This window comes from Schistocerca nitens, chromosome 10 (assembly GCF_023898315.1).
Source record: "Schistocerca nitens isolate TAMUIC-IGC-003100 chromosome 10, iqSchNite1.1, whole genome shotgun sequence".
In the NCBI taxonomy this organism is placed as follows: Eukaryota; Metazoa; Arthropoda; class Insecta; order Orthoptera; family Acrididae; genus Schistocerca; species Schistocerca nitens.
In genome coordinates this window covers 48,412,628-48,483,167 of record NC_064623.1, presented here as the reverse complement: position 1 = coordinate 48,483,167, position 70,540 = coordinate 48,412,628, and the positions used below count along the sequence as shown (strand labels likewise).

General features: G+C 43.7%; 1 protein-coding gene across 3 annotated transcripts; it reads right to left on the bottom strand.

Moving 5' to 3' along the window:
• Positions 1–11,286: 11,286 nt before the first annotated feature.
• Positions 11,287–39,744, bottom strand: LOC126210518 (uncharacterized). Of its 3 annotated transcripts, none has more exons than XM_049939765.1 (6): positions 39,721–39,744; positions 25,597–25,714; positions 25,240–25,420; positions 20,797–20,882; positions 19,915–20,065; positions 11,287–11,586 (listed from the first exon to the last, which is right to left on the bottom strand). In XM_049939765.1, the coding sequence occupies exons 2-6, from the start codon at positions 25,669–25,671 to the stop codon at positions 11,441–11,443; spliced, it is 639 nt and encodes a 212-aa protein (XP_049795722.1). In that variant the 5' UTR covers positions 25,672–25,714; positions 39,721–39,744; the 3' UTR covers positions 11,287–11,440. The 3 variants fall into 3 exon arrangements, with proteins under 3 accessions (XP_049795722.1, XP_049795721.1, XP_049795723.1); XM_049939764.1 differs by lacking the exon at positions 39,721–39,744 and adding an exon at positions 30,325–30,528; XM_049939766.1 differs by lacking the exon at positions 39,721–39,744 and adding an exon at positions 29,274–29,471.
• Positions 39,745–70,540: the final 30,796 nt, after the last annotated feature.

Here is a 70,540-nt window from a genome sequence, read left to right as displayed (position 1 = left end):
CCCTTTTCGATTCCTTTGGAACGCTACGCTCTTCTAGAGACCTACGGTACACCGCTGCAAGAAGGGGGGCAAGTTCCTTCGCGTACTCCGTGTAAAATAGAACTGGTATCCCATCAGGTCCAGCGGCCTTTCCTCTTTTGAGCGATTTTAATTGTTTCTCTATCCCTCTGTCGTCTATTTCGATATCTACCATTTTTTCATCTGTGCGACAATCTAGAGAAGGAACTACAGCGCAGTCTTCCTCTGTGAAACAGCTGTGGAAAAAGACATTTAGCATTTCGGCCTTTAGTCTGTCATCCTCTGTTTCAGTACCATTTTGGTCACAGAGTGTCTGGACATTTTGTTTTGATCCACCTACCACTTTGACATAACACCAGAATTTCTTAGGATTTTCTGCCAAGTCAGTACATAGAACTTTACTTTCGAATTCATTGAACGCCTCTCGCATAGCCCTCCTCACACTACATTTCGCTTCGCGTAATTTTTTGTTTGTCTGCAAGGCTTTGGCTATGTTTATGTTTGCTGTGAAGTTCCCTTTGCTTCCGCAGCAGTTTTCTAACTCGGTTGTTGTACCACGGTGGCTCTTTTCCATCTCTTACGATCTTGCTTTTCACATACTCATCTAACGCATATTGTACGATGGTTTTGAACTTTGTGCACTGATCCTCAACACTATCTGTACTTGAGACAAAACTTTTGTGTTGAGCCGTCAAGTACTCTGTAATCTGTTTTTTGTAACTTTTGCTAAACAGAAAAATCTTCCTACCTTTTTTAATATTTCTATTTACGGCTGAAATCATCCATACAGTAACCGCTTTATGATCGCTGATTCCCTGTTCTGCGTTAACTGTTGCAAATAGTTCGGGTCTGTTTGTCACCAGAAGGTGAGTCGCCACGAGTCGGTTCTCTGTTTAACTGCTCAAGGTAGTTTTCAGATAAAGCACTTAAAAAAATTTCACTGGATTCTTTGTCCCTGCCACCCGTTATGAATGTTTGAGCCTCCCAGTCTATATCCGGCAAATTAAAATCTCCACCCAGAACTATAACATGGTCGGGAAATCTACTCGAAATATTTTCCAAATTATCCTTCAGGTGCTCTGCCACAACAGCTGCTGAGCCAGGGGGCCTATAGAGACATCCAAATACCATGTCTGAGCCTGCTTTAACCGTGACCTTCACCCAAATTATTTCACATTTCGGATCTCCGTCAATTTCCTTCGATACTATTGCACTTCTTATCGCTATAAACACGCCTCCCCCTTCACTGTCCAGCCTGTCTCTGCGGTATACATTCCAATCTGAGTTTAGGATTTTATTACCGTTTACGTCTGGTTTCAGCCAACTTTCTGTCCCTAGTACTATATGGGCGTTGTGACCGTTTAATAATGAGAGCAGTTCTGGGACCTTTCTATAGACGCTCCTGCAGTTTACTATTAGCACATTAATATTGTTATTCCCTGTTGCATTTTGCCTACTCCTACCTTGCCGCGTCTCAGGAGGCGTCTTCTCGGGCCTAGGGAGGGATTTCTCTAAAAAAAAACCCATGTGCACTCCACACGTACTCCGCTACCCTTGTAGCCGCTTCCGGCGTGTAGTGCACGGCTGACCTATTCAGGGGGCCCTACATTTCTCCACCCGATAGCGGAGGTCGAGAAATTTGCACCCCAGATCTCCGCAGAATCTTCTGAGCCTCTGGTTTAAGCCTTCCATTCGGCTCCAAACCAGAGGACCGCGATCGGTTCTGGGAACGATACTACAAATAGTCAGCTCTGATTCCACCCCGCGAGCGAGGCTTTCCGCCTTCACCAATTCCGACAACCGCCTGTACGAACTGAGGATGACCTCTGAACCCAGACGGCAGGAGTCATTGGTACCGACATGAGCAACAATTTGCAGTCGGGTGCACCCAGTGCTCTCTATCGCCGCCGGTAGGGCCTCCTCCACATCTCGGATGAGACCCCCCGGCAAGCAGACAGAGTGAACACTGGCCTTCTTCCCCGACCTTTCCGCTATTTCCCTAAGGGGCTCCATCACCCGCCTAACGTTGGAGCTCCCAATAACTAATAAACCCCTCCCCCCGTGTGCCTGCTCGGACCTTGCTGAAGGAGCGGCCACATGTCCATTCACAGACAGAGCGGGCGATGCCACACGGCCAGCCTCCACATTTACCCTCCGCCTCGTGCGCCGCGAACGCCGCTGAACCCGCCACTCGCCTTGGGGAGAGGGTGGCCCAACCGCGCCCGGTACCGGCGAAGATGTCTCGACAGCAGGGACAGTGGGTGAAGCATGTAACACCTGGGGTGTACCTTGCGACGCACCAGACTCCCCACTGCCGCTACACTCCGAGGCAGCAGCCTGAAGACGGCTGACCGCGGCCATCAACACGTTCAGCTGTTAGCGAACAGTGGCCAGCTCTTCCTGCGTCCGTACACAGCAGTCACACATCCTGTCCATCCTAAGGAATCAATTTACTGAAGAGAGTTAATCAACTTTTAACTAGACTGCTTATTCACTAAAGGCGGCTGATTGTTGACTAAACTGTGGTTGCTAGCCACTTCTTGTAGAAAACAATGAAAATAGCACTACCTGTCTCTGGACTGTATTGAAAACAAACACTAGCACTACTGGCACTATGGCTGACTAAAGGGACTCTCTCTGACTGTATTCAAAACAAACACGAAATCTATGGAACACTATTAATAGCACTCGACAATTAAAGCTTCCTAAAAGCAAAAAACACACGGAAGAAGAAGTGAAAAGTAAGAAAAATACAGTTAATACTTAAATTACGGTAGCTCGCTGCACAGCAGACGTGAAGCAGACGGCGGTTAGGACGGCACTGACACAACTGTCATTGGTACACATTTAGGATATTCAACTCAGTCCATATTAACGACTATAAATCTAAAGTGACAATAAAACATCCTGTAAGAATCGTGTCAGAAACTGCAGATAGGGAATTGATTATCTGTGCAGGTCTGCAAGTACAATCTAGTCAGAGAAGGCAAACAGTTTGCAAGAACCAGATGTGTGTAATACAGTCACACGTTTAGGCACATCAGTATTCAGATACATGCATATGGGAGATACACAGTGACATACATTTAAAGGCTGAGCATTCCATATTCTTCTGAGTAGCACTTGGGAATATGGTCAGTTAACTGAGCTTTTAGTCTTCTACTGGCAGTGTATGAACGACATATATCACCGCATAAAACTTTGAATCATTTATTTCATTTCAATAACTAGTACATCATCTTTAAATCTGTCCTATCTCTTTTAAATAGCATTGCACTTTAAGAGATACTGTTCATTGTTGAAATATAATGTCAACTAATACGCAGCTGTTCAATACGTGGACTACAACTAATAAACATATTCCTTGTTTTCTGTTTCAGGTGAGTTTCAAGCTTGATTGCGTCGCAGCAAGCTTCTTACCTCGTGTTTGTTACAAACTTGTAAGTACCACTGCAAATTTTTTACTGAAGTAGGGGTTGCCAGAATCCCCATTTTGGAGGGTTTAAACCTTGTCCGTTTTGAATAACATTTCACATGATATAGTCCGTTCGTTATGCGAGAGCAGGCCGCTGTGGCCGAGCGATTCTAGGCGCTTCAGCCCGGAACCGCGCTGCTGCTACGGTCGCAGGTTCGAATCCTGCCTCGGGCATGGATGTGTGTGATGTCCTTAGGTTAGTTAGGTTTAAGTAGTTCTAAGTTCTAGGGGACTGATGATGTTAACTCCCATAGTGCTCAGAACCATCGTTATGCGAGGGTTTAAAGTAAGACGCACTCTTGTAATCTTATTTGTACTTAAAAATTCAGTTTTTAGTCCGAAGAAGAGACAAATTGCCAAATCTGAGTTCATCAGCCGTTGTATTCAGTAGCACGTCTGAAGCTGACCAAAATAAGTGGCTTTTGTTATTACTCATTCTGCAGTTCGCGAAATGTTCGTACAACTGGATTCTTCGTCAGACGGCGAAACTAGCGAAATGACAGTGCCGAGAAAGAAAAAAAAAGAAAAAAACTGAAACTGAAAGTCGAGTGTAATAATGGATGCCGTAAGGTTTCGCTCTTGGCTTAATAAAGTTAAAGGTGACTCACTGTACAGAAAGCCGCTTATGTGGGTCTCGCAGAGGATAAAGTGGCTTTAAAAATAGAAGTTAAAAAATCCAGACTTTGCCCAATTTAGGAGAGACAGGTTCGTAAAAAATCTCGACGTTTAGAGTAAATCTTTCAACATCGGTTAAAGAGTGGTTTGTGGATGTAGCAGTAACTATTACACCTGTTGCAGTTTTTGTTCTGTTCTGGCTGTAATGTATGACAGTATGCAACAGAGACTTCAGACTTCACAAACCTGTCGAAATTGGTTCGTATCTACCAGGAGTAGTACAAAATGTCTCTGCAGGAGCCGTTTTTTTACAAAATGTGCTTGGGAGACTCCTTCTTGTTAGCTACAGAAGCGTCAGTACAACCGCTGAATTGTATGCTGTTCAATAAGCTATTCTTTATATAGTCGACTTAAAAGTCAACAACGCCCTAATATGCTGCATACGGGCAGCCAAAGCCAAACTGTAAACCCCTTGGCATACGGTATAATGAGAACTCTCAGTACAGAAAAGCAGTAGCGTCAACTGATTCATCTGTAATAGATACCAGGACACGTTGGTTTTAAGGATAACGAATGTGCAGCCGGCCGCGGTGGTCTTGCGGTTCTAGGCGCTGCAGTCCGGAACCGTGGGACTGATACGGTCGCAGGTTCGACTCCTGCCTCGGGCATGGATGTGTGTGATGTCCTTAGGTTAGTTAGGTTTAAGTAGTTCTACGTTCTGGGGGACTGATGACCTAAGATGTTAAGTCCCATAGTGCTCAGAGCCATTTTTGAACGAATGTGCAGATTACTGGCGAAAATGATGCAGTATCTATTTCCACCGTCATTACGCTACCATACAGTGACTTTCATAATACACTCGCCAACCAAGTAAAACAGGGAAGGACGATGCTTTCTGTGTTTCCTACGATTTGTGCGTGTCTGTTTGTCCGTGTGTAAGCTCTCCTGACTTCAAACTACTTCTCTCTTACCTGCATGTCGTAATCTTCACTGTGCTCGATCTCGCTGCTAGGGTAGCCGGTGAATCATGCGAACGGTAGCGAGTGGCAGTTTCGTGGGTTGTTGGAGTGGGGACAGTCTGAGTGATATGATAGAGAGGACACTCTACTGATGGTGGCAGTGGTATTTTTTTGTTGTCAGACGGATTTTTTATGTTTCACGGCATTTTGTGAATTGACGGGAATATTGTTCTTCGGTGGCCGCTCCATTGTCATTAATACACTATTGGCCATTAAAATTGCTACACCAAGAAGAAATTCAGATGTTAAACGAGTATTCATTGGATAAATATATTACACTAGAACTGACATGTGATTACATTTTCACGCAATTTTGGTACATAGACCCTGAGAAATCAGTACCCAGAACAACCACCTCTGGCCGTAATAACGGCCTTGATACGCCTGGGCATTGAGTCAAACACAGCTTGGGTGGCGTGTACAGGTACAGTTGCCCATGCAGCTTCAACACGATACCACAGTTCATCAAGAGTAGTGACTGGCGTATTGTGACGAGCCAGTTGCTCGGCCACCATTGACCAGACGGTTTCAGTTGGTGAGAGATCAGAAGAATGTGCTGGCCAGGGCAGCAGTAATACATTTTCTGTATCCAGAAAGGCCCGTACAGGACCTGCAACGTGCGGTCGTCCATTATCCTGCGGAAATGTAGGGTTTCGCAGGGATCGAATGAAGGGTAGAGCCACGGGTCGTAACACATCTGAAATGTAACGTCCACTGTTCAAAATGCCGTCAATGCGAACAAGAGGTGACCGAGACTTGTAACCAATGGCACCCCATACCATCACGCCGGGTGATACGCCAGTATGGCGAAGACGAATACGCACTTACAATGTGTGTTCACCGCGATGTCGCCAAACACGGATGCGACCATCGTGATGCTGTAAACAGAACCTGGATTCATCCGAAAAAATGACGTGTTGCCATTCGTGCACCCAGGTTTGTCGTTGAGTACACCATCGCAGGCGCTCCTGTCTGTGATGCAGCGTCAAGGGTAACCGCAGCCATGGTCTCCGAGCTGATAGTCGATGCTGCTGCAAACGTCGTCGAACTGTTCGTGCATATGGTTGTTGTGTTGAGGACGTCCCCATCTTTTGACTCAGGGATCGAGACGTGGCTGCACGATCCGTTACAGTCATACGGATAAGATGCCTATCATCTCGAGTGCTAGTGATACGAGGCCGTTGGGATCCAGCACGGCGTTCCGTATTACCATTCTGAACCCTCCGATTCCATATTCTGCTAACAGCCATTGGATCTCGACCAACGCGAGCAGCAATGTCGCGATACGATAAACCGCAATCGCGATAGGCTACAATCCGACCCTATCAAAGTCGGAAACGTGATGGTACGCATTTCTCCTCCTTACACGAGGCATCACAACGACGTTTCACCAGGCAACGCCGCTCAACTGCTGTTTGTGTATGAGAAATCGGTTAGAAACTTTGCTCATGTCAGCACGTTGTAGGTGTCGCTACCGGTGCCAACCTTGTGTGAATTCTCTGAAAAGGTAATCATTTGCATATCACAGCATCTTCTTCCTGTCGGTTAAATTTCGCGTCTGTAGCACGTCATCTTCGTGGTGTAGCAATTTTGATGGTCAGTTGTGTATATCGTTTTCATGTCTACTGCATTTTTCACCTTCCTGAAATGCTACACAATTTATGATCACATCTTTTTTCTACCCTTTTTTATTTATTTACACGTGCCCAGAACATGGAATACATGTATTGTTGAATATATATATATATATATATATATATATATATATATATATATATATATATATATATACACGTGATTATATTCCACGTGGTACTCAGAATTCTGCTGTACGAATTGCCTTATCATTGACAACCAGATCATCCATCGAGGCATGTTCTGCCAGTTCCCAGCAGTTGAGTAGGTGCTGGTGATCTTGAGATTCACCACACTCACATAGACTTATCCCCATTTCTTCCACGGAGATACTCTAGTCTCAGTTAACTTTCCATGTCTCGTATGGGAGGTGATGACCAGCAGCAAGTTCTTCTGTGGGTTCATCCCAATATTCCTCTGATGATGAACTACGCTAGTGTTATATCCTACGCAATGCAGGTGGTGTCGCAATTGGTTGTATTGTCTGCAGTAATCTTTTTCTGGATTTCAGTTTGTGGCATGTTCATGTCCAAAGATGGAATTTCGTTGGTCTGTTCCTGCTTCTTTACTTTTGTTCCAGCTGCTGTTCTACTTCGGATGTCTGGAGGTGCTACACCCAAGAAGGGACAGATTTCGTTAACCGCGGTTGCCCGCAGGCAGCCTGTCACAGCACGTCCTGTTTTATTTAGGGCAATATTTACCTGTTTAGCGTGTCTCGAGTTCTGCCACGTATGTGATGCATAATCTGCAGCGGAAAAGCACAAAGAAAGGGCAGATGTGGAGAGGACATCCGGTTGTTCTCCCCAGTTGTTGCCTGTCATTTTTCGAATAATATTGTTCCTAGCATAGAGTTACATTTTTGTATCTGTGCAGCGTGCTTTGAAGGTGAGGGAGAGTCCAACTTTATGCCCAGATATTTTGGAGTACCGCGGTGTGTTAGTTGGTGACCTCTACATGTTACGCTCAGTTTCCTCCTGGCCTCCCTGTTCCGTAAGTGCAATGCACGCATTTGTGATTGTCAAGGGTTTGGCCGCAGGTAATTACTATCACAATAGTCATATAGTGGCTTAAGACCTGTAGTTAGTTTCTCTTCCACCATCTCAAAAGTTCTCTACCTCGCAGGTCACAATAGCTTAAATTTTTCCACACTATCGTTACCCTACGTATGAGTAAATAAAATAACAAAGAAATTGTGTAAAAATATAAATAATGGCAATAAATGTTTTCTCATGTACAAAGATGGATGAGTAAGGTAAACATCCAACTCATTCGCTCCATGTTCACGAAAGATTCACCAGCTGATTAACACTCAGCGAGATCACGAAAGTGTTCCAGGTAATAGAACAGCTCAGCTCCTGTTCTTCCCACACCTAAATCCGTCGGATAGCTTGGGCAGTAATCTGAGACTGTTCGCTGAAGACGCTGTTGCGTACTGACTTTGGCAAAGTTTTTATTTCGTCCGATGCGTAGTAGTTTCGTAAAAATATGAATGAATGTAAGTTAATGCAGATGAGTATGAGAAACATTCGTGGTATAAACATGGGTGAACATAAGTTAATGCATATGAATAGGAGAACCATTCTTGTAATGTAGAATACAGTGTTAGTGGCTTGCTGACACAGTCACGTCAATTAAATATCTAGGCGTAACGTTGCAAAGTGGTATGAAATGTAACAAGCACGTAAGGTCCACTGCCAGGAATTCTACTTGTCGTACAATGGTAGGTTTCAGTGTGCGTATGGGGGCGGTAGAATGTCGTGTAATTGGATTCCGTTCCTCTAAGCACACTAGGAGCTTAGTAGAATCGAGATTTTGCTTCCCTAGACAACTGTTGCAGAGAGATGGTGAGTCATCTATAAATGTACTAATTTTGGAGTTGGCGTATTGTACACATTTCTTCAAGCACCTTTCAAGAGCTTCTCCATCGTCCCATCGTTGTTCAGTCGAATTGTCTGCCATAATTCAATTTCATTATGATTAATAATATATTTAATATTACTATTTTTACATCTTTTTCAAAAAGGGTCTTCATAACTGGATAAATAATTATTTCATTGATTATAGCTTCATATACAAATGTGCTGTGTGTTAAATTACTATTTTGTGCTAATCTGTTCGTGTTATAGTGATATAGTAACATTATTACATTAATTCTTTCTCTGAATCAGTTTAAAAGTTTCCACACGTCAGTATGCACAAACATTATGTATTTCAGTAGCTTAGAACTTGTGGTTGTTTTCAACATGCAGCAAGGTCAGCCTTCCTCAGAGTGTATTCTGATATATCTTGTTAATTTATGACCCTTCTCAGTTAAGAGATGCATTTCAGAGCTTGATCGGAAGCCGGAACTGAGACAGGCTCAGTAAATGTACTGCCCTGTGTCCAGCTAGTTCATATGAGCAGAGGAAAAGTAAATTAACTCAGTTCTCTAATAGTTCACTTTAAATCCTCTATTACTATGCTTTCTCAAAGCAAAATCTGTAACTCTTTTTCTTGTGAGGGCCAATGGAATGCTTGAACTACAAGAAACACTTATCAAAAAAGTTGGAGTCAAAACCAGAAAGAAGAAAAAAAATTTAACACTGGCAACACCAAACATGGGAATTTTGTTTGACTCCCTGTTCAGTTCCTTCCAGAGGAATTTTGTAATCTTTGCCAAATAGTGCTACACTTAAAATATAGACAAAAATCAGTATAAAATTTGGAACCATGTCTTGTTATGGGACTCAACGACTTCAGCAGTCAAGTTCAGCCACCACCTGATATGTGTCGTCAGAAAGTGGTGTACGCCGTAGACAGCAATTGCAGAGCAGACATACCATTGGTTAAAATTAAAAATGAATGTGTTATCTGTGGAAACGTAATAATCGTAACAGCAGCTGGAAGAGGGGAATGGACATAATCTGAGTGTCTGAAGTAACCAATGTACATCATGTAGATTTTTATACTTTTGTGAACATTTCAATGTTTGGCATGTTTTTGCTGTGTGTGTCTTATTGTATATCACAATACTGTGCCGTAATAATTAGTACGATGCCATTCATAATGGGCATTTGTTATGCATGTCTTTTATAAGGGAAAATAACAGCCTAAAGAAATGGTAATACGTAATTCATTAATTCCACTAAAAATATATTTAATCATTTATCTATACTTGTCTTTCTGGAACAAAGCACACGAAATGTAACATAAAATGTACAATAATAGGTTAAATTTTTTTCGAAAAGCAGTGAATTACTCTTTTTTAGCGCAGTGAACAACAGTCATCACATTCCATTACTTATACAACTATTATATGGAAACCATCATCTCTTTGATGTGAAATTTTTCTTTCTTGCTGTATTTACAATCACAAACATTTTTAGAACGATAATAACTCGTACAGAGTTTGGATTATGGCAAAAGTACGTGAAAGAAATCAACCTTTAGTTCTACACATACGATTGTCAAAAATAACAGTATTTTGCTAACACTTTCGCAGATTGTCATTGAAGTTTCTTTATTATTTAAGAGTATTTCTTTCTAGACAAATCTTACGATGGCTTTTATATTGTGATCTTAGAAAAGTATGTGCAGAAATTTATTAAATACCATTAGTACTGTCTATCTTTCTCTCTATCAATTGTGAAGTAGTTCCAGAAAAATGTTTCAACAATTGGCTTGAAACGGAAAATTTTGTGAAAGGGGACGAGAGTAATAAAACATATCGGCAAACTTTTTTTTCACCTGAGTCATTTGATAACGAGGCGCTATTGATTTTTAAATTCCCTCTGCATTTACAACCTAAAACAAAAACACTAGGAATTTACCGAATGAAATCGGTACTGCAGAAACATTTTTCTATGGGCTTAATAATAATTATTCTCCAATACAATGCACATCTTGTCTTAAAGGAGTTTTAGCGTCTGTAGTAAATTGAGAAAAAGCTATAAAACATCAACTCCTATTTTGCATAATAATCTGACGTAATGCATAGAAGTGGATGCCATAATAGCATAAAAAAACATTTGACAGTTGTTTAGAGGAATCTCAATCTATTTGAAACTGTATAAAGTTCAATACTTCACTTTTTATATTGAACTTCTAACATGATTGTACCTCTTAATGAGTAGATTATGACTGCATTTTGAAATCTGTTAAATAATTATATGAAATACTGAAAATCGAATTTTTGTTACCCCTGGAAGTTGTTGAGATAGGCAGCGTGTAACTGAGAAATAGCACTGTGTACACCTTTAGTCATGTAGTAATACAGGTCCCTGAGCAACCTCCCAAAGTTTGCCAGTGTAGTTTGTTGTATACAGATGCAACTGTAAACACAAAGCTCAAACATCGCCCAATATTAAAACCGCACTCATCAAATTAATATTGGTAATTCATATGTGTGATAATACAAGAGGTAAATGTGTTAAAATCCATGCATTAGGTATAAATAGGAAAAATTGTATAACCACATTATGATAGGGCATCGGCCGTGACCACCCATCACATGACTTTGATGTGGGTTGAAATATTAACATGGCAAAGGGCATGCACTGTTTATATTATCTATGGTCTAAGTTACAGTCAACACGTAACAGGTGAGAAGTGTGACTACAGCGATGACTACATTAAGCACTGAAACTTCGTAGATGTGCACACACAGAATTTTGTAGTCGCAGAACTGACTTGGTTCAACTCATTGTTCAACAGCGATGTGTTGCTGATTGAGGGTAGAGACGGAAACTTGCACCGATCTCCACCTGGCTTCACACACGCGCTGGCTGCGTTCACAGAGGGTCTGGCACAGGCTGGACACCACCAGTAGGATGTACACATTCAGCACTGAAACGAGGCAAGCGTGGGATCACATCAGCTGACACCGAACATACATAAAGGCTGTTTCAAGAAGATTTAACCACAATATATATTCTACTTCAGTGAACATCGAAACTTGCAGCAAATTTTAACGCGCAGCACTATGAGCAATCAGCCTTGTGGCTCCCTGTTGTTGTTCTTGTTGTTGTGGTCTTCAGTCCTGAGACTGGTTTGATGCAGCTCTCCATGCTACTCTATCCTGTGCAAAGTTCTTCATCTCCCAGTACCTACTGCAGCCTACATCCTTCTGAATCTGCTTAGTGTATTCATCTCTTGGTCTCCCTCTAAGATTTTTACTCTCCACGCTCCCCTCCAATACTAAATTGGTGATCCCTTGATGCCTCAGAACATGTCCTACCAACCGGTCCCTTCTTCTAGTCAAGTTGTGCCACAAGCTCCTCTTCTCCCCAATTCTATTCAATACCTCCTCATTAGTTATGTGATCTACCCATCTAATCTTCAGCATTCTTCTGTAGCACCACATTTCTAAAGCTTCTATTCTCTTCTTGTCTAAGCTATTTATCGTCCACGTTTCACTTCCATACATGGCTATACTCCATACAAATACTTGCAGAAACGACTTCCTGACATTTAAATCCATACTCGATGTTAACAATTTTTTCTTTTTCAGCAACGTTTTCCTTGCCATTGCCAGTCTACATTTTATATGTTCTCTACTTCGACCATCATCAGTTATTTTGCTCCCCAAATAGCAAAACTCCTTTACTACTTTAAGTGTCTCCTTTCCTAATCTAATTCCCTCAGCATCACCTGATTTAATTCGACTACATTTCATTATCCTCGTTTTGCTTTTATTGGTGTTTATCTTATATCCTCCTTTCAAGACACTGTCCATTCCGTTCAACTGCTCTTCCAAGTCCTTTGCTGTCTCTGACAGAATTACAATGTCATCGGCGAACCTCGAAGTTTTTATTTCTTCTCCATGGATTTTAATACCTACTCCGAACTTTTCTTTTGTTTCCTTTATTGCTTGCTTAATATACAGATTGAATAACCATCAATTCGACACTAAATTAGCTAATTAACGGTTATTTTTACACATCAAATCCTTCAAATCTGCATCCCACGCTTAACGGTACTACGGATGTCTTACCTCAAGCCATAGAATGAACAGTCTAATGAGTACAATATCCATACACTTTACTGAATTGAAGTCCCTTGCCGCGTTCTTATGTCTGTCTGTAACGGCGAATCTCAGGGACTGCTGTAGAGATTTTGATACTGTTTTCACTAACGCACTGATTCACAACGAAGGTTTGTGTATGCAGATTTGTCAGAAACAGTCTGAAAGGATTGTAAGGGTGCTGCAAGGTACGTTGTGATGAGAAATAATTGTTAAGAAAAAAATTCGGTACGTTAAAACGTTTCCGAGTTCAAATGTTCAGATGTGTGTGAAATCTTATGCGACTTAACTGCTAAGGTCATCAGTCCCTAAGCTTACACATTACTTAACCTAAATTATCCCACCAGCTTGGTAGTGAAGGATCTTGTGTGTAATATTGAAACATTATCAAATAATGCAGTTCATGAAATAAGTTCGTGGCTTGTGGAAAATAATTTGATGCTAAAGCACAGTAAGACTCAGTTTTTACAGTTTCTAACTCACAATTCAACAAGAACTGATGTTTTGATCAGACAGAATGGGCATATTATAAGCGAGACGGAACAGTTAAAGTTTCTAGGCGTTCGGATAGATAGTAATCTGTTGTGGAAAGCCCATGTTCAGGATCTTGCTCAGAAACTAAATGCTGCTTTATTTACCATTAGAACAGTATCTGAAATGAGTGACAGTTCAACACGAAAAGTAGTCTGCTTCGCATATTTTCATACGCTTATGTCATAGGGTATTATTTTTTGGGGTAATTCTTATGACTCAAAAAGGGTATTTTTGGCTCAAAAATCGGCTGTTCGAGCTATATGTGGTGTAAGTTCGAGAACCTCTTGTCGACCCCTATTCAATAGTCTGGGAATTCTGACATTGCCGTCACAGTATATATTTTCTTTAATGTCGTTTGTTGTTAGCAATATTAGCTTATTCCCAAGAGTTAGCAGTTTTCACTCAGTTAATACTAGGCAGAAACCAAATCTGCATGTGGAATGCACTTCCTAGACTCTTGTGCAGAAAGGAGTGCACTATTCTGCTGCATCCGTTTTCAATAAGCTACTACAAGAACTCAAAAATCTTAGCAGTAACCCAAACGCTTTTAAGTCTAAACTGAAGAGTTTCCTCATGGCTCACTCCTTCTATTCTGTCGAGGAGCTCCTGGAAGAGCTGAAAAATTAAACAAATTCCAGTGTTGCATTGTTGATTTTCTTTATTTAAACTTACGAATTGTCGCCTGAGTATGTTTCTTGTATTTCATTTTATTTGTTTCTACTATCGTGTTATAATGTCATGTATTGACTCGTTCCATGAGCAAGGAGAGTTCTCCTTAATTTGGTCCCACGGAACAAGAAATAAATAAATAAATAAATTCCAAGGACAAACACACACACACACACACACACACACACACACACACACACACATGCCCGAGGGGCAGCGCCTTAGACCGCTCGGCCAATCCCTCGCGGCGTTTCCGAGTTAATTAGAACGAAGTTAGCCAATCAGACCACTGCGCGAGCAAATTCAAGCGTCCCACCATATACAATTACTGACAGTTGTTCTGATAGCGCAGATGATAGTGCACGAGACTGCACAACCTTTGGGTCGGTTCGACACTTACTACTGCCCGACGTCCAGTTTTTGTATCACGCCCTTCTTCGGTTTTAGGAAACCAAACAAGAACACGTTTGCCGACACCGCCCCTGGCGGGTCGTTTGAATTTCCGCGCACAGCGGCCTAATTGAATTTGGACAGGTACCAACAGACAACTGAACACATTCCTAGAACATCTAAATTCACAACACAAAGACATACAATTCACCATGGTGCTAGGTGACAAATCCATTAACTTTTTAGACCTTAACATAGATATCACCACAAATACACATACTTTCAAAATTTACAGAAAACCCACAACAACAGACACAGTAATATCCTCATGTTTACAACACCCAATAGCACACAAACATGCAGCTTTCCATTCCATGGTACATCGCCTCACATCCATACCAATGCCAAAACATAATTTCCAAACAGAAGTAGACACATTAAATATACTGCATATAACAATCGCTATAACCCTGGATTAGTTGACAAAGAAACAAAGAAAGAAAATCTTGCCCTACATTATGCCCCCTCTACAATAACAACTACACCACAAACCAACTGGTGTACTACTCCATATCTAGGTAAGCTATCAGACAAACTAGCCAAAACACTGAAATCCCAAAACTATAAAAGTTCATTTAATGTAACAGGCACTAAAGCTAATCTCTTATTCAACAGCAAGGAAAAAACAGAGAAACTAAACTACAGTGGGGTCTACAAAATAACCTGCGCTGACTGCATTAAACTGTACATTGGTCAAACGGGCCGGCCCATATCAACAAGGCTGACTGGACATGAACGCAGCTGGAGGTTAAATAAATCAGACTTCACCTTTGCTGAACATGTGCTCAAAGGAGGACACAAATATCTAACACACACAGAAGTGCTACATATAGCCAACAAAGGCAGAAAACTCAGCTTACAAGAGGCACTTGAAATTAACAAACACGTACCCCTAAATCCCCAGCTGGTCCTAAATGACCAATTGCAACTGAGCACATCACCACTCTTAAACTTTACACAGTACAGTAGACCTGCTACTAATCACAGAGTGTCCCAATAGCAAACAAATTCACACCCCAAGATAAGGTAATATCCCTTATATGTTTACATTCCTAACTATAACTCAACTGTAAAAATGTAATATTTGGTATATATTAATGCACAATTTTCTAATAAAAAAATGTAACCCCCAAAGAAACCATCGCTGTTGTACAACCAACAATTAATGTCCAGTACAACTGTTTAGAACAAATACCAAAAAATTGTAATTTTGTTATGTGTATTCTAAACAGTTCTAATTATTGTCATACATGGTACTGACAAACCACAAAATATGATTTATATGTTAAATAAGTTTTACAGAACAAAAAGTCGAAAGACCCGTTTGACAGTTCCAAAGACAATATCACAACTAAAGATCGTATGTAAGTGCGTTGTATCTTAGTCCAAAATGCTTGGTTCGTAACAACACAAACTCCTTGTAAACAATAGCCAGTAGTTATCTGAAGATGGCCTAATAAGCCGAAGACTAGTTCATACAAATAAAAATCAGTAGAACAAATAACCGTCTAACTGTTATTCAACCCTCAATAATTGTATAGCTTCGATGCTAACTCGGAAACGGTGCAACCTATGGAAGTTTTTTTCTTAACAGTTATTCCTCACCATAACCTACCTTGCAACACCCTTAGAAGCCTGTATATATTATTATCGCTACGCTAGACAATTTCTTCAGCTGTAAAAGCCCAGGCCTACCCCTGTCAAGCCAGGACAGGTCACTGAAGTGGACTGAGAGTAAATTGAAGGAAGACGAAAGTAATCAGGAGCAGCAGATACGAAATTTGCGGCGACCTCAACATCAAATTCGGGGGCTATGAAGTAGGTGAAATTAAACAATTCTGTTGCCTTGTAAGATACATAACACGTGACGACGAAGCAGTAGGACATGAGAAGCAGACTAGGGATGGACAAGAGGAAACTTTTGCCTACAAGTTGTCCGATAATATTACACATTAGCCTTAATTTGAGGAGGAAATTCATGAGAAGGTACGTCTGGAGAACAGCACTGTACGGAAGTGAATCATGGGGAAAGGGAATCCCGGAAAAGAACAAAAAAGAATCGAAGCATTTCAGGAGTGGTGCTGTAGTAGGAAATTGAAAATTAAGTTGAATGATAAGGAGTGGGAAGGTTCTCTGCAAAATAGGTGAGGAGAGGAACATCTATGGTACTAAAAGAAGGTGTAGAGGGTAAAAACTGTAGGAGAAGACAGATATTGGAGAAGATCAATCAAATAATTGAAGATGATCGATGAAGGGGTTGATACTGGAGATAATGACGTGGTAGGCTGTATCTAAGTAGTCAGAAGACTGGTGGGAAAGAGTTGTTCTCGACGACTCGGACATAATTTTTGTTTGGTCTGATGAATGGGAGCTTGCTTCAAATGTTGATAACTATAAGTTAATGCGCTTTATTAAGAGAAATTTCTGCTCCGTTCGACTATACACTTTCTGACAAAAAGAGTGAAACACCCAGAAAAGGACAAGGAAACAGAAAGAAACTTAACGGGTTGAGAGGGTGTGTGATGTTATGTGATTACAGTACAGTCAAATTTAAGAAGAACTTGGCAGTTATACTACTCCTAATAAAAAGTGTATAGTTTTTTGTCTACTTGGGAACTAATTTTTCTTCATGCACCATATTCCAGTCACCATCGAATTGGTTATTTTGTCACTAACACTGTGCAGGCTCCAACAGATTTCACCAATGGTATTCGCCGAGAAAACCTGCATCTCTGTACTGAGAACAAATTTGGAGAACCAGTGTTAAGACGCACAAATGAACTGGCCCTTCTGCCTCTGTTGTTCATATCGCTTGTGGACAAAATAGAGGTGATTAGGCTTCGTGCAGAGGCACACAGCTAGTCATTTTTGTCTGTTTGTGTTTCTAAGTGAAACACGAAATGGAATGACTATAAATGGTACAAACTACGCTATGCCATGCACTGTACATGCGGATTATCTACGAGGCATGTTTAGAAAGTAAGTGTACTGTGATCATAACGGGCTATGTTTTTTGTTTGATGGTTGGCAACACTGAGTGGTCAAGGAGGATTCCTTGACAAGGGCAAGAATGGCAGGAAACACGGTACTACGTAAGCTGACGATGTAGTATCCAGTTGCTTGAAAGCTGTCACTAAGAAATACCAAGTGCGAGCCATATACTGTGATCTGCTTTCAACTCGTTAAAGGAATAGCACCTACCGAAATTTTTACGCGAATCAGAACAGTTTGCGGCTAGAGTGTTACGAACAGAAAGAGTATATTTAAGTGGTGCAGGGATTTTAATGGAGGCAGAACAAATTTTCATGACGATCAGAGGAGCGGTAGACCTTCCATTCTGACTGATGGGTTTCTGCAAAAAATGGAGAAAACTGTTCCTGAAGACAACCGGTTGATAGTTAATGAAATTTCTGCGACGTTTCCACCACACTCTTACACGAGACACTCAGAGAAACGCTGGGGTACCATACACTGTGCGCAAGGTTGTCCCGAAGCAGCTGATAGGGCAGTACAAGAAAAACTGGATCAGTTGCGTCCGAGAATTTCTTGAGCGACTTGAACTGGAAGGTGAAGATTTTCTGAGCTCTGTTTTGACTGGAGATTGTGACATTACAGCCTTTATCACTGCGATTTTTAACATGTAAAAGTTTTTTTTCTGTATTCGCGTCAGTATGTGCGAACTTTTAACATATACCAATGAATGTTGTAACCAGATATCTTTGCCGCGCTCCTGAAAAGCGCAGAATATCACGATAGCTATAAACTGTTATACGCTGCTATCGATCAGTAAAAAACGATGCACCTATGTTTCAAAATAACAATTGCCAATTTTTACTTCTGCAGGGAGCCGCGCCGCTCTCTAGTTGTTCTTCTGTGAATGTGTTGCGAGTCGGACGCAAAAGTATTGTGCTCCATACTGATATAATAATTTTCTTGTAAATTTAAGAGTTTAAGTGATTAAAAAATATATGTAGCCACAAACAAGTGAGAATGTGTATCATGAAAATTCGCTCCACCGCCACAATGGGTGGCCATGTTAATGTAAGTTTCCGTTTCATAACATAATACTTGAAGCCTTGAAGTTTATTTAATTTCAAGGAAAATCTCTCAACCTTATTTTCATTAATTATAATTGTGATAATCTTTCCTGTTTAAAAGATTTATGCAGCTTATGATCCAGCGTGTGTTCTGTCGGAACAGGAGGCTGTCGTGACGACATCGTTATAGTATTTATTCCAAGTTCTTTCAGCTCCGTTTATATGTTCGTACAAATCCAATTAGTTGGTCCCTTAGGTTTCTTTCATGTAAGTTCTGTCTGTTTTCTCCGCGTGATCTTCCTCCAAAAAAAAAAAAAAAAAAAACATTTCTGTTCATTTTTTAGTAATTTTCGATATCGCGAATGAGAAAAGACAGCCGCCTCCTGCTCCGAACGGAACACCACGACTTTTCTAACGTCGGAGAGTACCGCACGAATTTTCCGCTAAAAGGTAATAGAATTTCTTAAAGCTGGATCAATTACACATGTTGCTGCTGTTCTCCGACAAATCTGGTGTGATTAATAGTAATTTATTCTGTCACGACAAAAGGAACCAATTTTATTTTTACTAAAGCAACAAAGCTTTCAATTAAATTACTAAGGAAAAAAAAAATCATACCAGAAGATGAATACGAGGGTGGTTCAGTACATGGTTGAGACAAGAAGACAGTCGTCACAGTGGCGTTACACTAATTCTCCGCCTTCCAGAAAGTTCAAAATCACCATTTCGGACAAAAAAAATCGCGACCTCATTGTTTTGGGCCCGAAAAGGCGTAATTTCTGCCTCAGGGTGAGACCATCAGTGGACAATCACGTTGTAAGACCCTAAAAAAATCTCAAGAGCAGAGCAATGCTGTGGAGGGGAGTGTATTTTCTACACAACGGCCGTCCTCACAGTCTTAGCCACCAGCGCGTACTTGGACTCATGTCGTTGGGATGTTCTGGAACGACTCTCCCTATTCCCCGGACTTGGCGCCTTCAGATTATCATCTTTTCACGTCACTGAAGGCACACATGAGTGCAATTAAATTTATAGCCGAAAGAGGTTCTTACGTTTGGGAAGGACATGGTGGCAGAACTCTTTCAGGAGGGTATAAACAATGTTGTGCCATGGCACTGAGCGGGATGGCGCTTATGTGGAAACCTAGTCAACAGGTGTATCAACAATATCTCGCAATTGTTCTTCAGATACATGTTTTCTAAAAAGATAAAAAAAATCTAGTACACTTACTTTGTGAATATGCCTCATATGTAGTTGATGTACAATACCAAGTAACTGGTCACGTGTACACTACGGCTACGCCACTCCAAAAGTTCTCCCGGTAGATCCAAGTGGTCCATTTGCACTCCATGAACTTGAGTTTGTGTGTGTTCGTCCGTATTTACATCAATCTGTCACATTATTCTCGCTCTTAGTCGACACAGACCATACCACCGCACAAAAATAAATATAGGTACTTACTAAGGCAAATGTAGACTGCACCAACCACAGGATAGTGGGATATATCGACAGCGTGAAAAAAGCGCGCACATGCGATAACGCTCACAATAGTCATCGTTATGATGACTAGGCTTTGCACAACCATCCACGGTAGGAGCAGAACTGGCTTACTCTGAAATACAAAGCAAACAAAAAACATGTCTTAAGTACACTATGGGTTTAGAACTACTTAGTTAGTAGAATACTTCTAATGACTTGCATTTTAAGGGTCTGTATCAGTGTTATGTAGCACTCAGTATTAATTATCAGCAAATTAATTACAAACATTGACGCCATATGGAGGTTTAGCTAAAATCATTCTTCCCACGCACAGGTTAGCTAGGAAGAGATTGTCGTACCCTCCACCACACACCGAAGGTAGCTTGCGGAACATAAGTGTAGAATAGAAGGTCATATTAACGGCCCGAAGCCTTCCGTTCACTTAACTCGCCCCCCCCCCCCCTCCCCCCTGTATTAGGCACACTGCCAAGTAATATGGTTCTCTTCACAAGGACACAAATCCAAATTGCAGTAGTGTCATTCAATTCGCCACTGACTAATGATGCACGAAAGTCAAGTAAACTTTATTTTGGGTCCAAAAAAGGAGTGATCTTTGTGTATTCCATGGCGCCGCGAACATCACTATCGTTTGAGGTGTGCGGTAAAATAAATCTGCAATTGGTCTTTAACCATTTAGAGTCAGTTGTCCTCTCCCTCTGTTTCCGTGGGAGGCCTCATGAATTAGAACAGTTATGAAGTACCAACCCTAATTTAGTGTATCAGTAGCTCCAGATGTTGTTAACGTCCCATGCTTTGCCCAGTTTCTGCTAAAAATCACATATTTCTGGAATTCGATATATTTACCTCACTCGCTCCAAAGAAGAGAAGCGTAGCACTCACTGCCTGGGTAATGCCAAACACAAGGCATACGATAAGCTGCGTCTTCGTAACTGAAACAGTAATAGGAAAAATAATGATAAGAACTTTCAGAAGTTAGTTGTTAATCCTCGTATAAAATACACAAAGTTTCGTCTTGGTCGCCAAAATTCTTTACTGGCCAATCACCGCACGTTCTGCGCTTACAGTTAGCCCCATCATGAGATCAACATACATCCATACAAAGTACTTCATCACGTGTTACATGTAGTACCCCCATCTGCCCCATTATCAACATATATAGGGATGATAGTATCACATGCACTGTGTCATGATGATGGTTCTGAGCACGATGGGACTTAACATCTAGGTCCCCTAGAACTTAGAACTACTTAAACCTAACTAACCTAAGGACATCACACACATCCATGCCCGAGGCAGGATTCGAACCTGCGACCGTAGCGGTCGCGCGGTTCCCGACTGAAGCGCCTAGAACCGCTCGGCCACCAAGGCCGGCACTGTGTGAAGAGTCGCTTAATATCCCCATGTGTAGATCTGGTGACGGGGATAACCTAAAATGCGTAACGTATGGTGATGGATCAGCATTGAACTTTGGTGATCATAAGAAAAAGAGGCTACCATTAGTGCCATACAACGGCCTCATATGTCTTTTAAGACAATATACCCGAAAAGGGAAAAACACTAGTGGATTCACAGTTAACATTTCAGTCCTGCTATCAGCTGACCATTCCCCATGCTAACCAACAGATTCAATAAATTTGTTTACATGATAATAAACTGCTTTCTTGCACGTTTCAACGTATAATCTTATCAGTACGAATATTTAATTCATTTTCCACGATAAATCCAGAACTACGTTTCTACCATATTGCATGTAGGGCATCTACTGCATACAGTTCATATGTAATGCCTTGTAAATGTCAACACCATTTCGAATGTATAATTCAATTTCCTTTTTTGATTTTGTCATGCCTAATATGATATTCCTCTTACAGCAGATGGTCTAAATTATTGTCTCGTCCATTAATTCTATCAAAATCTTTTTGCAGAATACATTTTACAGGCCTTACAGCGCTTAAATTATTGCTGACATTCCTTGTATATGTCTATTGTAGCGAAGTTATCTCCTGAAAGCGAAATTTGAGTGGATACGTTTGTTGATTCACAAATCGATGGTTTCCAATAGATCAATCTTTTTTTTTTTTTTTTTTTTTTTTTTTTAATCGTGTCTCTTCTTTCACTTTCGAATCACTACTCACAATTAGCAGCAACGGGAATTTCCGACTTTCTTCTATGGTGCATAGTAACAACTTTCCTCAATGCTAATATTGTACAGATGCTTGGTACGTGGTACCACTTATGGATACCAACCCTCAGCCGTCGCAAAATTGGAAACGAAATTGCAAGTTTCCGTTAGACGCCGATAGTGGTCATACAGAATCTGGTGGACCCAATGGTGCGCACCCACTGAGCCACATCTGCAGTGGCTCCCTACTGCAAGCACCCCCCCAGCCTCTGCTATATAGGACAGCTGGCAGCGGCCATTTGATCCCACTTGCACTTCGATCCTTACTGCTACAACACCATAGTTTGTGCTTAGTCACAGTGAGCCTCATGCTAGCTGCTATTGTCTGAGCTAGACTCTAATTCTCACTGCATTGTTTGTAATGAGTCTTTGTTCGCTTGGAGAAATACAGGTTGAGTAACATTACACCGTACCACGGTTTCACACATACGTACTATTTTTTTTACCTCATAGTTCCCTAAGAAATAACAATTTTAATATGACAAAAAGTACACTACTGGGCATTAAAATTGCTACAACAAGAAGAAATGCAGATGATAAACGGGTATTCATTGGACAAATTTATTGTACTAGAACTGACATGTGGTTACATTTTCTCGCAATTTGGGTGCGTACATCCTGAGAAATCAGTACCCAGAACAACCACCTCTGGCCGTAATAACGGCCTTGATACGCCTGGGCTTTGAGTCAAACGGAGCTTGGATGGCATGTACAGGTACAGCTGCCAATGCAGCTTCAACACGATACCACAGGTCATCAAGAATAGTGTCTGGCATATTGTGACGAGCCAGTTGCTCGGCCACCATTGACCAGACGTTTTCAATTGGTGAGATATCTGGAGAATGTGTTGGCCACGGCAGCAGTCCAACATTTTCTGTATCCAGAAAGGTCCGTATAGGACCTGCAACATGCGGTCGTGCATTATCCTGCTGAAATGTAGGGTTTCGCAGGGATCGAATGAAGGGTAGAGTCACGGGTCCTAACACACCTGAAATGTAACGTCCACTGTTCAAAGTGCCGTCAATGGGAACAAGAGGTGATCGAGACGTGTAACTAATGGCACCCCATACCATCACGCCGGGTGATATGCTAGTATGGCGATGACGAATACACGCTTCCAATGTGCGTTCATCGAGATGTCGCCAAAGACGGATGCTACAATCACGATGCTGTAAACAGAACCTGGATTCATCGAAAAAATGACGTTTTGCCATTCGTGCACCCAGGTTCGTCGTTGAGTACACCATCGCAGGCGCTCCTGTCTGTGATGCAGCGTCAAGGGTAACCGCGGCCATGGTCTTCGAGCTGATAGTCCATGCTGCAGCAAAAGTCATCGAACTATTCGCGCAGATGGTTGTTGTCTTGCAAACGTCCCCATATGTTGACTCAGGGATCGAGACATGGCTGCACGATCCCTTACAGCCATGCGGATAAGTTGCCTGTCATCTCGACTGCTAGTGATACGAGGTCGTTGGGATCCAGCACGGCGTTCCGTATTACCCTCCTGGATCCACCGATTCCATATTCTGCTAACAGTCATTGGATCTCGACCAACGCGAGCAGCAATGTCGCGATACGATAAACCGCAATCGCGATAGGCCACAATCCCACCTTTATCAAAGTCCGAAACGTGATGGTACGCATTTCTCTTCTTTACACGAGGCATCACAACAATGTTTCACCAGGAAACGCCGGTCAACTGCTGTTTGTGTATGAGAAATCGGTTGGAAACGTTTCTCATGTCAGCACGTTGCAGGTGTCGCCACCGGCGCCAACCTTGTGTGAATGCTCTGGAAAGGTAATCATTTGCATATCACAGCATCTTCTTCCTGTCAGTTAAATTTCGCGACTGTAGCACGTCATCTTCGTGGTGTAGCAATTTTAATGGCCGGTAGTGTATTAAGATGATTTGAGTGTCTGTAGTGACAATGTAAGTAAGTAATACTGACTGTGAATTGGTAAAGTTTATACTGGTAATACTTGTACTAGTATTAGTGCTGCCATTAGTAGTGATAATAGTAATGGTAGTAATGATAACGATAATGATAGTGACATATAAAAAAATTCGTAAGTGAACAAAATAGATGTCTTCTGGTATAACGAGTTCTGTGGAAAGGGAAGTTAAGCAGATTGTACAATCTAAGAATATTGGGAAATGGGGAAGATCTGCTTCGAAAGTACGAGGGTAACAAACGAGAACGAGGACAGTGGTAATCATAATTTGTGTTCGTAAACAGGGTGAGTCAGCTGTCCCTAGCGACGTCGTTTTATGCAACCTGCTCTACGTTTGTATCTGGAATGGTATCTAGACTGGCGACAGTCATGCAATCGATATGGTTCTCTCTCAGAGGTTTGGGCGACTGATCACAAAAGGAATCATACAGCAAAAATACAACGAAGATTGGCCATGAGTTACACGTAATTTTTGGGCCAAGACACACCTTACTTCTGCCATATTTACCCTACTGCTCCAATCTTTCTTCATGCAATTAGCGTTGTAGTTACTATATGTTTTTGATGTCTCTGTAAGTTTATTCTGTTTATATTACTTAATTGTTAGAAAATGGTTCAGAAATGTTGCCTTGTAAAGTGTGTTTTACCATCAGAAACAACGTAACTAACAGGAGATATCGAAATGGGAAGTATGAAAGTAACAACTTAACAGTATATAATCCAATGAAAAGATTGATACCTGACTCGCCACGGTAATCTACTGAAGTATTCTCGTAAACAAAATTTCTACGACAGGTCTAAGATGTCTTCTTGTATGCCTACTCTACCAGTTACTCGGCGTCATTCTGGCAATGTGCTGCATATCTCCAGAGGGTTCAAATGGTTCAAATGGCTCTGAGCACTATGGGACTTAACATCTGAGGTCATCAGTCTCCTAGACTTGGAACTACTTAAACCTAACTAACCTAAGGACATCACACACATCCATGCCCGAGGCAGGATTCGAACCTGCGACCGTAGCGGCTATCTCCAGAGGGAACAGGCCAACAAAATTGTTCTGTCACGTCAGGTTGCATAAAACGAAATCGGCAGGGGCAGCTGAATCAGCCAGTGTACTGTGCGACTAGAAATGCGAATTTTGTGGCGCTCACCTTTCAACAGGCGCAGCACTTTACCCAGTTTGTTGTAGTAGCTGGAATCCTCGCCACTGAAATCCAAAACAACAACTTGAAAATTGTCATCATGTGGGAACATCCTACAGTTGTCCATGGCGTTGCTGTAGTTCTCATGCAGACATATGGCTGCCATTCCTATCTCGAACACACTGGCGACCTGCAATAAAAAAAATACAGTTATTTAATTGTTTGCAGATTATGCTTCGTGCAGTGTAATGACATTTTTTTCAGACACACATACACTGATGAACTATATTCATTTTTTTTGTTATCTTAAAACTGTTCAGACTGACATCATGCGCACACACACCCACATATAAATATATAACTTACCAGATATATGACGGCAATTATTTTGGTACCCGTCTTGAGGGAACAGCCACAGCAAGACTGTTTTAGGGCTGCCATTTCCACAAAAGTGCGTTTTTCTTTTCGTCACAAGGTAGTTGATCTGTAACAAAGTGATGGGTAGTTACACGCTGTCCACATTCCAGGAAGGACATTTCAAAAGTAATTACCGATAAAACTTACACAGGACCTTTCAGATATAACGCAATTTTTAGAAATGCAATAATTAAGTCGAAAATGCATCGAAATACAAAATTCTTATTTTATTTTCAGCTGCATACACTCTCATTTAAGTGTTGTTAAATAATATCGTTCATTTGTCCACCTCCACTGTCTCGGCAGGCAGTTACTTGGTCTATGACGTTCATGGTGAATCTTTCACAGACATCTCTGTTGGTTTCCTTGCTGGCACGTTGTATTTCTTTCTTAAGTTGTAGAAATGTAGACATTGGACTTCACATAACGCCATGAAAAGAAGTCGCATAGAATGAGGTCACAAGATTTGGGAGGCGACTTTGAGTCGTCACGAAGTGAGATCACAAAGGGAATTTTTCACGGAATAGGGTTATTGTCTCGCAGGTTGTGTGACACGTAACGCCGTCCTGCTAACCCAAATATTGGCTGCATCCACTTCACACAGAGCAGGCCAGAACTTGTTTTCTGCAAATACGATCAGTTTTTAATGCAAGGATAACGATGGCAGCTTTAACTTCCATTTGAAGCGTATTTAAAATCATTGAAACCACAACGCAATACACTACGAAAACAAGATACGTCATGTCACATCGTACACAACACAAAGCGCTCTATTATGGATTCAGATTTCTCGGGTTCGATCACCGGTCTTTATCTGTCACTTAGCACTTAATTCAACTCTGGTATTGTTTGTTAATGTGAATTATGCCGAGCTGCACCTTCGTCCCAAGTCCATATAAAACTGCAGATCCCCATATACGTGGCTGGGCAATTTAGTTCAAAGGTCTGATGAAGGTGACGGGATACCACCTTCAGTGACTACTACGGCGCTGGAGTGGTCGAAACAATCTTGAGCTTTACTTTATTTTTTAAATTCGCAGGATAGAAAAACAGTTTGACATCGTTGTACGAAGGAAGAGTTAGTACGTTTCTGTACAGCTTGTGTGAAATGACTTCCTCACATTATAACAGAAATTTATCATAGGCCGCAGGAACGACGAGGCGATCCAAGCCATTAGAAAAAAGTAATAATGAACAAAAATGAGATTAATAATAAGTACATAACGTTCAACTAACGAATCAAAAGCAGACTGCCAAAAGAACATTGCTACACACTGCGAAAAGTCCTTTTACATGTTAGAAAAAGTTCTCCCATATTACAGTTTCAAGCGTAAACAGGTAAAAAAATCGTCAGCAGTGGGGTTCGAACGCTGGACCATTGATACGAAGACCGCGCGCTCTACCAACTCACCCACGAGAGATTTATGAACCAATAACTGACAGACACGGTTTTCCTATGCTCTGCAGTTCTGGTATTACTTTTAATTACCGTTTACGCAATTTCTGCAGGACAACATACAGCACGAACTAAATCGGTGTTTTGGTTGATCCTCCATCGACATACAACGCTTGGTACCGATCTGACTGTCAGACATTTGGAGGTTTGGGTGTTCACGGATGACATGGTTCCCCTTTCCGTTCATGCGGCAGATATCTTCGATACGATGCCTCTGGAAACATCGGAACATTTTGGCAATCTTGGTTACGGACGTGCTCATTATACGACCACCAGCGATCGAATGCTCTGAGCTTCGACATAATGCACTCAAAAGTACCCAGAACACATTTCCGACCACGGCTGACACTGGCAACCTATTTGGAACGTCGCAGAGATGCCGTTCGGGGTCAGATGCAACAGGGCTACCTGCAGGACTGGCTAGCATCTGCATTTACGAGGGCAGTCCAATAAGTAATGCAACACATTTTTTTTCTCGGCCAATTTTGGTTGAAAAAACCGGAAATTTCTTATGGAATATTTTCAAACATTCCCGCTTCGTCTCGTATAGTTTCATTGACTTCCGACAGGTGGCAGCGCTGTACGGAGCTGTTAAAATGGCGTCTGTAACGGATGTGCGTTGCAAACAACGGGCAGTGATCGAGTTTCTTTTGGCGGAAAACCAGGGCATCTCAGATATTCATAGGCGCTTGCAGAATGTCTACGGTGATCTGGCAGTGGACAAAAGCACGGTGAGTCGTTGGGCAAAGCGTGTGTCATCATCGCCGCAAGGTCGAGCAAGACTGTCTGATCTCCCGCGTGCGGGCCGGCCGTGCACAGCTGTGACTCCTGCAATGGCGGAGCGTGCGAACACACTCGTTCGAGATGATCGACGGATCACCATCAAACAACTCAGTGCTCAACTTGACATCTCTGTTGGTAGTGCTGTCACAATTGTTCACCAGTTGGGATATTCAAAGGTTTGTTCCCGCTGGGTCCCTCGTTGTCTAACCGAACACCATAAAGAGCAAAGGAGAACCATCTGTGCGGAATTGCTTGCTCGTCATGTGGCTGAGGGTGACAGTTTCTTGTCAAAGATTGTTACAGGCGATGAAACATGGGTTCATCACTTCGAACCTGAAACAAAACGGCAATCAATGGACTGGCGCCACACCCACTCCCCTACCAAGAAAAAGTTTAAAGCCATACCCTCAGCCGGTAAAGTCATGGTTACAGTCTTCTGGGACGCTGAAGGGGTTATTCTGTTCGATGTCCTTCCCCATGGTCAAACGATCAACTCTGAAGTGTATTGTGCTACTCTTCAGAAATTGAAGAAACGACTTCAGCGTGTTCGTAGGCACAAAAATCAGAACGAACTTCTCCTTCTTCATGACAGCGCAAGACCTCACACAAGTTTTCGCACCCGAGAGGAGCTCACAAAACTTCAGTGGACTGTTCTTCCTCATGCACCCCACAGCCCCGATCTCGCACCGTCGGATTTCCATATGTTTGGCCCAATGAAAGACGCAATCCGTGGGACGCACTACGCGGATGATGAAGAAGTTATTCATGCAGTACGACGTTGGCTCCGACATCGATCAGTGGAATGGTACCGTGCAGGCATACAGACCCTCATTTCAAGGTGGCGTAAGGCCGTAGCATTGAATGGAGATTACGTTGAAAAATAGTGTTGTGTAGCTAAAAGATTGGGGAATAACCTGGTGTATTTCAATGCTGAATAAAACAACCCCTGTTTCAGAAAATGTGTTGCATTACTTATTGATCTGCCCTCGTATCTTGAAGGACGGACTTTTCGCAATGTTCCCATATCTTTGTCCAGCCCCTCAAGGTGCCAGACTGAGATTCATCCGAATAGTGTAGTTTTACACGAAGTATTGGTCTACAGAATACGCGTTCCATCGACAAATGTTTGCAAAGTAAGTGCGAGAGCCTCCCGCAACCGATCATCAAATTTCTGTGGCAGACGCTACAAGAGAGGCGTTGCGTAACAGGGAGACGTTTACAGATTCAGAGCGCATACTTCCTAACAAGGGAACCACCCCATCGCACCCCCCTCAGATTTAGTTAAAGTTGGCACACCGGATAGGCCTTGAAAAACTGAACACAGATCAACCGAGAAAACAGGAAGAAGTTGTGTGGAACTGTGATAAAATAAGCAAAATATACAAACTGAGTAGTCCATGTGCAAGATAGGCAACATCAAGGATAGTGTGAGCTCAGGAGCGCCGTGGTCCCGTGGTTAGCGTGAGCAGCTGCGGAACGAGAGATCCGTGGTTCAAGTCTTCCCTCGAGTGAAAAGTTTACTTTCTTTATTTTCAGAAAGTTATGATCTGTCCGTTCGTTCATTGACGTCTCTGTGCACTGTAATAAGTTTAGTGTCTGTTTTGCGACCGCACCGCAAAACCGTGCGATTACTAGAGGAAAGGACGTGCCTCTCCAACGGAAACCGATAACATTTGATCGCGAGGTCATAGGTCAACCGATTCCTCCACAGGAAAACACATCTGACATATTCTATACGACACTGGTGACGGCATGTGCGTCACATGACATGGATATGTTGTCGACCCACCTAACTTATACACTTGGCGAATGGGTAAAAAGATTCTTCTACCTTGCCCGATTTAGGTTTTCTTGTGGATGTGATAATCACTCCCAAAAAAGTGATGAAAACATAAGAGTTTGTCACATAAAACTTTTCACTCGAGGGAAGACTTGAACCAAGGACCTCTCCTTCCGCAGCTGCTCACGCTAACCACGGGACCACGGCGCTCCTGAGCTCAGATCCTGCTTTATGTTGCCTATCTTGCGCATGGACTACTCAGTTTGTATATTTTGCTTAATTTTTTCATTGTTCCACACAACTTCTTCCTGTTTTCTCGATTGATCTGTGTTCAATTTTTCAAGGCCTATCCACTGTGCCAACTTATAACTAAATCTGAGGGGGGTGCGATGGGGAGGTTCCCTTGTAAGAAGAGCCAGGCAACCTATTACTTCCTCCAACGTACGTCTCTTCCTATTCGGGCACCATGAGAAAATCGGAGAAATTAAAGCTCATACGGAGGTTTAGCGTCTGCATTTTTTCCCACTGCACCATTCCGAACGGAACAGGAAGGCGGAGAAAAATTGCTGGCACCAGAAATATCCTCGACCACACCACGAAAAGTGAAAGTGTTAGATGTAGAACTGATGAGGCTAGAGCCTCCAGAGCGAGTACTCACCAGGATGTGTAGGCAGCCTCGCCGTTCTCCAGTCAATGGCGACGCCTCTTCTGGTCGCTGGCGCACGCCGCTGCTTCGACCACGCCCAAGCTTGCTCGCGTTATCGACATTTTCTGCGCACCCTGTGACGTCACACAGTGACGTTCTGACCCATTGGCTTCTGCGCAAGATCTTCCCTCTTTCTGTTCTTATCCTCTTTTTGCCTAGTTCTCCTAGACGATTAAACATGTCTCTGGTGACGACCCATATGATTTGCGCATTGTTGCGTTTTTCATTATGACATTATCAAGGGATACCTTTCGTGACGTAACTCGACCCACCGCAATATTTTTTCTTCCTTTTTTTTTGTTTCCTCCTGCGTATTTTGTCAGATAATGGGAATGAGTTACGAATGAATACTCTACCGGGTTTTAGACACTGATCAGTGAGAACTTTATGAGCACCTGCCTGACCGCCAGTATGTCCACCTTCAGCATGGATAACATCGGTGACGCGTCGTGGCGTGGATGCAGTGAGCCCTTGATAGGCCGCTAGAGTGAGTTGGCACCGTATGTGTACATACAAGCCAAATAATCCCACTGAATTTCGGGAAGGGGAACGATGAGCTCTGACGCTACTTTCCATCCCAGATCTGTTCCATCAGGTTCAGATCTGGCGAGTTGGGGGTAGGGGAGGCAGCACATCGATTGCAACTCGCAGCTGTGTTCCTCAGACTACTGTTTCTTGGCCTTGTGACGCATTATCTTACTGGAAAATGCCACTGCCATCAGGAAACATGGTCGCAAGTAAATATGATGAATAGTGAGAGCAGGCGAGATTCCGCATAGAACTCTTGCAGAAATGAAAACAACTAAATGGGTGTGAACTACGTTACAACAAAAGAGTTCAAGAATTACAATGCCCAGGTGAGAGTTCATAAATTAGTAGGTAAAAAAAAAAAAAAAAAGACCAGTGGGGCGTCAGGGAGATTTGAACACGGATCTCTCTCCCGTGAGATCACCGAAGTTAAGCGCTGTCGGGCGTGGTCGACACTTGGATGGGTGACCATCCAGGCCGCCATGCGCTGTTGCCATTTTTCGGGGCGCATTTAGGCTCATGATGCCAACTGAGGAGCTACTCGACCGAATAGTAGCGGCTTTGGTCAAGAATACCATCATAACGTCCAAGAGACTGGTGTACTGACCCCATGCCCCTCCTATCCCCATCCTTCTCGTAGGATGACACGGCGGTTGGATGGTCCCGATGGGCCACTTGTGGCCTGTAGACGAGGAGGGTTTTTTTTTTCCCATCCGCAGTCCAACACCGTGACCACACAACCGTGGAGCCGTGGTTGTGCAAATGCGCAGAACGTTGCACATCTGGAGCTTTAACCGTTCACTGTTTCTATTTTGTTTCTTTTCTCATAGTTCACTATAGTATACAATATGTACAAGATGGAATAATAAGAGTCGACGACCAAGAACGAAGTGCTCGAATTAAATAGGATGTAAGACAGGATCTAGTATTTCACCCCTACTGTTCAGTCTGTACATCGAAGAAGCAATGATGGAAATAAAACTAATGTTCAGGAGTGCAATTTAAATCCAAGGTGAAAGGATATCAGTGACACGATTTGCTGATGACATCGCTATCCCGAGTGAAAATGAAGAAGAATTGCATAATCCGCTCAATGGAATGAACAGCCCGATGAGTACAGAGCATGAATTGAGAGTAAATCGAAGAAAAACGACAGTAATGAGAAGTAGCAGAAATGAGAACAGCGAGAAACTTAATAACAGAATTGGTGATCACGAAGTAGATGAAGTTAAGGAATCCTGCTACCTAGGCAGGAAAACAACCAATGATGGGCGGAGCAAAGACAACATGAAAAGCAGAATAGCACTGGCAGAAAAGGGGATTACTGGCCAAGAAAAGGCTACTAGTCTCAAGCATAGGTCTTAATTTCAGCAAGAAATTCCTGACAATATACGTTTGGAGCGGAGCGTTGTACGGTAGTGAAAGGTGGACTGCGGGAAAGCTGGAACAGAAGAGAATCGAAGCATTTGAGATGTGGTGGTACAGACGAAAGTTGAAAATTAGGTGCACTCATGAGGTAAGGAATCAGGAAGTTCTGCGCGGAATCGGAGAGGAAAGGAATGTGTGGAAGACAGTGTTGAGGGGAGAGGACAGGATGATAGGCAATCGGTTAAGACATCAGGGAATGACTTCTATGATACTAGAGGAAGCAGTAGAGGACATAAGCTGAAGAGGATTTGGAATACATCCAGCAAATAATTGAGTACACAGGTTGCAAGTTCTACTCTGAGATGATAAGGTTGGCACAGGACAGGAATTCTTGGCGGGCCGCAAAAAACCACTCGGAAGATTGATGACCAAGAAAAAAAAATTGAGAACGTGAGTACTTAGAGATTTTCAACAAACTTTAGACATAATTTCAAACTTTTTCTCTTCATGAAAAGAAAATATGTATCACTTACTATATTTTCGACGTTCATACGGTAAAACAGTCGCATCCAGCGTGGCTTCATGATGTTAAAATTTATTACTACTTTGCTACTAACTCTATTCACACACATTAAGCAGCCAGTATCCACATACGGTGCTGAATGTGCCCAACAAAATTATATCATTACATGACAGAGAGAGGGTGAGGAGGAGATGAATAGAGAAAGGAAAGAGGAGGAGATGTATAGGGAGATGACAGATGTTAGATGGACATAGGAAGGAAAGAGGAGACGGACAGAGAGGGGGTGAGGAGGTGATGGATAGAGAAAGAAAATGGGAAGAGATGTACAGGGAGACGGCAAATGTTAGATGGACATAAAAAGAAAAGAGGGACAGAGAGGGGGGAGGGAGGTGATGGGTATAGAAATCAAAGAAGAAATCGATAGAGGGAGGGGGTAGAGCAGATCGACAGACAGAGGAGGGAGTAACAGATGGACAGAGGCAGGGGTGGGATGATATGGACAGAGTGTGGGCGGTGGAGGAGGTTGACAGAGAAGGGGGCGAAGGAGATGGACAGAGAGGAAGAGGAGGAAGAGATGGACTACTAGAATTAAAATAAATATACACCCCAGCAACGTTGGGTACTCATCTAGTATCTGCATAAAAGCGCAACACTACATCCTACGAAGGCTCTGTGGAAATTAAGGTCCGATCGGTCGCGAAATAGAAACCACCGTGAATATCAGAAATGTTTTATTTGCAACAGGTAGCTGCACCTTCTAACAGCTTCTATATATAGTTGCCACTCTGTCTTAGACATTGGTCGTAGCGTTGTACCAACTTTCCAAGGCTCTCGTCGTGGAAGGCAGCCACCTGTGCTTTCCACCAATTCTCTACGCTGGACTGCAGCTCGTTGTCACTGTCAAAATATTGGCTTCATAGCCAGCAGTTCGTGTGAGAAGACATGAAATTCAGCGGTAGCAGTTACAGGCTGTATTGTGAGTGATCAGATACTTCCCACACTGCAGGAGCATCTTCACTGCCCTGCAGAGAGCGGGGGAGAATTGTGATGAGGCAGGAAACGCATGACAGGTATGTTATGTGGGCTGCAGAGCATCAGGCGAAATCTCTCACCGGGCCTTCTTAGATGCTGGGAGACCTTTTTCAGGCATCTTTACGTGCTCACTGGGCCCTTAGAACTGGAAAGAGCGGCACGATGCGATCGGCAGGCATACTAGAGACACTGCCCAACACATATGTGGAAAGCCTCATCAGCTTTTCACTGTCTTTGCGATTTCGCGCCCAATCGGATATTAGTTTCGGAATAGCCCTCATAATTTCAGTCTTGTTTACCATGTGACAATAGGACGCATATTCAATGAAATATGTCAAATGACTTGAAGAAGTTCAGTGTGCTTAAGTATATTTGTTCATATATCTGTACGAAGTTTTTTAGTGGATTAAGGGAGTAGGACGTCAAACGGGACGACTTGGAGCAGGAGAGGCATCGCAGGACATTTTAATTTACACTGTCTATACTTTTACAAATAAATTCATAAAACTTTGTCAGCATCACCAGGAAGGATTCAGGATTCACACCCATTGTAGTGGAAGTTCGAAAACATAACGAAATAAATTCTTTTTACGTGCGAAATTTCATCATTTTTTCACTTACTAATGGCTGCATTTGTTGCTATAGGTACACTTTTCTTCATAAATTAAAGAGATTGTTCGATAAATTTTGCACAGCATACATACCATACTTACAGGTGTATGAAACTCTAGAATTTATTTAAATTATGAAAAAACGAATGAGCTGTTATATTTTAAACTTCATGTTTAGGAAAAACACAAATTTTATAGTTTATTACCTCAATTTTTACCACAGTTTTTATAGATTTGGAAAATTCTAGAGTTTCATACACCTTTAAGTATGGTTTGTATGCTGTGCAAAATTCATCGAAGAATCTCTCTTACTTATGAAGAAAAGTGTACCTATAGCAACAAAAGCTGCCATTAGTAAGTGAAGAAAATGATGAAATTTCACATGTAAAAAAAAATACTTCGTTATGTTTTCGAACTTCCACTGCTATGAGTATGAATTCTGAATCCTTCCTGGTCATGCTGACAAAGTTTTATGAATTTATTTGTAAAATTATAGGCAGTGGAAATTGAAATGTCCTGTAGTGCCTCTCCTTCTCCAAGTCGGCCCGTTTGACGTCCTACCCCCCTTACGTTCGTCAGTGTTTGTTCAGAATTGAACTTAGAGCAATACTTCTACTTATTTCAGCACATCATACTCACACTTAATTCGGATTGGTTCTTGCAACATTGCAAGACAAAAGAATTCACGAGAGTTTTTCTTAATTTTCAATTTTTATTATTGCATACTTTAAATAAATAATGAAAATTTTGAGATAAGACATAACAACAAGATTATGCTCTTCAGTAGTTTATTATTCGTTGCGCAAATCGTTCACCGTGTGATAGATTTTGAGTAAGTTTGTCTTTATAATACGATCGCTTCCTAACTTTACCTAAGTGATATGATCGTTTTGTACTAACTTTACCTAAGTGATATGATCGTTTTGTAAGTTTGTTTACGTAATACAAACTATTTACATACGTTATCATCATAAACTTCACACGGCATGTAATATTTCGTTCGGCATCGTATTATGTTTACTGTTATTTTGTGCACTGTGTTAAACATTTCTGGTAATTTTTCATATATTAGCGTGTACAGTCTCATGTGTATACGAATAAAATTTGTGTAGCTATAAAACAAAAAAGCAATAAAAATTAAACAAAATTAAAAGAAAATAATATAATTAAAACACGAAAAATAAAATAAAGAAAATCCCCCGGGTGTGTAAGCTTGATGTGCTCAGAGGACACTAGTCCAGTATAACTGGACGCGTACAATCACACCAGGCAGGTAGCTATGGGGGTTGGGGGGGGGGGGGGGGGCAGACTCGAGCAAAGTGGTTCGAAACACGATAAAGAAACCTATACCAGATCAGCCATCTGTTGCCAAGCTATGGCGGTCTAATGTGAAATTAATTGCAGAGTAAAACTCGTACCCAGAATGAAAAATGCTCGTATCTCAGCACAAAAAAGGCGAATAAGTCCTGGGCAGAGTATAAGTGTTTCTTTTTTCCCTTACGAGTTAACCCTACTTCCCCAATTCACTGAGCTCTCTTAGCTGAAAGGTGTTTGCACACATGCATTTATGGGCTAAAGTCCATGATCCTGCGCCCAAAATCCAGAAGACTCGAGAGCCATAGTAAACAATATATAGGCCCTATCATACGGCTGAAGAACAAACATGTAATAGCTAAAAAAAATTTCTGGGGCGATGGATAAAATTTCTGGTGGTGGATACGTTCCTGGTGGGAAGCTAAAAAACTTTTTTGATTTTTGGTTGGTGGTCGTTGATTTTTCTCCACAGGGGGGCTATTTCTCCCCCAAAATCATCCCCTGTTACATGTACAGAGAGGGATGTAAGAACAAATAGACACAAATGTATGTTCTTCTGGACAGTGGGAGGCATCTACAATGCAAAGCATCGGAGAGTGGGGGTGCTTCTATAGCAGGAAGTATTCTACATCTACATTTATACTCCGCAAGCCACCAAACGGTGTGTGGCGGAGGGCACTTTACGTGCCACTGTCATTAACTCCCTTTCTTGTTCCAGTCGCGTATGGTTCGCGGGAAGAACGACTGCCGGAAAGCCTCCGTGCGCGCTCGAATCTCTCTAATTTTACATTCGTGATCTCCTCGGGAGGTATAAGTAGGGGGAAGCAATATATTCGATACCTCATCCAGAAACACACCCTCTCGAAACCTGGACAGCAAGCTACACCGCGATGCAGAGCACCTCTCTTGCAGAGTCTGCCACTTGAGTTCGCTAAACATCTCCGTAAAGCTATCACGCTTACCAAAAACCCTGTGACGAAATGCGCCGCTCTTCTTTGGATCTTCTCTACCTCCCCGACCTGGTAAGGGTCCCACACTGATGAGCAGTACTCAAGTATAGGTCGAACGAGTGTTTTGTAAGCCACCTCGTTTGTTGATGGACTACATTTTCTCCCAATGAATCTCAACCTGACACCTGCCTTACCAACAATTAATTTTATATGATCATTCCACTTCAAATCGTTCCGGACGCACACTCCCAGATATTTTACAGAAGTAACTGCTACCAGTGTTTGTTCCGCTATCATATAATCATACAATAAAGGATCCTTCTTTCTATGTATTCGCAATACATTACATTTGTCTATGTTAAGGGTCAATTGCCACTCCCTGCACCAAGTGCCTATCCGCTGCAGATCTTCCTGCATTTCGTTGCAATTTTCTAATGCTGCAACTTCTCTACATACTACAGCATCATCCACGAAAAGCCGCATGGAACTTCCGACACTATCTACTAGGTCATTTATGTATATTGTGAAAAGCAATGGTCCCACAACACTCCCCTGTGGCACGCCAGAGGTTACTTTAACGTCTGCAGACGTCTCTCCATTGAGAACGACATGCTGTGTTCTGTTTGCTAAAAACTCTAGAGACTTGCGGTACACGGCTGTTAGAAGGGGGCAAGTTCTTTCGCATACGATTATAAAATGACTTTTATCTTAGTAATATGAATATTTCCATATGTGTTTGGAGAGAGAGAGATTGATTTTTGATTGAGATTTTTGCTTTAAGTCGTAACTGGTACCTGAATTTTGGTTGCTGCCCCCTTGAATGATCAGCTTCTGCACCAGTTGGTGACGTACTGCAATTTGGAGGAAGTTATTGTTCTTTAAGGTTTAAAATACGACTCTGTTAGTTACTTGGCCGTATTGCGGATAGCTTTGAGCCTAAGTTTTCGTAGCTTTTCATACCTAAGGGACCACTGTTGTAAGTAAATAAGATCAAACAGCAATCTGCTTTTCGTGAGAAAAGGAGACTGCTTAGCTCACAAAATTCCTTCAAATTACACGTCCTGCTATATCAAAATTGGTCAGTGGAGTTCAGCACCATACTATTGTACAAGAACATAATCCAATTACTGTAATTAAGAAATTATGAGAGGTTGTTACTTATTGAATGAAAACTAATGAGAATGCATTTCTTTTCCTGTATTTTAAAGAACTTTGTACACTTACAATTCTGTCGATTGATAGACGCGACGACAATGAAGTTCACCTCCTTTTCCAAAAACAAGATATTTCTATTCTTCACTTCCAGAAAATTTGTATACATAAATGTTTGGCAACTCTTACACATACTTTAATCGGTTTTATCACTAAAATATCAATTTTCATTAAATGTAACAATACGTTCTTAGCGACGGCCTAGCAACACGTCCTCTTTCCACAAGATACAGATTAACAGTTCTCTCTCTTTTTTTAAATAATAAATCAATTTTTTTTAGAGTCCATACTCAAAGATTCACAACTTCTATCGTTGCAGGGATTGCGCGCTAAAGAGTTTGTTGCTGTCCGGCTGCGCTTCACTTCACTTCAAGTACTTTTAGAATCAAATTTACATTTACGGTATTTACATACATTACTGAGCTTCTCAGAACAAAATCAGATACAAATTAGTTTTAAAAAACGTGGGGGCAGTGAGGCTCACATAACATTACAGGATGGATGCGTTCTGAAGTTTAATGACACGTTGTGTCATATTGCACGACATGACAAGTGCCTGTTGGATGACCTGATGGCATGTGTGGTGTTACACAACATGTCATGTATCATGTTAGTTTACCTGACACGATGCAGTATATTACATGGCATGGGTACCAATAGCACCAAGTAAAACGCGCAAATCTATCAAGATGGTTTGATGTAAATGTATCAGAAGCTGACAGGTAAGTCGAAAGGCGACTTCCCTTCTTACACACTCCTATCTCTGCCCATGAAATACTCGCCTTTTTGTGCTACGATAGGAGCATTTTTCACTCTGGTATAACGTGTTATGCACAAAGGGGCGGATGCGGACACTACTATTCGATTACACCATTGGTGACATAAAACAGAATAATCGCATAAAAAAAAAACAGAGGAAACTTCCTGGCAGATTAAAACTGTGTGCCGGACCGAGACTCGAACTCGGGACCTTTGTCTTTCGCGGGCAAGTGCTCTACCGACTGAGCTACCCAAGCACGACTCACACCCCGTCCTCACAGCTTTAATTCCGCCAGTACCTCGTCTCCTACCATCCAAACTTCACAGAAGCTCTCCTGCGATCCTTGCACCATCGCAGGAGAGCTTCTGTGAACTTTGGAAGGTAGGACACGAGGTCCTGGCGGAATTAAAGCTGTGAGGACGGGGGGTGAGTCGTGCTTGTGTAGCTCAGTCGGTAGAGCACTTGCCCGCGAAAAGCAAAGGTCCCGAGTTCGAGTCTCGGTCCGGCACACAGTTTTAATCTGCCAGGAAGTTTCATATCAGCACACACTCCGCTGTAGAGTGAAAATTTCATTCTAAAAAAAAAAAAAAACAATTTTTGAAACGTAGGTGTCAGACTGAGAATCATGGAGAAATTCAGTCCGACCACGAAAGAAATGGTCTACAAAGCAATCGCTCCGTCGACAAATGGTCGTTAAACAGGCGCTAGAATCTCACAGAGCCCTTCACCCAACACTACAGTGGCAAGCGCTGCAGGAGAGGCATTGCGCATCACGACGATGTTTATCAGTGCGCATACGTTGCAAGAAGTGGCCGGCAATACGTTACTTGCTACCACGAACGTCTCTCGCGAAATGGCCGTGATGAGAAAAATGAGAGAAATTGTAGCTCATACGGAGGATTAACGTCTTGTTTTATCACGTGCCTTTCGCGTATGAAACAGGAAAGAGGAGAGCAGTTACGGACACCAAAACCGCCTACGGCCGCGCTACGAAAAGTGAACGTGTTAGATGTAGAGCAGACGAGGAGAACGCCTCCAGAGAGTACTTACGCGGATCGCTGGCGCACACTGCCGCCCCACCGCGCCGTCGCTTCCTCTTATCGACATTTCCTGCGCACCCGTTAGGCCACGCCTAGAGGGGCTGCGCCTGATTGGTTCACACATGTGATTTCCTGCTTCCTCTATTTCCGCGTTTTCCGACATGACGGTTTCGAGGTATTTGTCCGGACGCAGCTGGACTCGGTGTAATATTTTTCTTTCTTTCTTTATGATGTGTGGACAGAAGTGCCGACACAATGTGGTTGAGGAGACCGATATGCACGCTATTAGCTCACGCAGGATGGCGTGAGGTCTGAAACAGGATACGTGATGAATGCTATAAAGAAAAGTACGTAGCTGCTGGAATACTTAACTTTAATCCATCATTGTTGTACATCGCTCTTGACGATACAAGTGAGACTCTTTAGATACAAGCTATGTAAGGCTAATGGCGCCTTGCTAGGTCGTAGCCATGGACTTAGCTGAAGGCTATTCTAACTATCTGCTCGGCCAAGGAGCGAGGCTTCGTCCGTGTAGTCGCTAGCAAAGTCGTCCGTACAACTGGGGCGAGTGCTAGTAAGTCTCTCGAGACCTGCCGTGTTGTGGCGCTCGGTCTGCGATCACTGACAGTGGCGACACGCGGGTCCGACATGTACTAATGGACCGCGGCCGATTTAAAGCTACCACCTAGCAAGTGTGGTGTCTGGCTGTGACACCACATTTTATTCTCTCTAACATTTTGCGTGGTATCTGTCTGTTCTAAGTCGTGTCTCCCTGCCACTTTCGCGCAACGACGCTCTGAACGTGTTTTTTAGGGAATTGACTAGTTTGAACCTGGGACCTGTTGCTGGTAAGGAGACGCCAGACCACACATGACATGTAGAGTTCAGAAGAGTTCAGTGAGACTAGCGATGATATAACCAAATACTTAATGATTTCAGCGTCAGGTCCACTGCACTCCCTGTAAAAGAATCTTAATACTAACTGAATTTAGTGGAAGGGGTTAAGGCTTTCCTATTTTTAGTTAGCTGGTAAAATAACATCGAAAAAGCAGTTAAGTTTACCATTGGAATTTTTATTCTACTCACAAAACATTGTTTATAAATTGCACTATTTATAAAAGGAAATATTTTAATACAGGTTGATAAAAACCAACTGCGTTCAACAAAAATGTGAACGAATATTCCCTGAATGGGTTTCCAAGTTCTATAATGGATCGAAGGATGACCTATGCCATATCACATCTATAAGATAGGTTTAAATTGAGTTTCGTAAAAGAGAAAACTATCAAAAATGGTCTACAGTGACCCTCAATTATTTTTAATTACTTATTTAACTTGTCGTAAATTACAGTGGCTGATGTGGCATCTCAATAATTATATAACAGTAAAATCATCGCATTTCAGATTTTAACTTCTAGTAGCAAATGTGAATACCACGAAGTTTAATTGACGATCCGCACTAGTATTACGTAAAAAGGGGGTGTAACAGACGAGACTTCTGCAGTTCTGAGTGAAGCTTTATGCGCTCTTATGCAGCATTGCGTGCGTTTGTTACCTTGTCAGTGTTCAGGCAGTGTCAGGGGGCGGCGGGCGGCGCAGCTCCACACACCTCGCCGTCTCGGAAGCAACTCTTTCTAACTTCTCCTTACTACGATTTACCGAAGTTGGTTTAAGAAAAGCTATCTGGCTGTGTTTTCAACTGACCAATCTGGGTCTCAATGTTAACCTTAAGCTCTGCCTACAAATATTCTGTCTGTCCAATGAGAAACGTTATAATTTTCGTGGTGGGGCAATGTTTTAAATGTTCGCTACGTAACAGAGACGCATATAGTTTAACGCTAAAACTTGCAGCTGGTGTGGCCCTTTTAGTGTTATCGTAAGATCTATACTGTTCTTCTGGAGGGCTCTATCTTTTAACATGGGCTGGGGGTGGTCTTGGCGGTCGGCTGGCGATGTGGGTGTCTGTCCATTGTCGTAGTGCCTTCTAGCTTAACACGGTTCTGCTCGCGGCTTCTGTTCTCGTTTCTCCCCTCGGAACTGCATCTGTTTCACGGTGGGAATGTATGACATGCATTTCGGCGTTCTTGTGTTAGTCTGTGGTGTTCCATTTGCTCACTCGTTGATCGTATTACTTTGGTTAATTTAATGTCGGGATTTATTCGGAACTATGTGACATACTGTCGGATTTGCTATCATGTCAGGGTTTTCCTGGAAGGTGTTGGATTTGCCTGACACCTTACATTCTTTCATGTGCCATATTTTGCTACATAATGGAAATGAGCCGTGAAGGAATATTTTAAAACATCACAAAGAAGAGTCTAAATTTTTTTCATTGTACCTAAGACGAATATGAAATTTCCCTTCTTTCTCTATTGCTGCGTGCTCGTTATGAAAGTATCAGGGCATATGGACTGGACCTCACATAATATTTTCTTTCCATTTTCTTTCATCCAGAATATTTCGTAACATAATGAAAACAGGCTATGAACGAATATTTTAAAATACTGTAAATTAGATTCTAATTGTTTTTTCTTCTGTATATAACTCAGTGTGCATTAATCGCCGAAAGATACATTATTAGACGATGGAATCGCGCTCACTGCACAATGTGATGAAACAGTGCAGGCGAAAAATTTGTAGCAATTGCAAGTGGCACAATCAGAGACAGTTAATGTCAGTGGAATCACCAAATTTGCGCGGAACAACGGCAGTGTCGAGGAATTATCATAAAGGACTTTTATTGTTTATTTATAAATCGGACAGTTGCGAATAGGGCTCACGTTCTGTGGGTATCGTACAAACTTAATTACGTTTGTAGATAATCCATTTATAGTGGATAGAGTCATATCCAACCGAAAGAATGCGGAAAGTTCTTAACTATACAAACCAACGTTGTTCAGGACATAATTCTGACTGGGAAGAAATCACATATGGGGTTCTTCAGGGTTCAGTCTTAAAAATGGTTCAAATGGCTCTGAGCACTATGGGACTCAACTTCTGAGGTCATTAGTCCCCTAGAACTTAGAACTACTCAAACCTAACTAACCTAAGGACATCACACACATCCATGCCCGAGGCATTTCTTCGTTACGACGGACTTAGAATATTTCACGCGCTGTGCGCCTCCGGCACCGCTATATATATTTTACTAGACCCGTGTTTCACAAAAATCAAACTTGCTGATAAGGATTGCGCAACTTCCGGTTGCGGTTGCGCAGAACTTCCGTGTTTAGAGCCAGTTCTTAAGAGAACTCGCGGTTCCAGACTGCAGCGCCTACAACCGCACGGCCACTTCGGCCGGCGGTTCAGTCTTAGATCTACTGTTGTTCCTCATGTATGTAAACAATATTCTAATATACAAATGGCTCTGAGGGGATCTTCCTGAGCGACCGGCTGCTGACACAGTCCTCTGGCACAGCTGCATTGTCATGACTTAGAATCCGGGCTAGATCTTACCTGATAGAATTGGAGGTTATGCTCTTCTCAGACGTGCCTCAGTAAAGCTCCCTCTCTGTCAGTATACGAGATCTGTTAAAAAGGTATCTGATCTTTGGCCGGAAAAAAAATCTTTCTTACTTCGCGCGTTGGACTCCTAATCACCGTCAAAGTAGTTCCCTTGGGACTCCACACACTTCTCCCCAGCGCTGCCGCTATTGTTGGAAGCACGCCGAAAAAGCCTCTTTCGGAATGGAGTTCGGATCGGCTGTCGTTGCTACCATAATGTTCTCCGTTGTCTGAAATCGCGTTCCTTTCAATGGCCTATTGAGTTTGAGGAACAGGCAGAAGTCACAGGGGGCCGTATCAGGAGAGTAAGGAGCCTGTAGAAGCTCAGGAATCTCATTTTTTCCCAAAAAAAGAGTCTCAACCAAGTGTGAGGAACGTGTTGGAGCGTTGTCGTGATGGAGGCGCCAATTTCCAGTTGACCGCGAGTCGAGTCTCTTGCGTCGCACAACATGATGTAGGCGACGTGAGACATTCCTGTAGGTGATTGTTTGACCCTGTGGTATGTACTCGTGGTGTACCACACTGCGGGAGTCAAAGAAAACAGTCAGCATCACTTCGACATTCCTGCACAGTTAGCGGACCTTCTTCGCTCTCGGAGGTGAGGAATCCTTCCACTGTGACCACTGGGATTTGGTTTCTGGGTCGTACCTGTACACCCAGGACTCGCCATCACCAGTGATCACGGCTTTCACAAGTCGGGATCACTTTTTGTGGAGTCCAGCACGACCCGTGTGGGACTTCAACATGAAGTTGCTCATGATCCACCATCAATAGCTTCGCCGACACATTCTTCGTGGCCAAATTTTCGGTCACTGTGGAATGTCCCGAAAAAGTGCTCTACAATTTCTCTGACAGTCATAAGACGGTCGCGCTTCACCACATCGTCCACTTTGGCAATGACTTGGTCATTTCGGTATGATGATGGCCGACCGGAGCGTGGCTCGCTCTCCACCGATGTGCAGCTGTCGTAAAACGATTTTACCACTCCTTCATCTGTGTGAAGCCCATAGTATTATCTTCGAAAGCCGTCTGACCCTTCCGAATTGTTTCCACCTGGCTGTCGTCCAGTTTCTGGCAAAATTTGATGCAGTGGCGCTGCTCCAGTGGTCCCGTCATTTCCCTTGTAATAAAAAACCGACGCGATCTCTACCCATTACCTCACTCAACTGCTGCTTGCTAGCAACTGACGCTCTAGACAGGTGGGAAAAAATTCAAACATGCGCAAGAAGGTTCAAGGCGGGTTCATCCAAGCGCCATAGATACAAATCCATCAGGTGTGCCAAAAAAAAAAGTCGATATACGTTTATAATAGATTTTGTCTTCAGGTATCTGAGTCTTCATTTAGCCTACCTAAATTTCTTCTTTCTCACGGACTTTCCTACTCTGCAGAAACTTTCAGCTCCAAGATTCATTACAGAACTTCGAGCTGTGTGCCTACTGCTTATACATTCAAGTTCCCTGTCAATTAACAGGTCTTCGTTCTTGGCTCCCTCTCCAGGACACTACACCATGGCGCCCTGGAACAGCTGACCTGGAGGAATATACAGGCTGGTCCATTGATCGTGACCGGGCCAAATATCTCACGAAATAAGCGTCAAACGAAAAAAACTACAAAGAACGAAACTCGTCTAGCTTGAAGGGGGAAACCAGATGGCGCTATGGTTGGCCCGCTAGATGGCGCTGCCATAGGTCAAACGGATATCAACTGCGTTTTTTTATAGGAACCTCCATTTTTTATTACCTATTCGTGTAGTACATAAAGAAATATGAATGTTTTAGTTGGACCACTTTTTTCGCTTTGTGATAGATGGCGCTCTAATAGTCACAAACATATGGCTCACAATTTTTGACGAACAGTTGGTAACAGGTAGGTTTTTTAAATTAAAATACAGAACGTAGGTACATTTGAACATTTTATTTCGGTTGTTCGAATGTGATACATGTACCTTTGTGAACTTATCATTTCTGGGAACGCATGCTCTTACAGCGTGATTATCTGTAAATATCACATTAATGCAATAAATGCTCAAAATGATGTCCGTCAACCTTAATGCATTTGGTAATACGTGTAACGACATTCCTCTCAACAGCGAGTAGTTCGCCTTCCGCAATGTTAGGACATGCAGTGACAATGCGCTGACGCATGTTGTCAGGCATTGCCGGTGGATCACGATAGCAAATATCCTTCAACTTTCCCCACAGAAAGAAATCCGGGGACGCCACATCCGGTGAACGTGCGGGCCATGGTATGGTACTTCGACGACCAATCCACCTGTAATGAAATACGCTATTCACTACCGCTTCAATCGCACGCGAGCTATGTGCCGGACATCCATCATGTTGGAAGTACATCGGCATTCTGTCATGCAGTGAAACATCTTGTAGTAACATCGGTAAACATTACGTAGGAAATCTGTATACATTGCGCCATTTAGATTGCCATCGATAAAATGGGGGCCAATTATCCTTCCTCCCTTAATACCGCACCATACATTAACCCGCCAAGGTCGCTGATGTTCCACTTGTCGCAGCCATCGTGGATTTTCCGTTGCCCAAAAGTGCATATTATGCCGGTTTACTTTACCGCTGTTGGTGGATGACGCTTCGTCGCTAAATAGAACGCGTGCAAAAAATCTGTCATCGTCCCGTCATTTCTCTTTTGCCCATTGGCAGAACTGTGCACGACGTTCAGAGTCGTCGCCATGCAATTCCTGGTGCATAGAAATATGGTACGGGTGCAATCGATGTTGATGTAGCATCCTCAACACCGACGTTTTTGAGATTCCCGATTCTCGCGCAGTTTGTCTGCTACTGATGTACGGATTAGCCGCGACAGCAGCTAAAACACCTACTTCGGCATCATCATTTGTTGCAGGTCGTGGTTGACGTTTCACATGCGGCTGAACACTTCCTGTTTCCTTAAATAACGTAACTATCCGGCGAACGGTGATGTCGTCCAGGATAGCGAGCAGCATACATAGCACACGCCCGTTGGATATTTTGATCACAATAGCCATACATCAACACGATATCGAACTTTTCCGCAATTGGTAAACGGTCCATTTTAACACGGGTAATGCATCACGAAGCAAATACCGTCCGCACTGGCGGAATGTTACGTGATACCACGTACTTATACGTTTATGACTATTACAGCACCATCTATCACAAAGGGAAAAAGTGGTCCAACTAAAACATTCGTATTTCTTTATGTACTACACGAACATTTAATAAAAAATGGGGGTTCCTATTTTTTTATAAAAAAATATCGGTTTGACCTATGGCAGCGCCGTCTAATTTCCCCCTTCAAGCAAGACAAGTTTCGTTCTTTGTAGTTTTTTCTTTTGATGCTTATTTCGTGAGATATTTGGACCGGTCACGATCAATGGACCACCCTGTATAATAGAGGCAGATAAATAGATTATCCAGAATACGTTATATGGGAAGTTGGGTGGAGTTACCACGTAGAATTCAAGATATTTCAGCAGACAGGAAAAGATGAGACAACGCTAGACTGATTGGTATGGCTAATGCATGAAAGTAAATCGCCGAGAGGTGGAAGTATGACTCGCACATTTAGGCTTCCGTAGAAACCCTGAGAATCGAGAAATTCAACGAGTTTTGCCTATTGTCTATATTAATACTGGCAAAATATTGGTCCCGTGAATTCCAAGACCATATCAAAATCTCTACTGTAGTTCCTCAGACTAGCCCGGACATACAAAAAAAAAAAAAAAAAAAAAAAAAAAAAAGCCACCGGGGGACTTCGTTTACGTATGGTGAGAGAGAAGATTAATAAAACAATTTTATTTACATACTAAAACATGACTACAACTTACATGCAGTAACTTTCGTATCTTGTGGTTTTGACGTATGATTGATGCAATGTACTTTCAAATGGCAAAAGAAATTCTTTATGTGACATAACTATAATTTAACAATGCTCGTTTGACAACACTTACCACAAACGTGACGTCATTTTGACGACTCTGTAACAAAGAAATATATGAATGTAATTGGTCCTCCATACAGTCGCAGCAATTTAAGCTGTCCTTGTAGGTTTCTGCCTAGCCACACACTCAGCAGCGTAATATTTGTGAAAGGGAAAAATTTGAATTTTATTGCTGCTCGTTCCAGTCGCAGAAATTTAAGTTGTTCTATGTTCCTGCCCTACCACACACTCTAAAATCGCTAAATATTTATTTCTCAAATCTGACGGAATGTAAATAACATCGAATATTGCACAACATACTTGTATTACATTCATAAGAAAGTCTCAGAATGCGTTAACAACGCTAACACGAAAAAAATACATTGGCATATGATGAGATGCGAACTCCAAAATCCACGATGTTATCCATTACACACACACTTAATCCGGTGTTTTGTCTGCTATCTGCGTTCTCATAGTCTCACTTGGAGGGTTATATCGTTAATGCGTTATTGACATTAAAATGATAATGGTGACTTGTTTTCAGTGTTCCTTTATCATGAAACGGCATAATGCAAATTATAAAACAAGCATGTGTCATGCTTAATTTCTAAATCAAGTTATGATAAATCGTTCCAAGATTGACGTGTTTTTATAAGTCTCCAAAAAATGGTTCAAAAGGCTCTGAGCACTATGGGACTCAACTGCTGTGGTCATCAGTTCCCTAGAACTTAGAACTACTTAAACCTAACTAATCTAAGGACAGCACACAACACCCAGCCATCACGAGGCAAAGAAAATCCCTGACCCCGCCGGGAATCGAACCCGGGAACCCGGGCGTGGGAAGCGAGAACGCTACCGCACGACCACGAGATGCGGGCTATAAGTCTCCCGTACGCGTGCATGAAGTCTTGTGAGAGGCCCGTATCGAACGCTAACAAAAGTCGATAGCCGATGATGCGGTCATTGATATTGCATGTGATGTCAAAATGACGTCACGTTTGTAGGAACTGTTGTGAAACGAGCGTTACCCGCGATGTATAGTACACAGTGAAGTTTTCAATGCAAAGAAGCCCCAATACTTAAATTACTATAGGTATCTTATTTGATTTTTCCTCATGTACTCACCACGGATAGGAAGGCAATGATGATGGTAGCGTTCTTCAAATGGCTCTGAGCACTATGGGACTTAACATCCATGGTCATCAGTCCCCTAGAACTTAGAACTACTTAAACCTAACTAATATAAGGACATCACACAACACCCAGCCATCACGAGGCAGTGAAAATCCCTGACCCCGCCGGGAATCGAACCCGGGAACCCGGGCGTGGGAAGCGAGAACGCTACCGCACGACCACGAGATGCGGGCGGTAGTGTTCTTGAGAGAGCACCCACAGCAGAGCCGATTCAGGACTGCCATCTCTGCAACAGTGGTTTTCTGTCCGGGAAGTTTCTCTGTAACAAAGGAATGAAATCTGAAGCACGTTCAGGCAGTAAGAGCCAGATACTATCAGTTGGTGATCAGCAACGATGATTACACTTTATACTTGTGAGTGGTTTATTTGACCAAAACTGGTTGTTCTAATTAGGCTATTGAATTTTTTTAAAGGTCAATTCGGCCCAGGAAATATTCAAGAAACTAGAAATATTCCGCAACATACAGTATATACGGTTGCATCTCGTCTCCAGACCCGTACGAACAGCGGTGTCCATTTTTGGTATAGCGACTAAGTGCGCTACACATGCCTCACAGACCACAATCATGCAACATTTCTGCCAATGTGTCGTTGCCGTAACCATGAGAACGTCAGTGCGTATCTTGACCTTATTTTATGCACCAAACAAAACTTCAGAATACTGTAAGTCGAGCACATCGCCGAAGACCTTGTGCTGAATCAGCGACAGTGGCGTTAGAAACAAATGAGTTTCGTGAAAGATTCCAAACATTCCCACGAGAAAGACACCTCTCCATTGGGCTTGTCATATTATTCCAGTGATGCCTCACAGGATGAATACCAAGAGCTCAAATGGGAAGCCAGTAGGCTACTAAGCAAGGAAATCTTAAATGTCTAAGGAAAATATAATATATATATATTGTGTGTAAGGGGAACAAACTTGAGAACTATATTAAAGGAAAACAAGGGAGAGTAGGTGAAGAGGATATGGTAGACATGATACTGCGAGAAGAATTTGAAAAGGCAGTGAAAGAACTAAGTGGAAACAGTGCCCTTGGACTTTACAATATTCTTTCAAAATTAGTGAGATCCGTGTCAGAGCCAACAACTGCAAAATTTCTTTATTTGGAGCACAAGATACATTAGGCAGCTAAAATACATAGTACTCCACGATGGATGAAATAATTGGCTCTGAGCACTATGGGACTCAACTTCTAAGGTCATTAGTCCCCTAGAACTTAGAGCTAGTTAAACCTAACTAACCTAAGGACATCACAAACATCATGCCAGAGGCAGGATTCGAACCTGCGACCGTAGCGGTCTTGCGGTTCCAGACTGCAGCGTCTTTAACCGCACGGCCACTTCGGCCGGCTGGTGAAATAATTAAAACTGCATTGAAAGAAGGTGCATTTGTAGGAAAGGCGAATGACAGACTACGGTTCATTCGAAAATTTTCAGGAAAACAACTATTTGCAACGTCGATAATCCATTTTCTCGGTAAAGTAATATTTCTATTCATCTTGAGTTTGTAGCAATTTCTGTCCATGTTTGCGCCGGTCGGGGTGGACGAGCGGTTCTAGGCGCTACAGTCTGGAACCGCGCGACCGCTACGGTCGCAGGTTCGAATCCTGCCTCGGGCAGGGATGTGTGTGATGTCCTTAGGTTAGTTAAGTTTAAGTAGTTCTAAGTTATAGGGGACTGAAGACCTCAGAAGTTACGTCCTATAGTACTCAGAGCCATTTGAACCATTTGTCCATGTTTGCTTACAACTACGTTCCGCTGAAGTTAGAGCATAATCAGTGATTAATTCCTGTTAAAGAACTAACAAGTGTCCTTTACTGCCTGTACATATATAAATTAGTTATTTAATAAACTAATCACAAATCTGAAGGTTCTTACTGGTGTAAATACGGTCAGATTAATAAGTCATACTTGCAAAATATTCACACCAATTATCGACAGAAGTATAGAAAAACTGGTGGAACCTGACCTTGTGGCTTCCGAAGAAATTTACGAACAGAGTCAGTACTGGCCGTATGAGTCATCTTAGTAGATAGTCTGAAGTAATAAAACCTAACTTTATAGCATTTGTAGTTTTAGAGAAAGCTTTTTACTATATGGACTGGACTACACTCTCCGAAATTTTGAATGTAGTAGGGATGAAAAAACAGGTACTGAAAGGTCATTTAGTATTTGTAGAGAAACCAGACTGTAGCTGTGACAGTCAAACGACATGAGAGTGAAGCCGCATTTAAGGGAGTGAGACAGGGTTTTAGCCTGTATCCGACAATATTTAATCTGTACACTAAGCAAACAGTGAAAGAAACCAAACAGAAATTTCGAAAGGATAATAAACCTCATGGAGAAGTAATAAAAAATGTGTGGTTTTCCGATTACTTCAAAATTCCCTCACAGACATCTGACGATTACGATATTGCAGTGTATGTGTAGATGAGAAGTACGGTGCAGTTTTACTTCGGAAATGCAGGCATATCCGAAGCAACAGGCACTGCAGCCATTACAGCCGTTACGGAATATATGATACGTATTTGCAGTTGTCAATGTGGACAGTCATTAGATCAGAATGAAATTTTCACTGTGCAGTGGAGTGTCCGCTGTTACGAAACTTCGTGGCAGATTTAAACTGTGCGCCGGACCGAGACTCGAACTCGGGACCTTTGCCTCTCGCGGGCAAGTGCTCTACCATCTGAGCTACCCAAACACGACTCACACCCCGTCCTCACAGCTTTTACTTCCGCCAGTACCTCGCCTCCTAGCTTCCAAACTTCACAGAAGCTCTCCCGTGAACCTTGCAGAACTAGCACTCCTGAAAGAAAGGATATTGCGGAGTCATGGCTTAGCCCCTGCCTGGGAGATTTTCACTCTGCAGCGGAGTGTGCGCTGATATGAAACTTCCTGGCAGATTAAAATTGTGTGCCGGACCGAGACTAACTCCTGAAAGTGCTAGTTCTGCAAGGTTCGCAGGAGAGCTTCTGTAAAATCTGGAAGGTACGAGACGAGGTACTGGCGGAAGTAAAAGCTGTGAGGACGGGACGTGAGTCGTGCTTGGGTAGCTCAGATGGTAGAGCACTTGCCCGCGAGCGGCAAAGGTCCCGAGTTCAAGTCTCGCTCCGTCGCACAGTTTAAATCTGCCAGGAAGTTTCATATCAGCGCACACTCCGCTGCAGATGAAAATCTCGTCCTGCGGGGCTGTCAAAACATACTTGGAAACGCTGAAATTGGAAGTCCTATTCAGCCCGCCATATTCTCCAGGCACTGCTCCGTCTGACTGCTACCTTTTTCTATCAGTGGCAAATGGCCTAGCTGACCAGCGCCTCCCGTCACATGAAAAACTGCACAATTGGATGGATTCGTGGATCTCCTCAACAGAAGCCCAGATCTTCCTCCGCAGCATTCTTATGCTGCCAGAAAGATGTGAGAAAGTAGTGATCAGCGATGGCGAATACTTTGAATCGTAAATTATGTGAAAGTTTTTCACAAGAAAGCCTCTAAAACGGCATTAGCAAAGTTTTAGACCTTACAGCTCATACGGAGGTTTGTCGACTGTCGTTTTTCCGCACGCGCCATTCGCGAATGAAACAGTGAACGGGATAAAAGTTACTGAGACCAGAAATACCCACACACCAAACAAAGAAAGGCCACCGGGTCAGATGTAGAGTCGATGAGGTTGTAAGACGTGTATATTTCTACTGTCTATTGTCAAACCACAATTTATGAAATATGTTTATATTTTATTAATAGGATTAAGTAGGAATAATTAATATTTGTCATATTGGAAATAGTTGTGGTAGCAGGAAATGTCTGCACTAAAGTATTGTTGGCAAGAGAGACCGCACATTGATATAATTTTAAAAAGGGCGGGAGAGACAGCGTATGGATACATTTTAAGAAAAGAGCGGGAAAGACCTCGCATAGATACATTTTGTAATGGTAGCAGGGATTATCTGCACTAGAAAGCATTGTTGGCAGGAGAGACCGCACTTTAGCGTTCGTAGGAACTCAGTAGTAAGCGAGATGTGAAGTGAGTCGGTAGCAGGTCTGAAGCGAGAGGTTGAGAGGAGCGGTGTGCCTGCCAGCCACCAGCTATGATTTATAAGAGATTATAAACGGATGTACAGAGACATGAGCTAACTACACTCCTGGAAATTGAAATAAGAACACCGTGAATTCATTGTCCCAGGAAGGGGAAACTTTATTGACACATTCCTGGGGTCAGATACATCACATGATCACACTGACAGAACCACAGGCACATAGACACAGGCAACAGAGCATGCACAATGTCGGTACTAGTACAGTGTATATCCACCTTTCGCAGCAATGCAGGCTGCTATTCTCCCATGGAGACGATCGTAGAGATGCTGGATGTAGTCCTGTGGAACGGCTTGCCATGCCATTTCCACCTGGCGCCTCAGTTGGACCAGCGTTCGTGCTGGACGTGCAGACCGCGTGAGACGACGCTTCATCCAGTCCCAAACATGCTCAATGGGGGACAGATCCGGAGATCTTGCTGGCCAGGGTAGTTGACTTACACCTTCTAGAGCACGTTGGGTGGCACGGGATACATGCGGACGTGCATTGTCCTGTTGGAACAGCAAGTTCCCTTGCCGGTCTAGGAATGGTAGAACGATGGGTTCGATGACGGTTTGGATGTACCGTGCACTATTCAGTGTCCCCTCGACGATCACCAGTGGTGTACGGCCAGTGTAGGAGATCGCTCCCCACACCATGATGCCGGGTGTTGGCCCTGTGTGCCTCGGTCGTATGCAGTCCTGATTGTGGCGCTCACCTGCACGGCGCCAAACACGCATACGACCATCATTGGCACCAAGGCAGAAGCGACTCTCATCGCTGAAGACGACACGTCTCCATTCGTCCCTCCATTCACGCCTGTCGCGACACCACTGGAGGCGGGCTGCACGATGTTGGGGCGTGAGCGGAAGACGGCCTAACGGTGTGCGGGACCGTAGCCCAGCTTCATGGAGACGGTTGCGAATGGTCCTCGCCGATACCCCAGGAGCAACAGTGTCCCTAATTTGCTGGGAAGTGGCGGTGCGGTCCCCTACGGCACTGCGTAGGATCCTACGGTCTTGGCGTGCATCCGTGCGTCGCTGCGGTCCGGTCCCAGGTCGACGGGCACGTGCACCTTCCGCCGACCACTGGCGACAACATCGATGTACTGTGGAGACCTCACGCCACACGTGTTGAGCAATTCGGCGGTACGTCCACCCGGCCTCCCGCATGCCCACTATACGCCCTCGCTCAAAGTTCGTCAACTGCACATACGGTTCACGTCCACGCTGTCGCGGCATGCTACCAGTGTTAAAGACTGCGATGGAGCTCCGTATGCCACGGCAAACTGGCTGACACTGACGGCGGCGGTGCACAAATGCTGCGCAGCTAGCGCCATTCGACGGCCAACACCGCGGTTCCTGGTGTGTCCGCTGTGCCGTGCGTGTGATCATTGCTTGTGCAGCCCTCTCGCAGTGTCCGGAGCAAGTATGGTTGGTCTGACACACCGGTGTCTGTTTTTTTTTCTATTTCCAGGAGTGTATTATCATAAAAGGAAGTAATATTATTGAATTATTTTTTTTGAGAAATTCAAGACTACTGAAGGTATGTTTGTGCAATGCTAGTTGTAAGATTATTGTAAAAAGTATGTCCCATTTGAACGTTTGTAAAATCTTTTCATTCAGAATATAATAAATTTTTGCCAGCAATATTGCATTACTGATTATAATCCGTCTCAAAAACCAACAACGTAAAACTTCGTAAAATTTTATTGTTGTCAAGAAAAAGTTTAACTATGAATTACGTAACTTCAGTCAAATTAGTTAAAGAATGACGTCAGCTTTGCTATTAAAAGATAACATCAGCTTTGGTAATAAATACAGCCACTTATTCTGACAACCCACCAGCAGCTAATAGAGTATACTAAAACAGAGTAAGTATATTCTACATCTACATCCATACTCCGCAAGCCATCTGGCGGTGTGTGGCGGAGGGTACCTTGAGTACCTCTACCGGTTCTCCCTTCTATTCCAGTCTCGTATTGTTCGTGGAAAGAAGGATTGTCGGTATGCCTCTGTGTGGGCTCTAATCTCTCTGATTTTATCCTCATGGTCTCTTCGCGAGATATATGTAGGAGGGTGCAATATACTGCTTGAATCCTCGGTGAAGGTAAGTTCTCGAAACTTCAACGAAGGCCCGTACCGAGCTACTGAGCGTCTCTCCTGCAGAGTCTTCCACTGGAGTTTATCTATCATCTCCGTAACGGTTTCGCGATTACTAAATGATCCTGTAACGAAACGCGCTGCTCTCCGTTGGATCTTCTCTCTCTCTTCTATCAACCCTATCTGGTATGGATCCCAAACTGCTGAGCAGTATTCAAGCAGTGGGCGAACAAGCGTACTGTAACCTACTTCCTTTGTTTTCGGATTGTATTTCCTTAGGATTCTGCCAATGAATCTCAGTCTGGGACTGCTTTACCGACGATCAACTTTATATGGTCATTCCATTTTAAATCACTCCTAATGCGTACTCCCAGATAATTTATGGAATCAACTGCTTCCAGTTGCTGAACTGCTATATTGTACCTAAATGATAAAGGACCTTTCTTTCTATGTATTCGCAGCACATTACACTTGTCTACATTGAGATTCAATTGCCATTCCCTGCACCATGCCCCAATTTGCTTCACATCCTCCTGCATGTCAGTACAATTTTCCATTGTTACAACCTCTCGATATACCACAGCATCATCCGCAAAAAGGTCGTTTATGTATACTGTGAATAGCAACTGTCCTACGACACTCCCCCGCGGCACACCTGAAATCACTCTTACTTCGGAAGACTTCTCTCCATTGAGAATGACATGCTCTCATGCATATTCATGTCGCAGTTCGATGTAGCAGTCAGATGGCGATCCAGTAACAGCAAAAAAGGCAAGGAACAATTTTGTGTTATTTCAGGTAACGACTGAGGGCCACGACGACGTCACATTCTATGTTTCGTCGAAATAATGAGAAAATCACTTTTAATAAGCAGCATTTAAATTTGTATGCGAAGATGGAGAAAGAGAATTAATTTCAAAGGGAAGATTTCATTTGTTATTATTAGAAATCCAAAGGGAAGGTTTCATAGGTTATTGTAAAATGGAAGGTTGCGTAACAAAAGAGATATAGAGGAGATGGTTATTGCGTAACAAAAGAGATATAGAGGAGACGGGAAGGTTTCAAGGTTGAGGCCTCCAGAGCGAGCACTCACCTGGACAGAAAGGCGGCCTCACCTTTTTTCCAGTCGATGGCGACGCCGGGTCTGTCCCCTAACGCACGCAGTTGCGACCGCCCCTGCTTCTTATCGTGTTGTTGACATTCTGATATCACAGACCGGGTGAAGCTCTACCTTATTGGCTCTCGTATGAGATTTGCCTTCTCCCTCGTCGACTCCCTGTTTCATTCGCGAATAATGATTACTATTCATAAATTTTATCTTGAAATATATTGTGCATAAGATGATATGTAATGTTTCAAAAAAGCAGCTGAGATAATATTGAGCTGTCGACAATTCCAAAAATATTCCCGGTATCAGAGGAAAGCCTCTAACTCCGAGAGAAAACGTCAGAAGCAAAGTTGTGGTCCTTATAGCTCATACGGAGTTTTGCCGACTTATTATACCGCCGATTAATGTTATTCTTGTGTGTTGGCTCTCCGTTGTACAAGCAACGTTAATAACTTTGGACATTGGTCACATACTAGAATTTAGCAAGCCACAGAATACGCTGAACTTTCTCCTCTGCGCCGTTCACACTTCTATTGACGTGACCTGATCTGCTGCGACTACACAGTTCGTCGTGTAGTGTCATTACCTGCATGCACACATCACTGAACATCATACAACAGAAACTCTTTGCGATACTTATCAATACAGCTCAAGTTTTAAAACTGTGTTTCGATTCTTATAGCCACAACAAGCGTTCATAACTGCACCATAGCTTTTCGGACGCACTGTATTTCCGAATAAAATTCAGTCGTCAGTTGCACAGCTGGGAACACAGCTGGACATAGGGTGGAAAGGAGCTAGCATGACGGATATCATTCCAATATGTATATATACTAAGATGGTATCTGTTCTTTCCGAAAGAACAGATACCATCGGTGACCATGCAACTCGTTAGAATGAAATGACAATGAACTGAAAACCCTTAGCTGCTTACAGGCATGACATACGTCAAGGGGAAAGATGAAAATCTTTGCCCCGACCGGGAATCGAACCCGGGACCTCCTGCTCACATGGCAGACGCTCTATTCATCCGAGCCACCGACGACATAGAGGTAAGTGCGACTGCAGGGGTTTTTCTCTGGCACGCTTCCCGCGAAACACACATTTTCAACGTAATATCCCGCACCGCATTCGTAGTGCCCCCACCCATTATACTCATTACTCGCTGCGCGCTGCCGATTCCCGCAAGAGTTCGGGCACTGTTTGTGCATGCGCACAAAAGAAGATGATAGTCAAGTGGCCGGTGACATCTTGGTATATGACTGTTGCAGTGTCTGTGTGTTTATGGTTTGCATTTTTTCATATGACTTGTCAAGCCAATGGCAGCACGGCATCTCTTGACGCAATTGTCACAAGTATACTGAGGCAGGAGCAGTGTTAGCATTGCGAAGCTTTTTCTGCCTTAATCTGTCTAACAAGCCTTCATCATGCTTCGACATTCCAGATGATATATCATCACGCCACTCTGGTCTTTTGGCTATAGAAATCTCTACAAGCATCACCTCACTTGGTAATCTGTCAGAATCCATACGGTGGACATGTCCCAGCCAGCGGAGACGTCTCTGCTTCAAGATAGCTGAAATACTGTTGCAGTTAGTTTTAGATAGCACTGCTTCGTTGGTCACACGGTCCTGCCACGTTACTCCGAGGATGGAATATCACACTAGATATTGACAAGAAAATTGATGCTCGGATTGGAAGAGCTGCGACAACTTTTGGCAAACACTCTACACGTGTTTGGATGAGCAACAATTCTCTTTGACCACAAAAATTCTTGTATATCAAACTTGCGTGCTCAGCATCCTTTTGTATGCATTGGAAACATGGACTACCTATGCCAAACAAGAACGTCGCCTTAAGGCTCACTGGCCACTTGACCATCTTCTTCTTCTGTGTGGATGCACAAACAGTGCCCGAACTCTTACGGGAATCGGCAACGCGCCGCGAGTAAAGAGTATAATGGGTGGGGGCACTACGAATGTAGTGCGGGACAATACGTTGAGAATGTGGGTTCCGCGGGAGGCGTGCCAGAGATAAATCCCTGCAGTCGTACTATCCTCTGTGTCCTCGGTGGCTAAGGTGGATAGAGCATCTGCCATGTAAGCAGGACATCCCGGGTTCGAGTCCCGGTCGGGGCACACATTTTCATCTGTCCCCGTTGACGTTACTTCTCGACGTAATCGCCCTGCAGACGTACACATTTTTCACAACGCTGACGCCATGATTCCATGGCAGCGGCGAAGGCTTCTTTAGGAGTCTGTTTTGACCACTGGAAAATCGCTGAGGCAATAGCAGCACGGCCAGTGAATGTGCGGCCACGGAGAGTGTCTTTCATTGTTGGAAAAAGCCAAAAGTCACTAGGACCCAGGTCAGGTGAGTAGGGAGCATGAGGAATCACTTCAAAGTTGTTACCACGAAGAAAGTTGCGTAACGTTAGCTCGATGTGCGGGTGCGTTGTCTTGGTGAAACAGCACACGCGCAGCCTTTCCCGGACGTTTTTGTTGCAGTGTAGGAAGGATTTTGTTCTTCAAAACATTTTCGTAGGATGCACCTGTTACCGTAGTGCCCTTTGGAACGCAATGGGTAAGGATTACGCCCTCGCTGTCCCAGAACATGGACACCATTTTTTCAGCACTGGCGGTTACCCGAAATTTTTTTGGTGGCGGTGAATCTGTGTGCTTCCATTGAGCTGACTGGCGCTTTGTTTCTGGATTGAAAAATGGCATCCACGTCTCATCCATTGTCACAACCGACGAAAAGAAAGTCCCATTCACGCTGTCGTTGCGCGTCAACATTGCTCGGCAACATGCCACACGGGCAGCCGTGTGGTCGTCCGTCAGCATTCGTGGCACCCACCTGGATGACACTTTTCACATTTTCAGGTCGTCATGCAGGATTGTGTGCACAGAACCCACAGAAACGCCAACTCTGGAGGCGATCTGTTCTACAGTCATTCAGCGATCCCCCAAAACAATTCTCTCCACTTTCTCGATCATGTCGTCAGACCGGCTTGTGCGAGCCCGAGGTTGTTTCGGTTTGTTGTCACACGATGTTCTGCCTTCATTAAACTGTCGCACCCACGAACGCACTTTCGACACATCCATAACTGCATCACCACATGTCTCCTTCAACTGTCGATGAATTTCAATTGGTTTCACACCACGCAAATTCAGAAAACGAATGTTGCACGCTGTTCAAGTAAGGAAAACGTCGCCATTTTAAGTATTTAAAACAGTTCTCATTTTCGCCGCTGGCGGTAAAATTCCATCTGCCGTACGGTGCTGCCATCTCTGGGACGTATTGACAATGAACGCGGCCTCATTTCAAAACAATGCGCATGTTTCTATCTCTTTCCAGTCTGGAGAAAAAAAAATCGGAGGCCTTAGAACTTGAATGCACCTTGTATTATCGGTATACGACGCGAGCAGGCGATAGCAGCACCACGTTGAGAGGAGTGACTGTTAGTCAGTCAATCACACGGTGCATGTAGTATGAGTGAGCGTGCTGTCCCTTTGTAGAACTGGGAAAGGTGTTCGATCTACCTGAGTTCAACCGAGGACAGATTGCGTTGGCCCAGAGGCTCGGCACGCAACTTTCGGAAACTGCACGACTTGTCGCTTGTTGAGAGAGTACAGTGGTGTCTTCAGCAGGTGGTTGCAGGATTCTCGAGCATATTCGCAGTTCGAATATAATGAATTTCCTTGAGACAGAGAAGTTGCTGTCCATGCATCAGCACGGCTTTAGAAAGCATCGCTCCTGCGAAACGCAACTCGCCCTTTTTTCACATGATATCTTGCGAACCATGGATGAAGGGTATCAGACGGATGCCATATTCCTTGACTTCCAGAAAGCGTTTGACTCGGTGCCCCACTGCAGACTCCTGACTAAGGTACGAGCATATGGGATTTGTTCCCAAGTATGTGAGTGGCTCGAAGACTTCTTAAGCAATAGAACCAAGTACGTTGTCCTCGATGGTGAGTGTTCATCGGAGGTGAGGGTAACATCTGGAGTGCCCCAGGGAAGTGTGATAGGTCCGCTGTTGTTTTCTATCTACACAAATAATCTTTTGGATAACCATGAGATATAGAAATTTTAAGTTGCCGTCTTTTTCACTTGTAAGATGAACTGAATATTCGAGTGGAGCGAGTTCAAATACTGGTGAAACAGATGTTGTCTTTTTATTACATAGGTGCCACAGTTCAATATGTCCTCAACAAACCGCCAGAAGCAGGAAGGTTAGAAAGTTGATGACCACAGTGCTTTCTCTTCAATGTTTTTCGAATTTGCACACTGTTGCCCAACACCAAACCTATGAAGTAAACTTGTCAACTATAGTGGTTCTCTGACATTAGATTTTTTCTCAAATTACAGGTTCTGTGGCCATTCTTGTAAAATGCAGCTAATCCAGAAAAAATTAAGTTACAACTCGTCTTCATCACTATGGTGTCAAGGAGCTCATCCATTTTATCTTTGGACTGCACAGCAGGTGCAGCAGTGGTAAACCTGTCAGTGGATGAACCCCAGTCAGCTATGGTGCTTGCTCGCTTAGAGAGAGATGGACGGAGAGAGACGGACAGTGTGTGTGTGTGTGTGTGTGTGTGTGTGTGTGTGTGTGTGTGTGTGTATGTATGTTGTCCAGGATGTCCTCCCAAGCCCCTTTACCACACAGACAGAAAACCTTACAAGTATGAGCACTGAGCACTGTGGGGTTTATAATCTCTCCGATCCAATAGAAGCAGACGTACAGGCAACAATGTGTTTCTTTCAGCCCCTGCTGTATAGGCTGCCCTGCACAACAGCTATGTTGACTTGTAGTAGTATTGACCTGCTTTATCTATTAGTTTTGCAGAGGTTACAAGTGTGGCTGGGCGTCGCTGGGGGGAATGTTGAGATGGATAGAGGAAGGAATGACACAGGTAGGGAGACACGAGGGGGTGGCTAGGGAGAGAGGGAACAGGAGAGAGCAGAAATTGAGACAGAGAGGAGACATACACAGAGAGGGGGAGGAAGAGATGATCTGCGAGAGGGGGGGATGATGATGATATAGATGGAAAGAGGGGTGAAGAAGGAGAGATGCAGGAGCAGGTGGAAGGTGTAGAGGAGTAGTGGACAGATAGAAAAGTAACAGGGGTGGAGGGGCGAGGGGAGGATGGGTACAGAGATCGGAAGGAGAGCATAGACAGAGGGTGAGGGTAGAAAGATAGTCTCTGAGAAGGGACGGAGGAGATGGATAGATAGATGTGGGGGGAAGAGGCAACGGAGTGATGGAGGGGAAAGAGGTGGACAGAGCCAAAGAGGAGGATGAGTTGTGTGCAGTCTCGAATGCGCACTCGAGCAAAGCCACACGGAAAAGGCTAGTTCATAAATAAAATAAGAAACATAACGTGTGACTGCACCTGAGCAGGAGTATGAAAGCTAGAGCCAACAGTTTCGTTATATTACAAAAGCCTAAAAATTCACAGCTAGTTCACATGCCTTGGTTAGTGCAGAGGGCGAAACGCACTTGTTAGAGGTGAGGTGCGGATAAATGGTTTGCTGTCTGTATGGGTATTGACGGATTCTCATCATCATTTCATCCCCATCGACACGCAAGTCGCCGAAGTGGCGTCAACTCGAAAGACTTGCACCAGGCGAATGGTCTACCCGACGGGAGGCCCTAGCCACACGGCATTTCCATTTCTGCTACCGAAGGGTGGATCCCTATGTAAATCGTTTTCAAGAATATTTGAGGAATGAAAATATAGTTTTCTCATGTTTTCTTAAAAATCTGTACATGTCTTCGGTCTGAAATTTTAAAATAAATAAAGATGCATTAATAAGTTAGAAAATCAACTTTCTTGTACTTTGAGTCATAGTTGTGGCTTTGTAAATAAAAAATGCGCCATTGAAACTACACTAAAATTTTTAATCTCAGACTCTTTATTTCGATTGTTTCCTAATTGTCCTATGATCTGCCAGACTTTAAACTGTATTCCCGATCGAACTTCTTGTTCGGTTCCTTTGACTTGGTCCTTTCGTGAGTCAACTACACTCCTGGAAATGGAAAAAAGAACACATTGACACCGGTGTGTCAGACCCACCATACTTTCTCCGGACACTGCGAGAGGGCTGTACAAGCAATGATCACACGCACGGCACAGCGGACACACCAGGAACCGCGGTGTTGGCCGTCGAATGGCGCTAGCTGCGCAGCATTTGTGCACCGCCGCCGTCAGTGTCAGCCAGTTTGCCGTGGCATACGGAGCTCCATCGCAGTCTTTAACACTGGTAGCATGCCGCGACAGCGTGGACGTGAACCGTATGTGCAGTTGACGGACTTTGAGCGAGGGCGTATAGTGGGCATGCGGGAGGCCGGGTGGACGTACCGCCGAATTGCTCAACACGTGGGGCGTTAGGTCTCCACAGTACATCGATGTTGTCGCCAGTGGTCGGCGGAACGTGCACGTGCCCGTCGACCTGGGACCGGACCGCATGGACGCACGGATGCACGCCAAGACCGTAGGATCCTACGCAGTGCCGTAGGGGACCGCACCGCCACTTCCCAGAAAATTAGGGACACTGTTGCTCCTGGGGTATCGGCGAGGACCATTCGCAACCGTCTCCAAGAAGCTGGGCTACGGTCCCGCACACCGTTAGGCCGTCTTCCGCTCACGCCCCAACATCGTGCAGCCCACCTCCAGTGGTGTCGCGACAGGCGTGAATGGAGGGACGAATGGAGACGTGTCGTCTTCAGCGATGAGAGTCGCTTCTGCCTTGGTGCCAATGATGGTCGTATGCGTGTTTGGCGCCGTGCAGGTGAGCGCCACAATCAGGAATGCATACGACCGAGGCACACAGGGCCAACACCCGGCATCATGGTGTGGGGAGCGATCTCCTACACTGGCCGTACACCACTGGTGATCGTCGAGGGGACACTGAATAGTGCACGGTACATCCAAACCGTCATCGAACCCATCGTTCTACCGGCTACACTTCGTTCTCTCCAAGGTTGCCATCGGCAGTCCACCCTACCAGGCCTTCACCTCCCAGATGGCATTTGTACGGATCCATTAGTTATCGCCGAACATCTTGCGACCCATTTTGCAGTGGCATCGGCGTCAGCCTCCTATCCCGCTGCTTTCCTTCATCACAAACAGCAGGCTGAAGCTCTCACCTTATGTTTCACCACTTGTGAGTCAGAATCTTATAACGCACCTTTTACTGAATGGGAATTTCTTTCTGCTCTATCTTCTTCTCATGATACGGCCCCTGGCCCAGATTCCATTCATAACCAACTGCTTCAACATCTCAGTGCTCCACAACGGCAACATCTTCTTCGGGTGTTTAACCGTATCTGGCTCCAGGGTGACTTCCCTTCCCAGTGGAGGGATAGCATTGTGGTTCCTGTCCTTAAGCCTGGTAAGAACCCCCTATCTGTTGAAAGCTATCGGCCAATTAGTTTGACCAATGTTGTTTGTAAGTTACTTGAACGGATGGTAGCCCGTCGGCTCACTTGGGTCCTCGAATCTCGGGATCTATTGTCCCCTTACCAGTGTGGCTTTCGAGAGGGACGATCTCCAATCGATCATTTACTTCGCTTGGAATCCGCAGTTCGGCAGGCTTTTTCCCAGCGCCGCCATTTGGTTGCAGTGTTTTTTGACCTTCGCAAGGCCTATGACACGGCCTGGCGCTATCACATCTTACTAACCCTTCATCAGTGGGGTCTTCGGGGCCCACTCCCGATTTTTATCCGCCAGTTCCTGATCCATCGGTCATTCAGAGTTCGAGTTGGTACTGCTTTTAGTTCTCCACGGACCCAGGAGACGGGCATCCCACAGGGTTCTGTCTTGAGCGTCCTTCTTTTCCTCATTGCTATCAATGGACTTGTGGCCTCTGTCGGTCCCTTGGTCGCCCCTGCCCTGTATGTGGATGATTTCTGCATTTGGGTTAGTTCCTCCTCGATGGCATCTGCAGAACGGCAGCTCCAGGTGGCTATACGGCGTGCCTCTGCATGGACCCTCTCACACGGGTTTCAATTCTCTCCTTTAAAATCGCGGGTGGTCCACTTCTGTCGCCGTACTACGGTCCACCCTGATCCAGAGCTCTATCTCGCTGCACAACGATTGCCTGTGGTTTCACAGTTTCGTTTCCTGGGTCTTCTTTTCGACAACAAGCTCACTTGGTTGCCCCATATCAGACTCCTGAAGGTAGGATGTTTACGTAAACTCAATGTCCTTCGCTTCCTTGCCCACTCCTCTTGGGGTGCGGACCGTTCTCTCCTCCTCCGTCTTTATCGTGCTCTAGTTCTGTCTCGTTTGGACTATGGTTGTCAAGTTTATGGTTCAGCTGCTCCTTCCACACTGCACGTGCTGGATCCAGTCCACCATCGTGGTATCCGTTTGGCCACCGGTGCCTTCCCTACTAGCCCTGTTGATAGTCTCCTGGTTGAAGCTGGGATCCCACCCCTTTCTGTTCGGCGGTCCCAGCTTCTGGTGTCTTATGCCCTCACTATCCGTTCTTCTCCCTCTCATCCTTCCTATTCTATCCTGTTCCCAGACCATGGACGTCGCCCACCCGACTCCCGCCCTCGGGCGGGTTTACCGGTTGGGCTGCGCCTTGCGTCTCTTTACCGTGATTTTCAACTTCCTTCTTTGTCCTGTCTTCCTCGCTCCCTCCCCTCCACCCCTCCTTGGTTAGTTCCTCGGCCTCGAATTCGGATGGATCTCCGCCGCGGTCCGAAAGATTCCATCCCCCCGGTGGTGTTTCGTTCCTTTTTCCGCAAAATTTTATGGGAGTTTCGGGATGCTGTTGTTTTTTACACTGATGGCTCTAAATCTGCTGATCATGTTGGGTATGCCTTCACGTCCTCTGTTGGAACGGAAAATCATCTGCTGCCACCTACATGTGGGGTGTTTACTGCGGAATTGATGGCAATTTCCCGGGCCCTTACCTTTATTAAACAATCCCAACACAACCGCGTTTTGTTATGTACGGACTCGATGAGTGGCCTTCTTGCTATTGACCGGTGTTTTTCGCGCCATCCCTTGGTCTCTGCCATCCATGACCATCTCGCTGATATTCACCGTGCTGCTTGTTCCATTGACTTCCTATGGGTCCCTGGCCATGTGGGTATCCCGGGAAATGAGCTCGCTGATCGTTTGGCTGGGGGAGCAGTTACTTACCCCCCGTTTCCTGTAACCCCTCCTGCAGCGGATTTACGGCTTCACATCAAATCCCACTTCGCGCAGTCATGGGCCAATTCTTGGGAGGCTACTCCACTGTCTAATAAACTTCGTGCAATTAAGGTGACACCAGGCCCATGGCGTTCTTCCTTTCGCCTCTCCCGAAAGGACTCGACCACACTGTGTCGTCTCCGCATTGGTCATACCAGGCTGACCCATGGTTTTCTTTTGCGTGATGAGCCACCCCCGCTATGTGGTTGTGGAGCCTTCCAGTCAGTGGCCCACATTTTGGTTGAATGCCCCCTTCTTTTGGCTCTGCGTACTAAGTACAGACTCCCCCACACTTTACCTTTGATGTTGGCTGACGATTCCCGGATGGTCTCTCTGGTTCTCGGTTTCCTCCGGGAGAGTGGTTTTTATTCTCAGTTTTAAGGTTTTTAATCTCTCTGGTGTTGGGGCAGGGCGGTGAGTGTTTGGGTGTCTCCCACTGTAGGCAGTGTTTAGAGATTCCCGATTCACCTCCCTGACCGGAATCCTCTTTTCTTTCCCTTTTACTCTTTTTACCCTTTTTTAAGGCTTGGTTAGTCTTTTTATTCCCATACGTATTTTCTGCATTATAGCAGTTGTACCTTTTAAGTCACAGGTGGTCTTGCCTATGCTGCTTCAGCATAGTGTTGGGTTCGTTCTCTTGCCGACTTCCCTCATTTGTTTTTACCAATGACAACGTGACTGCCCTTTACGTTTTTTCCCTTTTTCCGTTTTATTGTTCTGACTTTTCTGAGATGTCCCGTTAGCAGAATGGAGTATATTTGAAACAAGGGACTGATGACCTCGCTGTTTGGTCCCTTAAACCTCAAACAACCAACCAACCATCGTTCTACCATTCCTAGACCGGCAAGGGAACTTGCTGTTCCAACAGGACAATGCACGTCCGCATGTATCCCGTGCCACCCAACGTGCTCTAGAAGGTGTAAGTCAACTACCCTGGCCAGCAAGATCTCCGGATCTGTCCCCCATTGAGCATGTTTGGGACTGGATGAAGCGTCGTCTCACGCGGTCTGCACGTCCAGCACGAACGCTGGTCCAACTGAGGCGCCAGGTGGAAATGGCATGGCAAGCCGTTCCACAGGAGTACATCCAGCATCTCTACGATCGTCTCCATGGGAGAATAGCAGCCTGCATTGCTGCGAAAGGTGGATATACACTGTACTAGTGCCGACATTGTGCATGCTCTGTTGCCTGTGTCTATGTGCCTGTGGTTCTGTCAGTGTGATCATGTGATGTATCTGACCCCAGGAATGTGTCAATAAAGTTTCTCCTTCCTGGGACAATGGAGTCACGGTGTTCTTATTTCAATTTCCAGGAGTGTATATTTTGTTAATTTTCTAACACGATCGATACACTGACGAATCTTTCTAATCACTGTGCATGTCCTGTAATAAATATCGCTTTTTTATACTTGTTTATAGTCGGTTGTTTGACAAAAACTGGTAGCTTTAATGAAGCTATTGTAATAAATCACGATTTAAAAGAAATTAATTTCGGCTCAGAAAATGTTCAAGAAGTTCGAAATGCTGCGACATGTATGTATGGTTACATCTCGTTTTCGGTTCCGTATGGACAGCCACACATATGTAATTTTTGGTCTGGTACCCAAATACGAGACGAATTCATAAACATGTCTCTTACACGAGAATCACATTAACACATCTGCGCATATGTCGTAGCCGTAACCATGGAAACATCCCTGCGTATCTTGACAAGGTTTCATGCATCAAACAAAGCTTCAAAATAGTGAAAGTCGAGCAAATCGCAGAAGGCTCTTTATTGAATCAGTGACAGTCACATCTCAAACAATGGTCTGCGAAGAAGACTGCAACAGTACAGGGAATTCACCTTGAGAGCACAGACTCCTGTTGCATCCCAGCTTCGCCTCACGGGTTTCTCTCCTGTCACACAGTGCTCTCCTTGCGCGTAGCCAGCGTATGACAACGGCTTGAGTGAAGGAATAGGAAGGAAACTGGCTTCCTCAGAGCGTTATCAGCTGGGTAAACAATATGATATGAAAGCATCACTCGTGCGCGCGAAGACCCGAGGTGAAATAGTGAAGGCAGCAAAATGAACAAGGCTTAGCGGAAATACCCGGGTAACACAGGAAATGTTGTATGTAAATGACGAAAGTAGAGAATAGAAAAACTTAGTAAATGAAACAGGCGAAAAGGAGTACAGTCGTCTAAAAAACGAGATTGCCAGAAAGTGCAAAATGGCTAAGCTGGAATGGCTCGAGGAAAAATGCAAGGCTGTTACACGGACAAGCAGAAGACTGCTAATCATATACAACAATAAGTATCTAAGTCTAGTGGGTTTATCATAGAAAGAAATTAGCGAGGCTATCAGAATAGAAATTTGTCGTTCAAGCAATAATCTTGAGTCAGTAACTTCAAATACCCAAAACAACTTGCATTTAGCACACAAACTAATTGTGACGCAAGATGAAGATGTTAATCATTGGCTTACAAAACTGTAAAAGCTGTTACTCAAATGCTCACAATGAATGTAAAAGGGTAAACGAAATTTATACTGGCTAGAGGACGTAGAGGCATATATCACTAGGGGTGAAATAGATGCCGCCTACAGGAAAAATCAGAGAGACATTTGGAGAGAACAGAACCACCTGTATGAATATCAAGAGCTCAGATGGAAAACAAGTTCTAAGCAAAGAAGGGAAAGCAGAAAGGTGGAAGAACTATATAGAGGGTCTATACAAGGGCAATGTACTTGAGGGCAACATTATGGAAATGGAAGACGATGTAGATGAAGTTGAAATGGGAAATATGATATTGCGTGAAGAGTTTGACAGAGCATCGAAAGACCTAAGTCCAAACGAGGCCCCGAGAGTAGACAACATTTCATTACAGCTACTGATAGCCTAGGGAGAGCCGGCCATGACAAAACTGTTCCATCTGGTGAGCAAGATGTATGAGACAGGCGAAATACCCTCAAACTTCAAGAAGAATATAATAATTCCAATCACAAAGAAAGCATGTGTTGACAGGTGTGAACATGACCGAACTATCAGTTTAGTAACTCACGGGCCGCAGAATACTAACGGGAATTCTTTATAAACGAATGGAAAAACTGGTGGAAGCAGACCTCGGGGAAGATCAGTTCTGATTCCGTAGGAATGTTGCAACGCGTGAGGCTATACTGACCCTACGACTTACCCTACAAGATAGATCAAGGAAAGACAAACCTACGATTCTAGCATTGGTAGACTTACAGAAAGCTTTTCACAATTTTGAATGGAAGACTCTTTCAAATTCTGAAGGTGGCACGGATAAAATACAGGGAGCGAAAGGATATTTACAATTTGTACAGAAACCAGACGGCAGTTATAAGAGTCGAGGGGCATGAAAGGGAAGCAGTGGTTGGGAAGGGAGTGAGACAGGGTTGTAGCCTATCCCCGATGTTATTCAATCTGTATATTGAACAAGCAGTAAAGGAAACAAAAGAAAAATTCGGAGTACGAATTAAAATCCATGGAGAAGAAATAAAAACACTGAACTTTGTCGATGACATTGTAATTTTGCCAGAGACCGCAAAGGACCTGGAAGAGCAGTTGAACGGAATGGACAGTGTCTCGAAAGGAGGATATAAGGTTTATTTATTTATTTAATCGTGTCTGAGCTACATCTGTAATTAATTAATACGCTATATATGCTAGATTATAAATACAAGTACATGATAGTTATTCATTCATATATACATTCATGATCTTCACATATTGTAAGTCGTCATTATTGTCTAAAGCAAGGCTCATATCTCTCTCCAGTGTTCGGCACACTTCACTGCAGTGTCGTTGGCCAACCACAGGTCTTGGAAAGTGCATGGGGCCAGCAAAGATGGGCAGGTCAGCAGGTGTGTCATGGTTTGTTTTCCTCCACATTGGCAGGGCTCTTCTTCGGCGTATCCCCACTTGATCAGGTTATCCTGTGATCTTCCCATTTGACATCTAAGCCTATTTAGGCTCTTCCAGACTCTCCATTCCAATTGTGATCCAGCAGGAAGTTTTTCTTTAATGTTCCAACTTTTCAGACTGCCTTTATCCAATTTCTGTTTCCACATTGATTCTCTAGTTGTAGACTGACTTTCGGTTAGTGGACGTTCAAATTTTATGAAGTCTTTCCTAGATTTAAGTCTTGCCTCCGCTGGCTGATGTGCGTACAGGGGATGTCTTCTATCTTCGCACTGCCTGCTTCGTTCGGCCATTGCCAACGTTTGCCGTCTGATCTGTGGGGGGGCTATTCCAGAACACATATAAAGGAGATCACGGTTTGTAGGCTTCAGGCATCCCGTGATTAATCGACATGAGGCATTCAGTGCTGCGTCTAGCTTCTGGGCATGTGTCGATCTTCTCCAGACGGGGCATGCATATTCAGCTGGAGCAAAGCACAATGCCAGGGATGATGCACGTAGAATTTCAGGGTTTGCTCCCCAGTGTGAGTTGGTAAGTTTACGGATTATGCCGTTCCGTGTGTTGACTTTCGCTCTAGTTTTCTCTACGTGTTTCTTGTAAGACAATGTTCGATCTAACGTGACTCCAAGATAAACTGGGTTTGGGCAATGTTGAAGTTTAACTGAGTTCCATTCCAATTGTAATTCCCTGTTTGCTTCCTTGTTGTTTAGATGAAATAAACAAGTCTGCGTCTTTGCTGGATTAGGTCGAAGCTGGTTCCCGTTGTAATATTCAGTTAGTTCTTCTAAGGCATCTGTTAGGTTTCTCTCAATCTGTTTGATTAATCTAGATTGGCATGCAATGGCTACATCATCAGCATAGATAAAGCTTCTTGTCGTCGGTCCAACTGGTTGGTCATTTGTATACAGATTAAAAAGTAGGGGGGACAAAACACTACCTTGTGGGAGCCCGTTCTTCTGGTTCCTCCAGCGACTTCTTTGTTCTTGAAATTCCACATAGTATCTTCTGTTGGAGATCAGTGATCTCACAACTTCAGTAAGGTGGTAGTTTCCCGTCATTTTGAAAATTTTTCCCAGGAGGATTTTGTGGTTTATCGTGTCGTAAGCTGCTGATAAGTCGACAAACACCACGCCAGTTTTTTCTCCCTTCTCAAAACCGTCCTCTATGTATTGTGTTAGGCAGAGGACCTGGGCAGTGCAAGATTTACCTGGTCTGAATCCTGCTTGTTGTGGAATGATTTGCCTTTCTAGTTGTGGTGCTATTTTATTCAAGATAAGACGTTCATATAGCTTGAAAGGGCAGCACAGCAGCGATATTGGACGATAGTTCTTAGCATCATCTCTTGGTTTACCTGGCTTTGGGATAGCTACTACCTTGGCCTTCAACCATAGCTTAGGTATAGTCTTGTTTGACCAGCAGAGATTATAGAGTTCTAAAAGCCATTCCTTAGCTATGGGCCCTAGGTTCTGTATAAATTCATTAATGACGTCGTCGGGACCCGCGGCCTTCCTGGGTTTCAAGGAACTGATAGCAGCTTCCAGTTCTGTTGAAGTGAAGTATGGCTCAGGTGGTATTTCTGTCACTTGTGGCCTCTTATATGAGGTGGCAGTCTTACTGTTCCTGGTTGGTTTACCATTCAAAAGGAGCTGATGTGCGATTTGGTTAGCTGTTACGGAAACCTGATCCTTGGGGGCTGCCGGGTCGCTGGACAATCGCTTTATGAGGTTCCAAGCTCTTCTGCTACTGTGCTTCATGTCAAGACTCTCCAACGTATGTTTCC

Excerpts from the sequence above, each read along its gene's own strand:
- LOC126210518 (XM_049939765.1), bottom strand. The coding sequence starts at position 25,671 with ATGGCAGCCCTAAAACAGTCTTGCTGTGGCTGTTCCCTCAAGACGGGT. Across the intron at positions 25,421-25,596 it reads TAATTGCCGTCATATATCTG|GTCGCCAGTGTGTTCGAGAT; the intron begins GTAAGTTATATA and ends TTTTTATTGCAG. Across the intron at positions 11,587-19,914 it reads TGCAGTCTACATTTGCCTTA|TGCTGAATGTGTACATCCTA; the intron begins GTAAGTACCTAT and ends GCCTCGTTTCAG.